The following is a 72,089-nucleotide window of genomic DNA, read 5'->3' as shown; positions in this document are numbered from 1 at the left end:
ACCGTAGTATTTGGGATGTGAATTGAGTATATAGTATGCTTATTGGTCATAGTATGGATATAGTTAGTATGCCAAAAGTTCTCGGATGTCATACTAAATTCGCCAAAATATGAAGTTTACACGCAGAGGACACTATTTCCATACTTTAGGTTCCTTAATGCAATTCTTCAGGAAATGGGTGTTTCTTCAAATAGTTTTCAGATTTGAAGAAAATGGAGGAAAATATGCAGCCGAAGTCAACGATAGCGGATAGAAATGTATTGCTTTAACTAATTATCAGAAAAGTTAACAAAATGTTGAGCAATGGATTATTTTCCATTAAGTTACCTTACATGTTATGTTGGCTGACAATTTGTTAGCTACGCTGTCCTTACAAACCACACTACAGCAGTATGTACCGGTATGTTAGCTAGCTACCTAACGTTAGTCGGCTACTTATACATCAAACTTGCCAGTCCACTAACTATAGGCTATCTAACCTACTAGCCAATGTTTATTGACTTGATTATTCCCGCCATTCTTAGCTTAGCTAAATGGTATAGTTGTTGTGCGTTCACAGTGGACATTCGGGTTCTTTCGTAAATTTGCTCTGGCTATCTACTCCGATTTTAGAGCACTCTCGTCTGAGTGTACCAGAGCACAGAATAATGAATTTACGACCGCTCAACACCGGTTGAATATGGCCAGTGTCAGTTAACGTCTGCAAAAAAAGCGTAATTAACACAATTAGTCACCAACGCTCTGGATAACATGAAAACCGCCTAACCAGCTCTTCTAGGGCGAGAAAAATGGTCAGAGTGGTCACTCTCATTTGTGTCTGGAAGTAGCTAGCCAACGTTAGCTTGGGTGCTTGACTGCCGTTGTAAGGTCAGAACACTCAAATCAACCCTACTCCTCGGCCTGAACGTTCTTTGTGCTCTCCGAGAGCAAAACGCTCCGAATTTCTGACAACGCTTTGAATTTACAAGCGCACTCTGGCACTCCAGATTGAATTTAAGAACACATCCGAAGTCGTAAAATGTCTAACTAACTAGCAAGAGGTTGCATAGCAACAACATCAACTTCCAGTAGACCAGCGAAGAGCTAGTACGCTCAACTGAAAGGATACTGTTCCGTTTACAGTATACTAAAATGAACTAATATTATATACTGATTAAGTATGTAGTATACAGTATGTTAGTATGGGTATTTAAACACAGCTAGTGTGAGTGCTATCAAGGTGTCATTAGCTCTGCACTCAGGGAAGCTCTGCACTCAGGGAAGCTCAGCAAACGTATTTGCAATTCTAGAGGTACCTTGTCAGGCCTGGGCAGTTCCAGTCCTTGGGGGCCTGATTGGTGTCACACTTTTCCCCCATCCCAAGCAAACACAGTTGATTTAAACTAACTAATTATTGGAGTCAGGTGTGTTAGCTGGGGCAAAAGTGTGACACCAATCAGGCCCCTGAGGACTGGTGTTGCACAGGTCTGCAAGTAGTACACAACAATAAGTGTGTACCTAGCTCTTTAACTCATTATGTTTTAAGCTTCCATCAACCCATCTGCACCAAGTGATGGATATGGCAAATACAGGTTGAATAGGGCCAAATTAGGTAATGATTTAAGTCAGGGATAGGCAACTTTGATGGGGTTTGGGGCCACAAAAATCTGATCTCATCATGAGGGGCCGCATTGGCTCGAGGGTCTGCGTACCCACATCCAACCCCCCACTTTAGGAGCAAAACATTTTAGCTGTTAAGAGGAGGGCTGCTTAGAGAAAAAGTATTAGAGCAACATTTCTGCAATTCTACATTTTACCATTGGGCTTAAAGATTATTTTGTGGTTTTAAAGCAAGACATTTGCAAATACACACATTTTGCATTGGTGTGCAGAGAAGATTTAGCGATTTTATAACTAATGTCATGCAATTCTACTCATTTTACAATGAAGCTGAGAGAAAAATGTGCAGTTTTACAGCTTATTTCCTGCAATTCTACACATTTTGCCATAAGGTGGGGAGAAATGTTTGCAGTTTTTAATGTAAAATCAATGGGGGCCCCTGGTCGGTAATTTGACCATGATTACTACAAGTTTAGATAGCTGTCCGCTGAACTAACTTACCAATCAAAAAAATACAAATTTGGGACATGGGCTAATTGAAAAGAGAGAAACTGATGATGCACAACCAAATATTGAAATTACACCGTGTTTATTCTACAATTCTAATAGAGATCCTGACTGAGCTCCCCCCACAATTATCCGCCAGTTGCCCATCCCTGGTTTAAGTAATTGGTCTGGCTTTCATCAGTAACCGCTCAGGCCAGATTATTAATCTTACACAGCTGTCCTGCTCCAAACCTGACACTTGACAACATGCTGCTACTTTTCCCTGATTTCCTGTGTTCAATGCATTTATTTTGGAGCCCTCAAATCTGCCAACAGCTAAATCTACATTCATCTCTCACACCAACATTCAACACACCATAAAACCATTACTAAACAGCAATCAAAACCTGCAAAACGTGATGCTGGAAATTACATCTGGCATTGAAAGACAGACTCCTATTGATATTCGCCAATGACCCCCATGAAACGCATCTCCTCCTGGGCCAGGAATATGCTCCCTCATGGACGACCACGGTGTATGACCTGGTGCAGTGTGACTCAACGCCTCAGCAATACGCTCTGAAGATTCTCTCCTAACAGTCAATAAAATGACGCAGCCAGATGAACAAGCAGGTTACTGGCCAGGTGAACAAGCAGGTTACTGGCCAGATGAACAAGCAGGTTACTGGCCAGATGAACAAGCAGGTTACTGGCCAGATGACCAAGCAGGTTACTGGCCAGATGACCAAGCAGGTTACTGGCCAGATGAACAAGCAGGTTACTGGCCAGATGAACAAGCAGGTTACTGGCCAGATGAACAAGCAGGTTACTGGCCAGATGAACAAGCAGGTTACTGGCCAGGTGAACAAGCAGGTTACTGGCCAGGTGAACAAGCAGGTTACTGGCCAGGTGAACAAGCAGGTTACTGGCCAGATGAACAAGCAGGTTACTGGCCAGGTGAACAAGCAGGTTACTGGCCAGATGAACAAGCAGGTTACTGGCCAGGTGAACAAGCAGGTTACTGGCCAGGTGAACAAGAAAACGGACATCGACGTCTTGCTTCCAGACAAATTTGAGGACAATATAGTGCCCGCTACCAAAGACTGTGGGCTCTCCTTCTTGGTGGCTGACTTAACTTCTTATGGCTGGGGGGCAGTATTGAGTAGCTTGGATGAATAAGGTGCCCAGAGTAAACGGCCTGCTCCTCAGTCTCAGTTGCTAATATATGCATATTATTATTAGTATTGGATAGAAAACACTCTGAATGATATCTGTGAGTATAACAGAACTCATGGCAGGCAAAAACCCGAGAAGAAATCAAAACAGGAAGTGAGAAATCTGAGGTTGGTAGATTTTCAACACAGTTCCAATTGAAATCCCATTGAGATATGAAGTTGCACTTCCTATGGCTTCCACTAGATGTCAACCGTTGCATTAAGGAGAGGTATATCTATAATTTCATGTGTATGACTTGTATTATCATCTACATTTAGGATGAGTATTTCTGTTGAATCGATGTGGCTATGCAGGCTACTAGTGAACGTAATGCGCCAATGTAAACTCCGATTTTGATATAAATATGAACTTTATCAAACAAAACATACATGTATTGTGTAACATGTATTGTGTAAATATGCACTTTATCGAACAAAACATACATGTATTGTGTAACATGAAGTCCTATAAGTGTCATCTGAGGAAGATCATCAAAGGTTAGTGATTAACTTTATCTCTATTTGTGCTTTTTGTGACTCTGGCTGGAAAATCTTTGGCTGGAAAAATGGCTGTTTTTCGGTGGCTTGGTGGTGACCTACCATAATCATTTGTGGTGCTTTTGCTGTAAAGCATATTTGAAATTGGACACTGTGGTGGGATTAACAACAATATTACCTTTAAAATGGTATGAGATACATGTATGTTTGAGGAATTTTAATTATGAGATTTCTGTTGTTTTGAATTTGGCGCCCTGCACTTTCACTGGCTGTTGTCATATCATCCCGTTAACGGGATTTCAGCCCTAAGAAGTTTTTAAACGTATTAACCCTCGCAAGGCTGCTGGCCCAGACAGAATCACTAGATGCGTCCTCAGAGCATATGCATATGCATTCAATCAATCCCTATCCCAGTCTGCTGTCCCCACATGCTTCAAGATGGCCACCATTGTTCCTGTTTCCAAGAAAGCTAAGGTAACTGAACTAAATGACTATCGCCCTGTAGCACTCACTTCTGTCATCATGAAGGGCTTTGAGAGACTAGTCAAGGATCATATCACCTCCACCCTACCTGTCACCATAGACCCACTTCAATTTGCTTACCGCCCCAATAGGTCCACAGACGATGGAATCGCCATCACACTGCCCTATCCCATCTGGATAAGAGGAATACCTATGTAAGAATGCTGTTCATTGACTACAGGTCAGGATTCAACACCATAGTACCCTCCAACTCATCACTAAGCTTGAGATCCTGGGTCCCGACCCTGCCCTGTGCAACTGCATCCTGGACTTTGACGGGCCGCTCCCAGGTGGTGAAGGTAGGAAACAACATCTCCACTCCGCTGATCCTCAACACAGGGGCCCCACAAGGGTGCGTTCTCAGCCCCCTCCTGTACTCCCTGTGTTCACCCACGACTGTGTTGCCATGCACACCTTCAACTCAATCAAGTTTGCAGACGACACAACAGTGGTAGGCTTGATTACCAACAATGACGAGACAGCCACAGGGAGGTGGTGAGGGGCCTCAGGAGTGTGGTGTCAGGAAAATAACCTCTCACTCAATATCAGCAAAACAAAAGAGATGATCGTAGACTTCATGAAACAGCAAAGGGAACACCCCCCTATCCACATCGATGGGACAGCAGTGGATAAGGTGGAACGTTTTTTAAGTTCCTCTGTGTTCATATCGCCGACAAACTGAAATGGTCTACGCGTTGTGAAAAAGGCGCAACAGCGAGGCAGAACATTTTTTGACATGTCACCGAAAAGCCTCACTAACTTTTACAGGTGCACAATTGAGAGCATCCTGTCGGGCTGTATCACCGCCTGGTACGGAAACTGCACCGCCCACAACCGCAAGGCTCTCCAGAGGGTGGTGCGGTCTGCACAAAGTATCACCGGGGGCAAACTACCTGCCCTCCAGGACACCTGGACACCCCATGTCACAAGAAGGCAAAAAATATAATCAAGGACAATAACCACTCAAACCACTGCCTGGTCACCCTGCTTCCATCTAGAAGGCGAGGTCAGTACAGGTGCAATCAAGCTGGGACAGAGAGATTGAAAAACATCTATCTCAAGGCCATCAGATTGTTAAACAGCCACCACTAGCACAGAGAGGCAGCTGCCTACCTAACTATTGTCTGTCTGCCAATGGTCTGTGTTGCTTGAATGGGCCATGCCATTGGTCTATCACAACAAATCAGAGCTTTCAGGTGATGATTTTATTCCTCATACCTTTCACTCCCTCTGCCATGATTATTTTTGTATGCTTGCTAAAAATGACCTAAATGCTTTGACAACCTTCTGACATTGGAACAGAAGAAATGTGGAATTGCAGCGTGATGTTGTAATACACATTTTCCATTTTACCATGTGTGACAAACATATAAAAGTTTAAATGTGTGGTTTTGTGTACCACTTATTTTTCACAAAATCACAGACAAAAATACAAATGGCTTTCTAAGTAATGGCATTCAAATTAAGTCATAACTTCTTTGGCAGTTCACTCTCCTGCGTTTTCTAAAGTCTTGTGTTGCAGTCTGTTTAGTCTGTGCAGTCTGTTTAGATCGTAACAGCAGGAATGATACAATATCGACATGTGTCCTAATTCGGATCTTCACAGACTGACGGGTATTGCGGCGATATGCTTTACGACCAGCTGTGTGACAGGTTTATGACAAGTGAGAATGAGTGAATATGTGTCTGGCTATGCCATCAGACAGCCAAGGACTTCTAATCCTCTCTGGAGAGGAGAGCTACTGGGACTGCTGGCTTTAAATTCGAACACGCAACTTTTGGGTTGCTAGACGTTCACCTTATACGCCTACTCATCCACACCGACCAACCACACTACTTTGGTTTTTGTCTTCAGGAACCTTCTGTCTTATGTAACCATACCAAACATAACATATCATACTATTTTGAGTGTCCCTGATTTACATTTACTATGTTACGTCTAGTCTATGAGACCAGGCTGTATACCACCAAAACTACAGCCATAGTTCTCTAAGCATTGAAAATAGCCCATTGTGTCTAACTGGTCCTCCTGAAAAGCAGCCATCCCATGGCAATATAGTTTCATAAGTATATAAAGTTTATGGTTTCCCTTTTCTATTCTGCTACTCCATTGTTGTGAATGTGGGGGTGAACCCGCCTGGTCCTCCAGGTTCTGTTCGGTTTCACAGTGCTTCAATGCTTAACTGGCATAATGACTTGGCCAGAGATATGCTATTCTCTCTCACCTAGGTGTTCTGCAGGCGAAGCACGTGATGATGTGAAGATTACTGTAAGAGAAGCCCCTGAGAGCAGTGAATAGCCAACTGCCATACTTTTGTATATATAGTGTATGTGTTAAAGTATGTGGACACCCCTTGAAATTTGTGGATCCGGCTATTTCTGGCACACTGGTTGCTGACAGGTGTATAAAATCGGTAGCTTCATGAAATGGGTTTTCATTTCGAGCACCCGCACACAAGCCTAAGATCACCATGGGCAATGCCAAGTGTCGGCTGGAGTGGTGTAAAGCTCTAGAACAGTGAAAAAGCATTCCCTGGAGTGATGAATCACGCTTCACCATCTGGCAGTCCAATGTACAAATCTGGGTTTTGCGGATGCTAGGAGAATGCTGCCTGCCCCAATGCATAGTGCCAAACTGCATAGTGCCAACGTTTGGTGGAGGAGGAATAATGGACTGGGGCTGTTTTTCATGGTTCGGGCTAGGTCCCTTAGTTCCAGTGAAGGGAAATCTTAATGCTACAATGACATTCTAGACGATTCTGTGCTTCCAACATTGTGGCAGCAGTTTGGGGAAGGTGCTTTCCTGTTTCAGCATGACAATTCCCCAGTGCACAAAGCGAGGTCCATACAGAAATGGTTTATCGAGATCGGTGTGGAAGAACTTGACTGGCCTGCACAGAGCCCTGACCTCAACTCCATCAAACACCTTGAATTGGAACTCAAGGTGTTTGCGAGCCAGGCCTAATCGCCCAAAATCAGTACCCAACCTTAATAATGCGCTTGTGGCTGAATGGAAGCAAGTCCCCGTAGCATTGTTCCAACATCTAGTGGAAAGCGTTCCCAATCGAGTGGAGGCTGTTATAGCAGTAAAGGGGAGCAATCTCCATATTAATGCCCGTGATTTTGGAATGGGATGTTAGACAAGCAGGTGTCCACATACTTTTGGTCAAGTTGTGTAGTTTTGTGACATAAAAAAAAAAATCCCCACTATGAAAGTGGGTAAACTTGCTACAGTACAATGCCAATACATATGTCTTACTTGGGCCTGTTTCAACACTCTTACTGTAAATTGAATAAATGGGAAAATATCTAATATGAACTGTATATGTAAACATACTGTAAAACTCTGAAGGGTACAGAAATTGGTAGTGCTGCTAAAACACCAAAGGAGCTGGCTTACCTTTTAACAAACACTGATATATATTTGTCACTTTTTCAGTGGTTTATCAGTAATGGCTAACCATGCAGACATAGGTAGCCTAGCGGTTAAGAGAATTGGGCCAATAAACGAAAGGTCGCTGGTTGGAATCCCTGAGCCGGCAAAGGTGGGAAAACTGCTCCACGGGCGCTGATTATGTCGATTAAAGCAGCCCCCCTCACCTCTCTGATTCAAAGAGGTAGGGTTTAATGCAGAAGACACATTTGGATGAATGCATTCAGTTGTGCAACTGACTAGGTATTCCCCTTCTCTTAACCTCTCTGGGATATGTGGGACGGTAGCGTCTCACCAACAGCCAGTGAAAGTGCAGGGCGCCAAATTCAAAACAACAAAAGTCTCATAATTAAAATTCCTCAAGCATACACGTATTTTACACCATTTTAAAGATACAATTCTCGTTAATCCAGCCACAGTGTCTGATTTTAAGAAGGCTTTGCAGCGAAAGCACCACAAACGATTATGTTAGGTCACCACCAACTCATAGAAAAACACAGCCATTTTTCCAGCCAAAGAGAGGAGTCACAAAAGTGATAAAGTTAATAATTTATGTCCAAATAGCTCGTGCAGGTCCAGCCGAATGTCCAGCTGAAAAGTTCCGTTACAGCCCGTAGAAACTTGTCAAACTAAGTATAGAATCAATCTTTAGGATGTTTTTATCATAAATCTTCAATAATGGTTCAACCGGAGAATTCCTATGTCTGTAGAAAAGCAAGAGCTAACTCTCTCGTGAGCCTGTGGCACTCTGCCAGACACCTGGCTCAATCCCCTCTCATTTGCTCCCACTACACAGTATAAGCCTCAAACAAAGTTCTAAAGACATTTGACATCTAGTGGAAGCCGTAGGAAGTGCAATATGACCCCATTTACACTGTGTGTTGGAATGGCAAAGAGTTGAAAAACTACAAACCTCAGATTTCCCACTTCCTGGTTGGATTTTTCTCAGGTTTTCGCCTGCCATGAGTTCTGTTATACTCGCAGACATCATTCAAACAGTTTTAGAAACTTCAGTGTTTTCTATCCAATACTACTAATAATATGCATATATTAGGATCTGGGACAGAGTAGCAAGCACCTTATTTACTCTGGGCACCTTATTCATCCAAGCTACTCAATACTGCCCCCCTGTCACCAAGAAGTTTTAATAAACATGTCAAGTTACCATCTATTTTTCCATTCTCTGTTGCTTGATCGTGTTCACCACAAACCATGTTTAACTTTTACTACTTGACGTCACGAGAAGGATGGTGTCCAGTCTGTCTCACCCACTAGAAAGACACAAAATACCTCCCCTCAGGACAAATCCTCCATGACCGACATCAGTGCACATCAACCCTGTGGTTAGGGACAGGAGAGGGCCTGAGTCAGGCAGCCTGAAATCACAGGCCCATTCACTACATCCCCAAACAGAGCCTTCTGGTTTGAACGTTGTGCCCGTGAAGAGAAAGGAGGAGATGGAGGCTGACCATTTAAACAATTACAAGCTGTGCCTTCCATAATTTCCATGACTTAAGCGTAGCTCTTGGCGCTCCTGGCCACAGCTCCATGGCGTCTGCTGGAAAGATGCCTCCTTCACCCTCTTTCCCTCTCTGTCCCAGGAAGTCTTCAAAGACGACCCGCAGAGCAGTGGTATGATCCTGCAGGAGACATCAAAGGGAGGGAGCTGGTCGGCTTCCTGAGATCCACAGAGAGAAGAATGCAGAAAGGTTGAACCAGGAGGAAGCGGTGTCTGCTGGGAGGAGGTTACCTGGGGGGAAAGGTTGAGCTGTGGCCTGGCTAAGTGGAGAGCTGGCCCTGTGAGTGATGTCATACCTGGCACTGTGTCCTCACCAGAAGCAGTGATATTCTGATTGCAGGTCATTGTACTAAAGTATTTGTCATGTCAGACCCAGTAAAGAGACAGAATCTTGCAAGCTCCACTTGATGTCTTGTCCATATGTCTGGGGCATGGAAGACTCTGGCAGTAAAATCTATTTAGGTCAGTACTATCACATTTCCACATTTGGCCTCTATTTCCAAATTCATTTCGGCCTTGTCTGGCTTTCTTCAGTTATGATTGCTGTCAAAACCTGCCACTACATCCAATTACTATAAGACTTGATTAAGCATGATTAATAACTATATCAATGAAACTACAGAAACGGAAATTAACATGACTTTCATGTCTAGTCAAGTATCGTTTGTCTTTTCAAGAAATTCATCATTCTCTATTTAATACTTTTATTGCAAAACTTGGATTTAAAGGAATCCATCCATTATTCTCATCATGCATTATAGCCCCAGAGTATCCCCCCAAAAAAATAAATAATGAAAACTATAATAAATCTATGTTCCGTGGCATGCATGGCTCAGATGAGGCCATAATGTCTCACAACCATTGTCAGGTGTCATGAGATGGTCTAACATCAAAATGAATCTAAGGTGTCATTTTAGCATGGCATACAGAAATTCCAAATGTGAAATGTTTGTAACATATAATATAGATATATTGTACAGTATTCCTAAGTACTACACCGTCATGGCATTAATTTACATTATCTTAAACGTAGATGTGTGGAGATGGATGTGACGTGGATCCCAGTGTTGAGGATCCAGCAGATGATTTGTCTCATGTGGAACTCAGATGTTTGAAGTGAGCCATCAAAAGGAAATTCCATAGAACACATACTTTAGTAGAAGCCTCCAGCTTCGTGGTATGTAGTATTCCCTTGAAGGGGATCAGAGGGAGAAGATCGCTTTTGGAGAAAAAAAAACATGCCCAACGCTCTGTCCGTGTAGAGTTCAACATGCAGACCAGCCCAGGCCACGTCAGAGAAGGGGATGGAGTGAGCAGTGAGCACAGCGGGGCTTTAATCCTGTCAGAGACCCTCTGGAGATACAAATCACTATCAGGTGTTGGAGAGAACGGGGGATGGCTGGAGCATGGTTGGCCTTCACCCCTCAGACCCTGGAGTAAATCACTATCAGGATGTTATTGGAGATAAAGGGTGGTCATGGTCCTCATATAACATGGACATGTGAATTGGATTGATAGCAGCTGGCTTTGCGGTTAGAGCGTTAAGCCAGTAACTAAAAGGTTGCTGGTTTGAATACCTGAGCCCTTGAGCAAGGCACACAACCCTAATTTGCTCCAGGGGCACCGTACCTCCATTGCTGAATCTGTAAAACATGTCACTACACCTGTGTGTGTGACAAGAAAACATCAAATAAGATGATATTATGGCTGGGCAATGGTTTATGTTTAAGTCATTTTTTATAGCATCTAGTCCTGGGTGAAGTGTTTCAAAATGCAAGCAGTAGCAGCAACCATTTAACATAGTAGAGGCTCGCGTTCAGCAATTTTAGGTAGCATGGTTTATAGTTCCAGCAGTCCATACAGCGTTCCAGGAGAGGAGGAGGGATATGAAATGAAAATAAGTGAGAAACCACACATCTCCCATATCTTTATCAGCACATGTGACTGTTCAGGGGACATGGGATTCTTGACCACGACCTGACCTGGGTTGGACTGGGATCATTTCATGGACACATCTGACAGGGGTGACATCCTGGTTCCAGCTCAGGAAACACTGGCCGTGTCCTAATACCCATACTAGCGTTCTTTATAGTACGTGTAATTTTGAAAATAGTACTCAATGCGTCATCTAATGTGCGATTGCATTGATTCCTGCCAGTCGTTCATTTTCGGTACAGCGCGTCAATTTATCTGATTATTAGCGGTTGTCAAAAAAGAAAAGACAAGTGAATTCTACTAGATCAAACACCAAAATTAGTAAACAGTTTAAGTATGTAGTATGCTAGTATGGGTATTCGGACACGACCACTGTCTCAACAGAGCAGCTCACAGATTACTGCACCTGTACACAGCCCACCTATAATTTAGCCCAAACAACTACCTCTTTCCCTACTGTATTTATTTATTTTGCTCCTTTGCACCCCATTAATTTTATTTCTACTTTGCACATTCTTCCACTGCAAATCTACCATTCCAGTGTTTTACTTGCTATATTGTATTTACTTTGCCACAATGGCCTTTTTTTGCCTTTACCTCCCTTATCTCACCTCATTTGCTCACGTCGTATATAGACTTGTTTATACTGTATTATTGACTGTATGTTTGTTTTACTCCATGTGTAACTCTGTGTCGTTGTATGTGTCGAACTGATTTGCTTTATCTTGGCCAGATCGCAATTGTAAATGAGAACTTGTTCTCAACTTGCCTACCTGGTTAAATAAAGGTGAAATAAAAAATAAAAACAACACCAACGCTCATCTAGGTTTTAATTCGGCCTTTCACCAAGAGATTAACTGTGCATGGATTTAGACCACATTGAACGTGTGCATTACCTTCCTCTGACTGCTGTGTGTTAGAAGGCTCTAGAGGGGAATGGACAGACTACTAGGCCGTAATCCATCCAGACGCCCCATGCAGCTGCTGCCTGTCTGGGGGCAGTGCAGAGTAGTGGAACAATGCAACAATGTTTACACACCAATGATTTATCTCATGCCACATACTGAGACATGGACCAATCATAACATTCAGAAGTACCAATGTTTGTTCATGTCATATTGACGAAAGTGACCAACTATATCAATAGCAGATATTGATGGCTAATTTGTCATGTTTCTGTGATTAGTCTTGTTTTTTTCATGTTTATGTGTGCAACTGCGCGTGGCCGAGTTCCATTCAAAAACAAGCTCTCATTTTACCATCAGCGAAATGAGAAACACATTATCATTCTATAATACATTAACATTTGAGTCATTTAGCAGATGCTCTTATGCAGAGCAATTTACAGTTAGTGCATTCATCTTAAGATAGCTAGGTGGGAAAGACACAAAGTGCATTCAGAAAGTATTCAGACCCCTTGACTTAATCCACATTATACGTTACAGCCTTATTCTAAAATAGATAAAAGTTTTTTTCTCCCTCATCAATCTACACACAATCCCCCATAATAACGAAGCAAAAACAGTTTTACCCTTCACTCAGTATTTTGTTGAAGCAACTTTGGCAGTGATTACAGCCTCAAGTCTTCTTGGGTATGACGCTACAAGCTTGGCACACCTGTTTTTGGGGAGTTTCCCCCATTCCTCTCTGCAGATCATCTCAAGTTCTGTCAGGTTGGATGGGGAGTGTCGCTGCACATTTTCAGGTCTTTCCGGGGATGTTCAATCGGGTTCAAGTCCAAGCTCTGGCTGGGCCACTCAAAGACATTCAGAGAGTTGTCCCAAAGCCACTCCTGCATCGTCTTGGCTGTGTGCTTAGGGTCATTACCTTGTTGGAAGGTTAACCTTCGTCCCAGTCTGAGGTCCTGAGCGCTCTGGAGCAGGTTTTCATCAAGGATCTCTGTACATTGCTCAGTTCTTTCCCTCGATCCTGACTAGCATCAGTCCCTGCCACTGAAAAACATCCCCACAGGATGATGCTGCCACCACCATGCTTCACCGTAGGGATGGTGCCAGGTTTACTCTAGACGTGATGCTTCGCATTCATGCAAAATAGTTCAATCTTGGTTTTATCAGACCAGAGAATCTTGTTTCATGGTCTGAGAGTCTTTAGGTGCCTTTAGTTGAGCTCCAAGCGGTGTGTCACGTGCCTTTTACTGAGGAGTGGCTTCTGGCCACTCTACCATAAAGGCCTTATTGGTTGAGTGCTGCAGAGATGGTTGTCCTCCTGGAAGGTTCTACAATCTCCACAGAGGAACTCTAACGCTGTCAGAGTGACCATTGGGTTCTTGGTCACCTCCCTGACCAAGGCCCTTCTCCCTCAATTGCTGAGTTTGGCCGGGCGGACAGCTCTAGGAAGAGTCTTGGTGGTTCCAAACTTCTTCCATTTAAGAATGATGGAGGCCACTGTGTTCTTGGGGACCTTCAATGCGGCAGACATTTTTTGGTACCCTTCCGCAGATCTGTGCCATGACACAATGCTGCCTCAGGGCTCTAAAGACAATTCCTTCGACCTCATGGCTTGGTTTTTGCTCTAACATGCACTGTCAACTGTTGGACCTTATATAGAAGGTGTGTGCCTTTCCAAATCATGTCCAATCAATTGAATTAAAAAACAGGTGGACTCCAATCAAGTTGTAGAAACATCTCAAGGATGGTCAATTGAATCAGGATGTACAGTGCCTTGCGAAAGTATTCGGCCCCCTTGAACTTTGCAACCTTTTGCCACATTTCAGGCTTCAAACATAAAGATATAAATTTTTCAGTTTTTGATTTGTTAAAAAAGTTTGAAATATCCAATAAATGTCGTTCCACTTCATGATTGTGTCCCACTTGTTGTTGATTCTTCACAAAAAAATACAAAAAAATAAAAGTTCAAGGGGGACGAATACTTTCGCAAGGCACTGTACCTGAGCTCAATTTTGAGTCTCATAGCAAAGGGTCTGAATATTTACATAAATAAGTATCTGTTTTTAATTTGTAATAACATTTCTAAAAAACTGTTTTCACTTTGTCATTATGGGGCATTGCTGGTTCCACCATTGGGGTGCTAGGACAGAGAAGAGCTTGGACTGGGCTGAGTGGAAGCTGCTCTCCCGTAGTGGTGGGAGTGCCAAGAAACCAGAGGAGGCAGAATGGTGTGCTTGGGTTGGGGTGTAGGGTTTGAACATAGCCTGAAGGTAGGGAGGGGCAGCTCCCCTTGCTGTTCTGTAGGTATGCACCATGGTCTTGTAGTGAATGTGAGCATTGACTGGAAGCCAGCGGAGTGTGGGGAGGAGCGGGGTGACATGGGCTAACTTAGGAAGGTTGAACACCAGGTGGGCTGTATGAATGAGATCGCAACACAGCCTCACATATTGGTCTCCCTATACAATCTTACATATCCTTCTGTTTAGCTCAGGACTAATGTCTTAGTCATTAATTCATAAACAGTAATAAAATAGAACAGCTAGGATAGATAGCCAAATGGCATAAATATGAAAGTGGAAATGGGACGTCTCGAGGGGAAGTCCTCAAAAAACAACATATCTGAGATGATAGATGGATACTTAGATCCAGGGGTTGGAAACAAAATCATTTTCCAATTGTTTTGTTTTGAACAGAACCACAATTTCTTCCTGTTCCACTGTTCCAACCAGCATACATTTCTGAACCGATTCGAACCAGAAAAAAGTAAAGGTTTATATCGTTCCTTTTTTAACCTGTGAAATTTACAGTTTTTACATTTACCTCATTAAATTACGCTACCAATCAGTGTAGATAGAGCAGGCATCTATGGACTAGGGAATCTGGTTGTTTACATGTTTGATGGATAGATAAGTCTAGGGTGCGAGATGCAACAAATTTTGCGAGGTGGGGAGAGAGTGAGGTAGAGGGGTGGACATGGAGGAGGCTTGAATCTCTGGGCATCGTGATATAACGTGCATTATGTGTTTAGGATATTAGTAGTAGGCCTATCATTACTTCACTGAATTACTACTGAAGCGCTAATATGGAGGAACTTTGAATGTCCGAGAGTTGGCTTAACGCTGAGACTAGCGCAACGCCCAGGACCAGAGCAAGCTAACAAGCATGTTGCTTTGGTATAGCCCTCAGGTAGCCAGCTTCTGGTCTAAGGAATGGCTGAAAAAACATAATTAATTTAAAATGTACCCTAGAAACAGCATTGTTGGGAGATCTGGAGAGACCTGGTCAGTCAATCACTAATATATTAATACTCTTAATTAACAAAAGTAATTATATTCAACTCGCAATCGATGGATTCTATTCTATTAGATATGTTTAACATACAATTTCTAACTGTATAGGGCAAAGATATATCGCACGTAGAAATCTGAAGGGGTGGCCAGCAGAGATGAGAGGGATGGCATGAGGGAAACCAAGGCGTTGGAATGTGGTACTGGAATTGAGTGTAGTTGCTGAGTGAGGGGTAAAATGACAGTAAAAAAAATAAAATAAAAAATGACACGAAAAAGTCTTGGATGGTTGAGGGGCGGTTTTCGGGGGGTCTTGGATGGCCATTGTCGTGTCGTCGGCAAACCTAATGGTGGTGTTGGAATCATGTGCGGCCATGCAGTCATGGTTGAACAGGGAGGGGACTGAGCATGCACCCCCGAGGGGCCTCCGTGTTAAGGGTGAGCCATGACCAGCCTTTCATGACTACAGATGTGAGTGCTATGGGGCGGTAGTCATTTAGACAGGTTACCTTGGCATTCTTGGGCACAGGGACTATGGTGGTTTTCTTGAAACATGTACAGTAGGTATTCCAGACTGGGTCTGAATGACAGAGAGTGCTTTACATAGCCATAAGCGCTTTGAATGGTGTTTTTGTGGGACTGAAGGTAAAATTACATTTTTACCAGTTCCCATGCTTTTAAAATAATGGTTCTCTTTCGGAAATCTAGTTATCACTTTCGTTCCCGGTTCTGTTACCATTCCTCAAATGTTTGTTATTTTCCGGTTTTGGTTCTGTTCCCTGAACAGGTTCCAACCCCTGCTTAGAACTGGATACTATTTGCTCTTTTAGGCCAAATAAAGTGATGTTAAAAGTTGATACATTCAAAGATTCAAAGGCATCTTCTGTATCAAAAATACAGTGCCTTGCGAAAGTATTCGGCCCCCTTGAACTTTGCGACCTTTTGCCACATTTCAGGCTTCAAACATAAAGATATAAAACTGTATTTTTTTGTGAAGAATCAACAACAAGTGGGACACAATCATGAAGTGGAACGACATTTATTGGATATTTCAAACTTTTTTAACAAATCAAAAACTGAAAAATTGGGCGTGCAAAATTATTCAGCCCCCTTAAGTTAATACTTTGTAGCGCCACCTTTTGCTGCGATTACAGCTGTAAGTCGCTTGGGGTATGTCTCTATCAGTTTTGCACATCGAGAGACTGACATTTTTTTCCCATTCCTCCTTGCAAAACAGCTCGAGCTCAGTGAGGTTGGATGGAGAGCATTTGTGAACAGCAGTTTTCAGTTCTTTCCACAGATTCTCGATTGGATTCAGGTCTGGACTTTGACTTGGCCATTCTAACACCTGGATATGTTTATTTTTGAACCATGCCATTGTAGATGTTGCTTTATGTTTTGGATCATTGTCTTGTTGGAAGACAAATCTCCGTCCCAGTCTCAGGTCTTTTGCAGACTCCATCAGGTTTTCTTCCAGAATGGTCCTGTATTTGGCTCCATCCATCTTCCCATCAATTTTAACCATCTTCCCTGTCCCTGCTGAAGAAAAGCAGGCCCAAACCATGATGCTGCCACCACCATGTTTGACAGTGGGGATGGTGTGTTCAGCTGTGTTGCTTTTACGCCAAACATAACGTTTTGCATTGTTGCCAAAAAGTTCCATTTTGGTTTCATCTGACCAGAGCACCTTCTTCCACATGTTTGGTGTGTCTCCCAGGTGGCTTGTGGCAAACTTTAAACAACACTTTTTATGGATATCTTTAAGAAATGGTTTTCTTCTTGCCACTCTTCCATAAAGGCCAGATTTGTGCAATATACGACTGATTGTTGTCCTATGGACAGAGTCTCCCACCTCAGCTGTAGATCTCTGCAGTTCATCCAGAGTGATCATGGGCCTCTTGGCTGCATCTCTGATCAGTCTTCTCCTTGTATGAGCTGAAAGTTTAGAGGGACGGCCAGGTCTTGGTAGATTTGCAGTGGTCTGATACTCCTTCCATTTCAATATTATCGCTTGCACAGTGCTCCTTGGGATGTTTAAAGCTTGGGAAATCTTTTTGTATCCAAATCCGGCTTTAAACTTCTTCACAACAGTATCTCGGACCTGCCTGGTGTGTTCCTTGTTCTTCATGATGCTCTCTGAACAGACCTCTGAGACTATCACAGTGCAGGTGCATTTATACGGAGACTTGATTACACACAGGTGGATTGTATTTATCATCATTAGTCATTTAGGTCAACATTGGATCATTCAGAGATCCTCACTGAACTTCTGGAGAGAGTTTGCTGCACTGAAAGTAAAGGGGCTGAGTAATTTTGCACGCCCAATTTTTCAGTTTTTCATTTGTTAAAAAAGTTTGAAATATCCAATAAATGTCGTTCCACTTCATGATTGTGTCCCACTTGTTGTTGATTCTTCACAAAAAAATCCAGTTTTATATCTATGTTTGAAGCCTGAAATGTGGCAAAAGGTCGCAAAGTTCAAGGGGGCCGAATACTTTCGCAAGGCACTGTACATGATATTTCCCCCTTGATGAAAGAAGTCAAGGTACACTATACACTATGACCTACACTCTTGGCTTGGCAACCCGGGATTTTATCAGCTCCCTAACACACTTATGGGGAGGTTAGTTAGTATATCCAGAGTGTGAATATCCTCTATAAAACTCTGTCACTCAGACTGGGCTTGTTACTCTTGGATCAGAAGTGGCCAGCAGCCCGGTAGCTGGAAAAAGCATCCTACAGAAGTCTTGAAACTGTGACAGGAAATATTTAGACAACACATTAGCACGGTCAGTCTCCGAGAATGCCAATGGACCCAGACGAATATGAGTAGAATGAGGACGCGACATGAAGGAGGAAGGGATCCCTCCCTGCTACTGTTCACATATGTGTGTTTAACCTTGGGAAGTCAGACCCATGTTTCTTCCCCTTCCACCACAGAACTATCAAAGCAGCTGATCACACCAGCCCTAACCCAGACATGTCAAACACCAATATTTGGAAGGACCCCATCAAGCCTATAGGAGCCTCCACATTTTTCATGGTTTAGGCTTCCTCCCTACTCTATTATACCATGCCAATCACTCAGAGACAATGATGGTGTAACACAGTCTTCACCTGTTTCTGATTAGCCTAGGAAAGGAAATCGGGGGCGACTGTGCCACAAAAACTGAACAGTGTAAAAATGAGTGGAGAACAGTATGAAGACAGAAGTCACTGTGTTTAGAACAGCACACACATACACAAGTATTTTCCAATTCAAGTTGCATTGTCCTCCAGGATTGGCTCAATATTTCCTTAACTCATGCATCTTGGTTGGACTGTGAGGTTAAAGACAGTACAATATGAAGATGGGCAGAAATCCATCCCTGATCACGCTTGTAGGCGATCTTATGGCAACGTTGGCTATTTAAGATCATGCACATAAACACCTCATCAGGTCTAACAGTCATCTCACGCTGAACATTTCACGCAAATCAAAAGGACTCCTTCAATATAAAGTTATTTTTGATGAAAATGTGTCAGTTTGTCACTTTTGCAGCGGTTGGAGTAATAACATGTTCAACTACTTAAGATATTGGTTCAAATCTAGGCTGTGCATTTAGATCGAGAAAATGAACAACTAAGGATGAATTTTTCACTTCTTCCATTGACTTCTTAAACCCCAAACCCCGGCCTGGTCTGCTTGGTTTGTTTAGCAAGCTTTTCCGGAAGTCTCACAATGTTGCACCTCTGGGTTTGAAACTCTGTTGCAAGATACTGTACCGAGTCTAGTGACACTATAGTGTTGCTTTTCCTGGGCAGAAGCAGCAGCCTACTGTAGTAACGTTGAGGCTATGATCCCCCGCTGTGAGTCACTAATTCAAACACATCCAATCAAGTTTAACACAGCCTCGGTTCACCAGGTTTCACAGAGCCACGCCAAAGCATCAGGCCAGATTAATCACACAGAGGCAGCTGATGAGGGGGTGATTCAAAAGGCCCTGCCATGTGTCAGGCAGAATAAATCAATGACAGAGACTTCAGTTCACGACGTCTCAGCCTCTCATGCTTTCCCATTTCACCACACTGAGAACATCTGCATTTTGTTGGTTTAAAAGCCAATGGGACCTATTCAAAATAGTTGACTCGTTCTCTTTCTGCGTGGCCAGGCCTCTGAGTGGAAGGGTCATGACAACTTTCTGACTGGGAGAATAATACTGAATTGTGAAAGAGGACTCTTTGTTTGAGTTTCATGGTCTTTGAATGGCAACCTTGTGATCCAGACATGCACAGACACACACACACACACACACCCTCATCATTCCCAGTGCTTCCTGACAACACCCTGTGCTAACAGCTTTTTCCAGACTCTTCATGTATGTCTCACCTCTACCTGGAAGCATTATGGTATTGTGGTGAGATTAGGGCGGTTTCATGTGTCTGGAATGACTAAAGCAGATAGCTGATGTTTCTTAGTCCATTCAGGCTCTCTCTAATCCCCTGTGGGTCTCTTTGTGTCTGGGTTGGCTCAGCCCCCACCAACAGAGCAGAGCTGTCTGGATGGTGCTGTGGAAGGTCCCTGAAGAGATAGCACAAAGCAGCTCACAGGGTTGTGTAAATACAATCTGGCTAGGATGAAAGCTCAAATGAGTTCCTATGACTCTCCAGGATGACTGGAGTGTGGCCTCCCAAACTCACACATCGTTATGGCGGACATCACAGCCAGTACAGAGGCCAGTTAAAGCCCATCACTAGGATTTTTCCTCTGTTCCCCATCCCTCTTTTTGTTGTTGAGAAGACCCCTGTTGTCTTTCATGTAGTTTACTGTCCTAGCTTACCAACCATGTGATTTTTGTTTGATTTCCCTTTTGTTATTGCCTTCCATTTAATCTCTGATGCCAGAACAAAACATTATGCCTATGTTTGTATGAAATACCAGGTATAGAACTCCAGTTTGAACAGCAGAAGTGTAATAGGCCTACAACTGCAAAATCATATGCAGAATGAATTCGAAAATCTAACTCATCCCCATGCAGTCACTGAGGTTTATTTGTAATAAAGTTAAAACTGTTTGTCTTTCCTTGCGTCAGATCTCTCTTCAACAGCAGCAGTACATGTTGCTCACCAGGCTTCCTGTTAGGGAGTGGGGATCATAAGTTAGTGTATTTCCTTAGTTCATTTCATGTTCTTCCCCATGGCGACAGTATTTTAGCAAACCATAATCTCCAAGCACTTGGACATGATTGAATATGAATAAATGTCACCAGTCTCAATGGTCGTGATTTGAACATCATGGTCATGATGTTGTCTAAAAACTTAGAAACCAACATTATGGCAGTTAGGGACAGATGTCTGCACCATCAGCCAAATTCAGAGATTCCTTGTGTCAAACATTGCAAGTTTCAACAGCTGATTATTGAAAATGGCATTTTCTCTAACCGTTAGTCTACAAATCATTCAGTTTCATCCCGAGAATAAATGCAATAACAGTGTTGTATCTGCATTACCAATAAAGTCCTCACAAAACAAAAGCACATAACAGGGACTTACTAGCATCTTGCTCCATGTGAAAATGGGCATCCTACTGCAAGACAATGATGCCCCCCCCCGATACCCAGCTTTTCTTTGGTGCATAAAGGTGTTATCATTTCTCAGTTGTTTTAAAAGACACATAACCACATACTGAGTGGTCTGTCGTCTGTCCAGACTCCTTGCCTTCTTCCAGACAGTTGGATAACTTGTGGGGAGAGGATCTGCGGAGAACTACTCCCCCAGGCTACATTCTGGTCAAAATAACAAAGCTACATTACCTTAGACACTCTGACCCTGCCAGCAAAGATTCATGGTATCGTTCATCTCTAGCCCTAAGTCCTCCATTATACCATAGTAACACCTCATAGAGACCAATACTTTATCACCTGTGTGACATAACAGATGCCATAGACCTGACATCAAGATCAAGGTATGACCATGGCTGGCTAGTTGGTTGTCTTTAGCTAACCAAAGTGTTGGTATGTGTCAATGGACAGTCATGACTAGATCGTCAAAACACTAAGATGGTTACTTGTAAACATGTCTTTAGACAACATGCCTTAGATTTGCATCTACATTTTCCAACCAACTGTAATGAAAATCCCCAAAGGAAACTAACTCCCTCTAAGGCTAAGTTTACAATGACACTCCACAACTATGTTTATGATGAGTACTCACACCTACATATGTGAGCACACAGTTATCATAATAATCACAAATATGTATATATGGCAAAACTATGTCCTAGTGTGTGAGGTTGTGTCCGTTTCCTGTTTCTTGGGATTACAGCACAACCTTTGCAACAGAGCAGGACAATAACAAGCCTGCCATATACTGGCAAACAAAAGGTACTTCAGCCTGTCACACAGAAAGTATTCATACCTCTCGACTAATTCCACATTTTGTTGTGTTACAGCCTGAATTAAAATTGGATTAAATAGCTGTTTTTTATGACCCATCTACCCATAATACACCATAAAGACAAAGTGAAAACATATTTTTAGAAATGTTTGCTAATTTATTGAAATTTCAATTAAGAAATATCTAATTTCCGTAAATATTCACACCCCTGAGTCAATACATGTTAGAATCCCCTTTGGCAGGAATTATAGCTGTGAGTCTTTCTTGATAAACAAGGAGGTATTGTTTCAGAACACATTTTCTTATAGATGCAAAGTGTATGTTTGACAGACCTTGATATGGTTGCTAGGCTATAACGATAATGATACACTATATATACAGAAAAGTATGTGGAATTAGTGAATTTGGCTATTTCAGCCACACATGTTCCTGACAGGTGCATACAATCGAGCATACAGCCATGCAATCTCCATAGACAAATGTTGGCAGTAGAATGGTCTTACTAAAGAGCTCAGTGACTTTCAACGTGGCACCGTCATAGGATGCCACCTTTCCAACCAGGCAGTTTGTCAAATATCTTCCCTGTAGAGCTGCCCTGGTCAACTGTAAGTGCTGTTATTGAGAAGTGGAAACATCTAGGAGCAACAACAACTTAGAAGTGAAGTGGCAGGCCACAAGCTCACAGAGTGCTAAAGCATGTAAAATCGTCTGTCCTTGGTTGCAACACTCACTACCGAGTTCCAAACTGCCTCTGGAAGAAAAGTCAGCACAAGAACAGTTCACCGGGAAGTTAATGAAATGGTTTTCCATGGCCGTCCAGCCACACACAAGCGTAAGATCAACATGCGCAATGCCAAGCGTTGGCTGGAGTGGTGTAATGCTCACCACCATTGGACTCTGGAGCAGTGGAAACACGTTCTCTGGAGTGATGAATCACACTTCACCATCTGGCAGTCCAACGGACGAATTTGGGTTTGGCGGATGCCAGGAGAAAACTACCCCAATGTATAGTGCCAACTGTAAATTTTGGTGGAGGACAAATAATGGTCTGGGGCTGTTTTTCATGGTTCAGGCTAGGTCCCTTAGTTCCAGTGAAGGGAAATCTTAACACTACAGTATGCAATGACATTCTTCATGATTCTGTGCTTCCAACTTTGTGGCAACAGTTTGGGGAAGGCCCTTTCCTGTTTCAGCGTGACAATGCCTCCTTTTAGAAAGTGAGGTCCATACAGAAATGGTTTGACGAGATCGGCGTGGAACATTCTTGACGCACACCCGATCATTTTCGCCAACATCCGCTGAATTGCAGAGCTCCAAATTCAAATTAAATTACTAAAAATATTAAATTTTCATGAAATCACAAGTGCAATATAGCAAAACACAGCTTAGCTTGTTGTTAATCCACCTGGTGTGTCAGATTTCAAAAAAGATTTTCGACTAAAGCATACCAAGCGTTTATGTAACGACATCTCTCTCAGCAGACAAAACATTACAAACCGCTAGCAGCAAAGTAGCTTGGTCACGAAAGTCAGGAAAGCAATAAAATGAATTGCTTACCTTTGATGATCTTTGGATGTTTCCACTCACAAAACTCCCAGTTACACAATAAATGTTCCTTTTGTTCCATAAAGATTATTTTTATATCCAAAATACCTCCATTTGGTTGGCGTATTATGTTCAGAAATCCACAGGCTCGAGCGGTCACGACGGGGCAGACGAAAATTCCAAATTGTATCCGTAAAGTTCGTCGAAACATGTCAAACGTTTATTATAATCAATCCTCAGGTTGTTTTTACAATATATAATCGATAATATTTTAACCGGACTGTAGCTTCTTCAATAGGAGAGAGAAAATGTCTGCTCCAAGCTGTTGCGCATGCAAAATGCTGCTGGCACCCAGCCATCCAATGACGCGATGTGATCTTTCTCGCTCATTTTTCAAAATAAAAGCCTGAAACTATGTCTAAAGACTGTTCACACCATGTGGAAGCCATAGGAAAATGAATCTGGTTGATATCCCTTTAAATGGAGGGAATGCATGCAATGGAACAGAGAGCTTTCAGGAAAAACAGCACTTCCTGGTTGGATTTTCCTCGGGTTTTTGCCTGCAATATCAGTTCTGTTATACTCACAAACAATATTTTGACAGTTTTGGAAACTTTAGTGTTTTCTATCCTAATCTGACAATTATATGCATATTCTAGATTCTGGGCCTGAGAAATAGGCAGTTTCATTTTGGTACGTTTTTCATCCAAACATCAAAATACTGCCCCTTACACTCAAGGTTTTAACTGGCCTGCACAGAGCCCTGACCTCAACTTCTTCGAACAGCTTTGGGAAGAATTGGAATGCCGACTGCGAGCCAGGCCTAATCACCAAACATCAGTGTCCGATCTCACTAATACTTGTGGCTGAATGGAAGCAAGTCCTCACAGCAATGTTGCAACATCTAGTGGTTTATTAGCTGTGGTGGCTATTATAGCAGCAAAGGGGGACCAACTCCATATTAATGCCCGTGATTTTGGAATGAAATGTTCGACGAGCAGGTGTCCACATAATTTTGGTCATGTAGTGTAATTTGGTAATGCATAAAAAAAAAAAAACATTCTTGTGTACACAGCGACCTGGCATGTTAATATTGTGGAATTAGTGTGTGTGTATTTACTTTAAATTTGCTTAGAATGTGTGTGTGTGTGTGTGTGTGTGTTCCCATCCCCTCCTCTGCCTTGTTTATATTCCCATGGGCACAGCGTGCCGTCACAGCTGACTGAGCAACATGTGTATTTAAGAGGGTGTCTTTGATTATTATGTGTTCGCATCTCGCCACAACACAGGAGGAGCAAGGCGTGTCTGTGAATCCGTCTTTCCTGTGTACACTAACAACCTCATCCTCTGGTGAGCACACCTGTTTTTAATAGACGCTGTATGATATGCAGCCGTTCTGTGTCACTGCTCTGGGAGTTATAGGTGGTCACACAGCCAACAGGCTACAGAGACTGATGAGTTGCATGACCTGTAGATTTAAATAGTTTTGTATGTTTACAAATGGACAGAAATTATATGGACAAAGGTATTGTCAGTTAGCCACTCTCAGAGGAAGTCACTGGGAATGATATGGGAATGATCATATTCTAACAGGAAGGTATTGGTGCGAAGACATAGAACAGGCCCTGGAACAGTCCTGCTGCAGCAGCTGCCCACGCTACGCCCTGTTATGTCTAGTCTGCGGTCTGTCCGTCCGTCTGTCTGTCTGTGAATAGAAACAGCTGAGGAAGCCTAGTTGGCCAGCACACTAATTATCCCCATTCAGCTGGCTGTAGATAAAGCAGGGAAGGTTTATAATGATTGTGTAACAGTCATTCTGACAGAGTGGTGCTGTCCAGTACGGTAGAAGCAAGGTATTACAGGGTTAAAGCCAGAGAGCAGGAACTTGTCACACCCAAGCTTTGAGCTACATCACAATAAAGATGTGACGAGAGATATCCCAATGACAGATACTAGAGACATTACACATGTGAGATTAGACATCACCTGAAACAGAGTTTCACTTCTAAGTCCTTTCATCATCCTCGTGGTAGACTTTACGGTTGACTGACCCAAGCCATAGAAACCGTGGTTTCTCTATAACCTCGTCGCCAGGCTCAAATTGCTGGAGCATAGAGAGAGAGCCGGCTGGTGGACGAGATTACATCTCTCCTAAAGTGGCAAGAGTTACACAAACTCACAGAAGAGTCCAGTGCACGCAACGGCCAGATGCTGCCAAAAGTGCCATACATCACTGTAAGCTAAAACAGATTGATCCCACAAGATGCATTTGCATGGAGTCAAGTTGAGTGCTGCCAGAATAAATCTTAATTTACTGCTTCATCTTAACATGTCTGTCTTAATCTTCCAAAGGGTCAGAGACATGTGGAGGGTAAGAACCTAATCGTCTTTATGTCTTCTGTTGCCAATCATCCAGAATCTAGGTTACATCATGAGCCATTTAGTCTGCCACGTAACTCATAAGTGTCCTGCAAACTGTATATTCACCTCAATTTATTTTACTTTGTTTATATTTGTGTACAAATTAATGAGGTTGCTAAAAAAAAAAACTGATTTATGATAAATATAAAAAGTACATTCCACATTAAATCCAGCGCATCAAATAGCTAATAAAACAGTCTGATTTGACCAATTTACTGGTTAAGGCTAAAGTAAATAAAATATATTCATAGAATAATAATTAGATATTTCTACAGGTAGTTTTTGCCTTCTGACAACGGCTTTTAAAATATGCAGTTTATATTATTACAATCTCAGTTACCATGAAACTAAAATCTTGTGTAATTGGGCAGCTGCTGGATTAAGTTCTGGGTCCAAAAGTGATGAAGAAATGCTAGAATCAGGAGCTCCACCCTCTCTCTTTACAAGTCACGGCCCGAATGTCCGCTCCCATTCACAATTCTAAAGACGCTAACACCTGCCAAATCGTGATTTGTCCAAATAACTAGCGACGAAAAAACCTCAACATCAGAACTACTGCTGCTCGTTATCTCACACATCCCATAGATTCTATGGTGCCAGTTATGTTTACGTAGATCTGTCCAGGAGACATTGACATTGTTATAACAGTAAAGCTGTAATTGCAATCAGTACACATCCCAACCAGTAGATGGCAGTGTTCTTTGTGTGGGCGGTGGAGGAGCTCGAGATTATTATTTCTTGCCTGCAGAGACCGCAGTCTCTCCCACAGAAGGCACAGGAGCCCATGTCCTGCATCACATCGGAGTTGTAGGACCTCACTGCTTTACGCCCTTTAAGATATGGCAGAGGGAAATATTGTATTGATAAATATTGCATTGATAACAAGAGAGACAGTCTACGCATGAGTGATCTCGTGTCTGCTGTGATAGTAAAAGGTACTTACTTGGTTCATAGTAGTCGTACACCTGAACCACAGCATCTTGCACATGTGACACTTTGAAGTTTCTTATCATTGGGATTCTGATGCACACCTGTGTTGTGGTCAACTGCAAATAAAAGTTAGGAATTAGCTACACAATCAATAGATGATTGGCTACACACAATCTACACAATCAATAGATGATTGGCTACACACAATCTACACAATCAATAGATGATTGGCTACACACAATCTACACAATCAATAGATGATTGGCTACACACAATCTACACAATCAATAGATGATTGGCTACAGACAATCTACACAATCAATAGATGACACAAATGAAACTTCCAACGTACAGCCAATACAATGTGTATTTTCCTAATTCCACCTCTGAAACAGCAATGCTATTGTATCTAAACATGGGACGTACAAAATGTAAAGTTAACTTACTGAATCTAAATAGAGGCTAACTTTCCCAGGAGAAGCCTCAACTTTTCTGACCAGGTCACCCGTGGCAACAGCCTGTGGCGCAAGGGTGAAGCCACTCAGCACACCTACATCTATCAGCACCATACCTGTCTGAGCTATCTTCTGGCTCTCCAGCAGCCTAACACAGAACAAATACATGATTAAATGACCAAATACATGATTATATATGAGCATATTTCTGTCTGCTCACAGAAATTTTCAAGACATAAAACTGTCTAGATAAATGTATAATAATGGCTCAAAACACGAACATGTCTTGATGCCTGCAACAGACAAAGAATGGTTGAAAACATCTCCATAGAGATGGACACTTACCTGGTGCATATGGATAACATGATATGGTCCAGGTCATCCTCATCATCTAAAACTTCAACTTCCAGAGAGAAACCTTCATGGTCTGTGTCATCATGGCTCCTCTCAGACAGCACTCTGTCATCTATGTTGTAGAACACATTCATCTGAATGACAGGAGAGGTGATAAAAGTCCGTGGGTATCTGAGTTACATTGTAATTACTATAGTTATATCTTCTTAGCATAGTACTGTATAACTTATGAGCAACTACAGTACCACAATAAACAAAAGAGCTTTGGGGGGGCGGGGGTCTGTAACAAGATGTTGAGGGGGAGTCTGTAACAAGATGTTTTGGGGGGGGTCTGTAACAAGATGTTGAGGGGGGGTCTGTAACAAGATGTTTAGGGGGGTATGTAACAAGATGTTGAGGGGGAGTCTGTAACAAGATGTTTTGGGGGGGGGGGGTCTGTAACAAGATGTTGAGGGGGAGTCTGTAACAAGATGTTTTGGGGGGGGGGTCTGTAACAAGATGTTGAGGGGGTATGTAACAAGATGTTTAGGGGGGTATGTAACAAGATGTTTAGGGGGGTCTGTAACAAGATGTTGAGGGGGAGTCTGTAACAAGATGTTTTGGGGGAGTCTGTAACAAGATGTTGAAGGGGGGTCTGTAACAAGATGTTTAGGAGTGTCTGTAAAAATATGTTTAGAGGGGGTCTGTAACAAGATGTTTGGGGGGTGTCTGTAACAAGATGTTTTGAGGGGGGGTCTGTAACAAGATGTTTTGGGGTGGGTCTGTAACAAGATGTTTTGGGGGGGGTCTGTAACAAGATGATTTGGGGGGGTATGTAACAAGATGTTTTGGGGGGTATGTAACAAGATGTTTTGGGGGGGGGGGTCTGTAACAAGATGTTTAGGGGTGTCTGTAAAAATATGTTTAGAGGGGGTCTGTAACAAGATGTTTTGGGGGGTGTCTGTAACAAGATGTTGAGAGGGAGGTCTGTAAAAATATGTTTAGAGGGGGTCTGTAGCAAGATGTTTAGGGGGGTCTATAACAAGATGTTTGGAGGGGGTCTGTAACAAGATGTTTGGAGGGGGTCTGTAACAAGATGTTTAGGGGGGTCTGTAACAAGATGTTTAGGGGGGTCTGTAAAAAGATGTTTAGTGGGCTGTAACAAGATGTTTAGGGGGGGTTGTAACAAGATGTTTAGGGGGGGTATGTAACAAGATGTTTAGGGGGGGTCTGTAACAAGATGTTTAGGGGGGGTCTGTAACAATATGTTTGGGGGGGGTCTGTAACAAGATGTTTAGGAGGGTCTATAACATGTTTAGGGGGTCTATAACAAGATGTTTAGGGGAGGTCTATAACAAGATGTTTAGGGGGGGTCTATTACAAGATGTTTAGGGGGGTCTATAACAAGATGTTTAGGGGGGTCTATAACAAGATGTTTAGGGGGGTCTATAACAAGATGTTTAGGGGGGTCTATAACAAGATGTTTAGGGGGATCTATAACAAGATGTTTAGGGGGGTCTATAACAAGATGTTTAGGGGGGTCTATAACAAGATGTTTAGGGGATCTATAACAAGATGTTTAGGGGGGTCTATAACAAGATGTTTAGGGGGTCTATAACAAGATGTTTAGGGGGGTCTATAACAAGATGTTTAGGGGGGTCTATAACAAGATGTTTAGGGGGGGTCTATAACAAGATGTTTAGGGTGGGGTCTGTAACAAGATGTTTAGGGGGGATCTGTAACAAGATGTTTAGGGGGGGTCTATAACAAGATGTTTAGGGGGGGTCTATAACAAGATGTTTAGGGGGGTCTATAACAAGATGTTTAGGGGGGGTCTATAACAAGATATTTAGGGGGGGTCTGTAACAGAGGACTACACTAAAGGCAGTTGGAAGCAGGACCTTCCATCATATCCCCTCTGTGATACAATCGGAGCCAATTTAACATGGGCCAGACGGTATGTGTTCCAGATGGTAATTGCCGTATTAATGTGGTCAATTACCACGTTTTTGTGTTGACCCGTCTCAACACAGGGTTCATGCTGCATTGTGGCGGGCAGATCTATGAGTCACAGCTGTTGCCTTCATTCACACTGGACATGGTTCCAAGATTGCATGGAAAGCTAGTGAGGAGACAACCATTGTAATGTATGGCCATTAAATCTGAATTGTAGGAGTCATTGTAGGCCCCCTCCATTGCCTGTAAGAGCATACCAATACATCCCAAACAGGGGTACTAGGACCCCTGGGGTTACTTGGTCTATCCACAGGAGGTACTTGAGAACTCATGAAACCATAGGCCTACTGGGAAAATTCAAAACATACTTCAAATCAAATCAAATTTTATTGGTTTATTGGTCTATAAAATACACATGGTTAGCAGATGTTAATGCGAGTGTAGCAAAATGCTTGCAGTAACTGAAAAAGGTTGGGAACTGTTCTGTTCTGACATAGTTATGGCATCACATATGGCAAGCACAAATAGAAAATTGTGTTCTTACTTTAGACATCCAGTTTTTTTATTTTACCTTTATTTAACTAGGCAAGTCAGTTAATAACAAATTCTTATTTTCAATGATGGCCCAGGAACAGTGGGTTAACTGCCTTGTTCAGGGGCAGAATGACAGATTTGTACCTTGTCAGCCCGGGGATTCGATCTTGCAACCTTTCTAGTCCAAAGCTCTAACCACTAGGCTACGCTGCCGCCCCAGTGATAAATAAGTAGCAATACCTGAAATAAGGCGAATCCTCTTCCCTCCATAAATACATTGATGAGTAAATCTTGTTCAGCATCTACCTGGAAAAATACAAGATCACTATTATTACTGTACTGCCTTTAAACAATACTGTGGCTGTTTGCTTGTATATGCTGTTAGATGATCGTTGAAATATCATATATCTTGAAACAGACAAAGACCACTATGCCCAATTTACCTCTTTGCTCTGATGTACCAGGTAGTTGGTGGAGTTGATGTTGAAATGGGACACTGTAGGTGAGACTGAGGTGGACACTTCGACCCCCAGCTCAATGGCATCTGCCCCACTAAAGGCAGCGTAGACAGACAGGGCTTGTAGGGCTACCACTGTGTCCTAAGAGAGGAAATTGTCAAAGTCGGTATCATCTTGGAAATCCACCCATCAGGGATACATTTCTCTTATTGAAAAGGTCACTTTAAGACAGAGGGTCATACAGAAACAGTGGCATGACGATTGAGAGACTAGAGAGGGTCTTCTACAGTATGTGAAGTTAGGGTCTACCTGTGTGCTCCCGTATGCCCCCAGGTGGTTCCTCTGCTGACTCAGCCACTTCATGAGGGAGATGGCCTCCACCACACTAGCCCGCTTGTACAGCGCCAGCAACACGTAGGCAGCCATCTCTATCTCTGCTGATCGCGGCTGCCATGAGTCAGACACCTCGGCACTGGACGACCGCCAGATCTGGACCCCATCTGGAGGGGACAGCAACAGACACCAGGTCAAACAGGATCTCGCAGGTAGATAGGCTGATGTCATCGATATTTACACATTATGTACATTATCATAAGACCAATGTCGATGGTTGAGACCACACTGTTCCTCAACTGATCACTCAAAAACAATATTGATTGTCAACATTTTGTCATGGGCTGTCACGGGCATCTTCTCTCTGTGGCACATATTGACAACCTGTAAATAACCATAGCTAATTCAAACGCAAATTACCTCTAATATCAGCTCTCCTCTTGAGCTCATCCAGGGCTGTGCCTGCGGTGAGACTGTTAGCCAGAGACAGGGCGTATGCCGCCAGACACAGGCTGTAGTTACTGGACACCCCGCTAGCCACTTCGCCCTCCAGATAGCTCCTGGTCAGGGACTCGTTGCCGGGGAACATGCTCTACACACAGACAAGAATAAAGGATGGCATGAGACAGGGACACATCAAGAGAGACAAGATGGTGGCCCTAAGTTTGCAAACAACACAGTAGTAGGCCTGATCACCGACAATGATGAGAGAGCCTATAGGGAGGAGGTCAGAGACCTGGCAGTGTGGTGCCAAGAAAACAACCTCTCCCTCAACGTGAGCAAGACAAAGGAGCTGATTGTGAACTATAGGAAAAGGCGGGCCGACCAGGCCCCCATTAACATTGAGAGGACTGAAGTGGAGCGGGTCGAGAGTTTCAAGTTCCTTGGTGTCCACATCACCAATAAACTATCATGGTCCAAACACACCAAGACAGTTGTGAAGAGGGAACGACGATAACTTTTCCCCCTCAGGAGACTGAAAAGATTTGGCATGGGTCCCCAGTTCCTCAAAAAGTTCTACAGCTGCACCATCGAGAGCATCCTGATCGGTTGCATTACCGCCTGGTATGGCAACTGCTCGGCATCTGACCGGAAGGCGCTACAGAGGGTAGTGTGTACGGCCCAGTACGTCCCTGGGGCCAAGCTTCTTGACATCCAAAGACTCCAGTCACCCAAGTTATAGACTGTTCTCTCTGATCCTGCATGGCAAGCAGAACCGGAGGGCCAAGTCTAGGACTAAAAGACTACTTAACAGCTTCTACCCCCAAGCCATAAGCCTGCTGAACAACTAAACTAATCAAATGGCCACCCAGACTATTTACATTGAACCCCCACTCCCCCCTTTGTATTTACACTGCTGCTACTCGCTGTTTATTATCTATGAATAGTCACTTGATAAATTACCCTGTATATTACCTCATTATTGTTATGTAAATGTATTGTGTTACTTATTGACTTGAGTATTTTTACTTTAGTTTATTTAGTAAATATTTTCTTAATTCTATTTCTTGAACTGCATTGTGAAAGTGCTGTTCATCGACTACAGCTCGGCATTTAACACCATAGTGCCCTCCAAGCTCGTCCTGACCCTGGGTCTCGACCCCGCCCTGTGCAACTGGATACTGGACTTCCTGACGGGCCGCCCCCAGGTGGTGAGGGTAGGCAACAACATCTCCACCCCGCTGATCCTCAACACTGGGGCCCCACAAGGGTGCGTTCTGAGCCCTCTCCTGTACTCCCTGTTCACCCATGACTGCGTGGCCACGCACGCCTTGCTTGATTACCAACAACGACGAGACGGCCTACAGGGAGGAGGTGAGGGCCCTCGGAGTGTGGTGTCAGGAAAATAACCTCACACTCAACGTCAACAAAACTAAGGAGATGATTGTGGACTTCAGGATACAGCAGAGGGAACACCCCCCTATCCACATCGATGGAACAGTAGTGGAGAGGGTAGCAAGTTTTAAGTTCCTCGGCGTACACATCACAGACAAACTGAATTGGTCCACCCACACAGACAGCATCGTGAAGAAGGCGCAGCAGCGCCTCTTCAACCTCAGGAGGCTGAAGAAATTTGGCTTGTCATCAAAAGCACTCACAAACTTCTACAGATGCACAATCGAGAGCATCCTGTCGGGCTGTATCACCGCCTGGTACGGCAACTGCTCCGCCCACAACCGTAAGGCTCTCCAGAGGGTAGTGAGGTCTGCACAACGCATCACCGGGGGCAAACTACCTGCCCTCCAGGACACCTACACCACCCGATGTCACAGGAAGGCCATAAAGATCATCAAGGACAACAACCACCCGAGCCACTGCCTGTTCACCCCGCTATCATCCAGAAGGCGAGGTCAGTACAGGTGCATCAAAGCTGGGACCGAGAGACTGAAAAACAGCTTCTATCTCAAGGCCATCAGACTGTTAAACAGCCACCACTAACATTGAGTGGCTGCTGCCAACACACTGACTCAACTCCAGCCACTTTAATAATGGGAATTTATGGGAAATGTAAAATATATCACTAGCCACTTTAAACAATGCTACCTAATATAATGTTTACATACCCTACATTATTCATCTCATATGTATACGTATATACTGTACTCTATATCATCTACTGCATCCTTATGTAATACATGTATCACTAGCCACTTTAACTATGCCACTTTGTTTACATACTCATCTCATATGTATATACTGTACTCAATACCATCTACTGTATCTTGCCTATGCCGCTCTGTACCATCACTCATTCATACATCTTTATGTATATATTCTTTATCCCCTTACACTTGTGTCTATAAGGTAGTAGTTTTGGAATTGTTAGCTAGATTACTTGTTGGTTATTACTGCACTGTCGGAACTAGAAGCACAAGCATTTCGCTACACTCGCATTAACATCTGCTAACCATGTGTTGGTGACAAATAACATTTGATTTGATTTGGTTAAGGGCTTGTAAGTAAGTATTTCACGGTAAGGTAAAATTTGTCACATGCACTGAATATCTGTTGTATTCAGTGCATGTGACACATTTTTATTTGAAGGCTGAGACTCCTCAAATGTTTAGATTGTCAACCTTCTCCTTATACTTGGTTCTAAATACTTTGGAGAGTATCAAACTCACTCAACTTGCCACCACACACACTGTGCTTTCATCATTTTTTTTTGTAAATCCTTACCACATAGGCCTGGTCCTCCAGCAGTGTCACCAGTACATAGGAGGTGAGAGAGACAGGTCCATCCAGGCCTCCCTGCAGCTCAGTATGAATGACCCTGCCCATCTCGATGAACTCTCCCTGGGATCCCTGCTGCTGGACCAGCCAGCCCATGGCCTTGGAGAGAACACTCTGGTCAATCTGCATGAAGGACCGGGCCTGCAGGAAACACCTCAGGACAAACGCTGTCAGCCTGGACCAGGGAGAGTTGTGTTTGAGAACAGATACACTTTGAAATGAATGCCTTAAGTCTGAACCACAGCTATGGTATTCACATTATTATATAATGACTTACCAGGTACTACCAGAAGTGTCGCTGGCTCCAAAGGCACTGAAGGATCCATCATCTCTCTGGAAAGATAGCTGTCTCTGATATCCTGAACAGGAATGACAGAACATAACTCTTCAGAAGAGACAACATTATACTCAAATCATACAGAGTTATAGAGCATGGATTAAATCATACTGAGTATCATACTGAACTATAGGGCATGGATTAAATCATACTGAGTATCACACTGAACTATAGGGCATGGATTAAATCATCCTGAGTATCATACTGAACTATAGGGCATGGATTAAATCATACTGAGTATCATACTGTACTATAGGGCATGGATTTAATCATACTGTACTATAGGCATGGATTAAATCATACTGAGTATCATACTGAACTATAGGGCATGGATTAAATCATACTGAACTATAGGGCATGGATTAAATCATACTGAGTATCATGCTGAACTATAGGGCATGGATTAAATCATACTGAGTATCATACTGAACTATAGGGCATGGATTTAATCATACTGTACTATAGGCATGGATTAAATCATACTAAGTATCATACTGAACTATAGGGCATGGATTAAATCATACTGAACTATAGGGCATGGATTAAATCATACTGAGTATCATGCTGAACTATAGGGCATGGATTAAATCATACTGAGTATCATACTGAACTATAGGGCATGGATTAAATCATACTGAACTATAGGGCATGGATTAAATCATACTGAGTATCATGCTGAACTATAGGGCATGGATTAAATCATACTGAGTATCATACTGAACTATAGGGCATGGATTTAATCATACTGTACTATAGGCATGGATTAAATCATACTAAGTATCATACTGAACTATAGGGCATGGATTAAATCATACTGAACTATAGGGCATGGATTAAATCATACTGAGTATCATGCTGAACTATAGGGCATGGATTAAATCATACTGAGTATCATACTGAACTATAGGGCATGGATTAAATCATCCTGAGATTCATACTGAACTATAGGGCATGGATTTAATCATACTGAGTATCATACTGAACTATAGGGCATGGATTAAATCATACTGAGTATCATACTGTACTATAGGGCATGGATTAAATCATACTGAGTATCATACTGTACTATAGGCATGGATTAAATCATACTGAGTATCATACTGAACTATAGGGCATGGATTAAATCATACTGAACTATAGGGCATGGATTAAATCATACTGAGTATCATGCTGAACTATAGGGCATGGATTAAATCATACTGAGTATCATACTGAACTATAGGGCATGGATTAAATCATACTGAACTATAGGGCATGGATTAAATCATACTGAGTATCATGCTGAACTATAGGGCATGGATTAAATCATACTGAGTATCATACTGAACTATAGGGCATGGATTAAATCATACTGAACTATAGGGCATGGATTAAATCATACTGAGTATCATGCTGAACTATAGGGCATGGATTAAATCATACTGAGTATCATACTGTACTATAGGCATGGGTTAAATCATACTGAGTATCATACTGAACTATAGGGCATGGATTAAATCATACTGAGTATCATACTATACTATAGGCATGGGTTAAATCATACTGAGTATCATACTGAACTATAGGGCATGGATTAAATCATACTGAGTATCATACTATACTATAGGCATGGGTTAAATCATACTGAGTATCATACTGAACTTTAGGGCATGGATTAAATCATACTGAGTATCATACTGAACTTTAGGGCATGGATTCAGCATGTGTGAAAGCTCATCACCTTCCATCATGTATGACAAAGCCTTGCTGCGTATCTCCTCGTATCGCTGGATGGATTTTGCCAAGCGCTGCAGGACATAGACGTTGGGAGCGAAGTTGATCATGTTCTGCTCTCCACAGCCGAGAGGCATCTTAACCAGCAAGCCCAGCCCTGTGATGGACAGGCCCAAGATATCACCTGTCACACCACACCCCACAAACAAGAAGGGAAGGGAGGAACCATTTAGACATTATACAACCTAAACATTGTAGTGGTAATACAGAAGGATTGGGTTTGACATTTCAGACCAAGCACCCTGAACCAATGTGCGAGCAGAAAGAGAGAGAGCGAGATGGACAGATTAAAGAGAGGGAGGAGAAGAATATGGCAGAGATGAAGAGACAGAAAAACCCTTGGTGTTTAGAAAAGAGGAATATGCCCTGTACAGTAAACACAAAGCGCAAGAAGATTCTAGGTTAGCATTCTACCATGACAAATACCCAACATCTTTGGACCTGACTGGTGATCATCATAAACAACCCAGCAGCTGCTCCGAGTCGGCTTGCCACAAATATTGTTTTGATAGCCCTCATTTCTTTTTCCATCATCTAACACCCAACATGGTAAATGACAGCTCTTTACTGGACTATCACCTGCCTGCTTCATGCCCTGTGTCTAAACACAAAATGAAACATGGGCGTATGCTGCGTTTGAGTTCACGACATGTAAAAAGTAAACAGAGCTATGTTGGTGATAACAAAAGATGGATTGTATAGAGTAGGGCAGGGTACATACCAACCACTGCCACGTGAACCCTCTCGCTGCCTGGCACTACATCTGGAGGGAAGGAGAAGTGGAGCTGTCTGGACAGGTTATGGTTGGTCGGAACCACCTCCAGGAACACTGTCTCTGAGTAGGACTGTTCTTTACCCTCAGGCTAAGAGAACACACAGACAGCGATTACGGGAGGAGTACCAATTGGAAATATACACAGAGTATACCAAACATTAGGAACACTTTCCTAGCATTGAGTTGCACCCCCCTTTTGCCCTCAGAACAGCCTCAATTTGTTGGAGCATGGACTCTTCAAGGTGTCTAAAGTGTTCCACAGGGATGCTGGTCCATGTTTTCTACAGTTGTGTCAAGTTGGCTGGATGTCCTTTGGGTGATGGACCATTCTAAATACACATGGGAACCTGTTGAGCATGAAAAACCAAGCAGCATTGCAGTTCTTGCCACAAACTGGTGCGCCTGGCACCTACTACCATACCCCGTTCAAAGGCACTTAAATATTTTGTCTTTTCCATTTACCATCTGAATGGCACACATATATAATCCATGTCTCAATTGTCTCAAGGCTTAAAGATCCTTTTTTAACCTGTCTTCTCCCCTTCATCTACACGGATTAAAGTGGATTTAACAAATGACATCAATAAGAGATCTTAGACTGACCAGGTGAATCCGGGTGAAAGAACAGGAGTTAATGTTTTGTATACTCCCTATAGTGTTAATTAGTGATTTACTGGGGTGTTCTGAGAGGGGTACTGAAAGGTGTGCATCAAAAGACAGAGATACAGTTCATCATTTTACAGTCACCAAGGATCCATTTTATAACTTAGAAGACTCAGTTATTCAGCCCCGTTGTACCTTCACAAGCACTTTACGAACAATCTTTTCTGTGGCCTGTCCAGTCATTGCTTTCACAGACATCAATATCTCTCCAAAAACCAGAGGCCTGATGGGAAAGAGAGCGGTGGCGCCGCCCTGGCTCCCCACCGTCACTCTACGTGCGTTCACCATAGAAACAAGGTCTCGGTCTGCCAGAACAAACTCAAAGCGAGAGCTCTCAGCAACCACCACTATGACCTGTGGAGAACAACAGGAATGGGAAAACAATTGAGGAATGGGAAAACAATTGAGGATGGATCACTTACATCCAGGAAGCTGTTTGATGTGGGAGATACAAAGAGAATGGGAAGAAGGTAATGATTTCTAAGACGTTTTCACAAGTGTTTAACAACTTGTTTTTTTTGTTCACTGTTTGAGAGTCACACAAACTGTTCTTTGAAGAAATCACCCTACATGGTGAGATTGTTAAGACCATAAACATGTGAGGAGAGGTAAAAAACCTCCTGGCCATTTCAACCAAGACCACTGACCTCCGTGTCCTCTTCTAGATGGTTGAAGAGGTTGACCTCGAGGACAAGCTGCTCCCCTCTGGTGATGCATTCTGGGACATCCAGAGACAGGGAGAAATCTGTGGACACTATCAGCTGTGGGAGACAACCAATACTCAAGATTATCCTCAAAAATCGAATTCTAGAATATCTAAATATTGCACTGACATTAAATGAAACATACCATCTTTATCAACCATGTATTTATGTCACACAGCCATACATGTAACCTATTGATTAGAGAGGCCAGCCAGCAACTAGAGGGGTTAAAAGTGGAAGTCAAATTTTGGTTGGACCTTGGGTGCAATTGGCCAATAAAGTCATATTAATCTTAATAAACTACTAGTTAGCTGCCCAAACTAGGTAACGGTGGAGGTAGTGGATAGGTCTTAACATACCTTCTGTGGTTTAAAGGTGAGGCCCAAGCCCAGGTTATCTGACATAACAAACGCCATTGCTCTCCAGGAGGTGATGCTGTCTGGGACAGCCACATGGAAACTAGTTGTTGTTGACTCACTGACACAGACAGTAAGGAATAGAGTATTTCAACATTCCCTGCAAATAACCCTGACCGTTTTCAATAGTGGTGAATGTAGACGGTATCCTCAAGAGTATTCACACCTAAGCCTTGTTAATGTGCTTCTCCTAAAGCTCACCTGATGTTCATGTCCAGCCACAGCCAGGTCTTCGAGAAGTCCTGTCCCATGGAAGGCCTCCACTCCGGCTGATCCTCTCTCATGAGAGCCTCCGCCTCATGATCTGATGGATACACAACATAGGTCATCAGAACTATCTAAGCCTCCGTCACAGAGCCTGTACCACTGTGAATGTAGATGTAGTATTTTATTTATGTAGTACGCCACAGCTCCACAAGAGGGAACCCTTGATTTCATATTCAATTCAGACACACAAAGATCTCCCAATGTGTGTTTGTTTATGCGTTTTGTTTAAAATGTTCATTTATCCAAACACTATAGAGTGTGTAATTGTTTTCATACCCATTTCAGTCTCCTGATAATCTCCAGTTGTATGTAAACTGGCATCTGTTAATACCACAAGGTTGCAAGCCTAAGATTTGAAAAGCAAAAGTTCATGACAACATTGTACACAAAACACTGCAGGCCTACTAGACCTGTGTGTATAAACAGAAAAGGTTTTGGATACTTTATATGGAATTTCATCTGCATGGTGTTCAACGTGTGAAATGAATACAATAGTAATACAACACATGTAACAAAGCCAAAATGATACAGTATGATAACAGGCGCTTCCATCACTGTCAACTACGTGTGTACGGTCCAGAAGTGGGTCAGGTTGCTCATGATGTAACATGACATTAGATAACTGGGTTGATTTACAGTGAGGTGAGGCTTGGGGTAACTCCAGGCTCAGTGTGGTCTATTCAGCGAGACACAATGTGTGGTGTCAATACCGTGAAAACGGAGAGCGGGCTGTCGTTCCCTCCAGTTATTCCACTATGGGGAAGGGTTATCTCCTCCTTGAGGTATTCAGTCATTTCCGCCAGCACCTGAGAACAGCACAACACTAGAGTTACCACAACCTCTTAGAAAAAACATCATTCCACAACAATACAACTAGCTACATTACAGCCAGTTGGGTCAGTTCTGGGGGAGACTGAAGTTCACCATGTCTCCATTGATACAGAGCCTGACTGCTGAGCTGATTCCCAAAACTGGTACAGTCACAAGATGAACCACTTGAGGGTTATTCCAGGCTCAGTAAAATCTTTTGAGATGAACCACTTGAGGAGATCATTATGAATGCAACTATTGTAATCGAAGGGAAAGCCCAAAGAGAAATACCATTATCACTGACATTATCTGAAACCTCCTTTATGTCTGATTGAACTGTTCAATGCTTCACAGAAGTATCCATTTCAAATCAAATTTGATTGTATTCTCAGATTCAATCTCAGATACGGGTGCTTTACAGACAATAGAGACAATTAAGCATGGTAAATCCTAAACGTTGTTTACAGTAGGCTGTATGTGGCAGGGATTATATAGATGTACAGTACAGTTCGGTATGGTTGTGTTCCTTACCTTCTCCTCTGTGATGTCACCAGAGTCAAAGTCCTTGTCCTCCATGTCCACCACCATGATTCCGACCAGAGAGCCAGGTTCAATCACAAGGACAGTGAGGGACACCTCTTCACCTGGCATCACCTTCTCATGGCTCCAGCTCAGATATACCTGGAGAAACATGTACACACAGTATAAGCAAGTAAAATATGCCAGGCCTAGTCTGTACACTTAACAATGTTAGCATTCCATATGTATTTCATGGCTTCTAACAGAGTTGCTAAATCACCATTGAGGCTCTGTAGCATCATCAGTAAGGTTTAGACTGATTTATCTAGTGAATAAGCTAGTTACTTCATTTTGTAGGACTCCATGGGGCTTGATGAATACGTGCATTGAGTAATTGATGATCTCTCCATCTGGTAGGACACAGAACACAGTGATGCAGGCCTCTGGTGACCAGGATACTGCAGGGGACAGAGAGAAGGAGGGAGAGGTTGCTGTCCCAGCAGCCACCACCTGACCCCTGGACGTCACCTGGAAGTTAATGACACAAGAGGTCAAAGCAGAGGTCAACCTAAAGAGCACTGAGGAATCACTATACTTCTCTACAATCTCACCAACCAAGAGAAATACCTACCAGATAGTGAAGCTCAGTGAGTTGGAAAGTGCTCCCTACAGATATAGGAAGAGGTTTTCCAATCTGGAACATAAAATGCAAAAAAAGTATTATTTTCATCAACGGTATACCATAGGTCAGGGGGACTCGACTCTTACCCTACGAGGTCCGGAGCCTGCTGGTTTTCTGTTCTACCTGAATTAATTGCACACACCTAGTGTTCCAGGTCTAAATCAGTCCCTGATTAGAGAGCAACAATGAAAGAATGCAGAAGAACTGGTTTTGAGGTTGATGGACTCTGTTAAAATGTAACATGTTTCAAGTTAAACTGCAGCCCGGAAGATGGATAGCTAAACAAAGAGAGGAGCATGGACATTCCACAGGGGAAAGGAGGAAACTCACTGAGGTCATAAAATGTATAGCTGGGGAGGTGATGCCAACAAGGGAAGAGTATAAGATGTGTTGTGAGCTTTCTAAATGGATGCACTCAGCTGATGGCATCCTTGGTATAAAACACTTGAAACTTCTCTTGAGCTTTTGGTCTCAATTCCTTATTGCAAAGAGGTTGCAATAGCATTTTTCTTTTAACAAGATCCAGAGCTGAGTTTGAGGGCCTTAAGTTAAGGCCAGACTCATTTAGAGTTGCAGTCAAGTTTTGGTGATCTAAAATGGATGCTGGTATGTCACCTGTGGTGGAGAGCGGAGGCGTTGGATCTGGATGTATGATCCACTGGGAGAGGAGTGGTTACTATTGTAGAGCTCCAGGCTCTCCTCACTGCCCATGAACATGGCCTGCAGAGAACAAACTCCTGTCTTGTAGTGTCACGTCACAGATAAAATGCGCACACACACAATTTACTCCGTTCTGGGTCCCGAGATTATAGCTCGTGGTGCACATGTTCATACAATCATCATAGAATGGTGACTTGGGATTGTGTTGGATTATATTCATCTTGACCTACTGCAGGGCTCTCCAACCCTGTTCCTGGAGGTCTACCCTCCTGTAGGTTTTAACCTGGTTTAGTTTATCCACAAACTAATTATAACAAATCAGGTGCGCTAGATTAGGGTTGGACTGAAAACCTACAGGACCGTAGCTCTCCAGCAACAGGGTTGGAGAGCCCAGACCTATACTACTGAGAGGAAAATCTGTGGTTCCATACTAGGTCAAGTATAGCTTCCGATGTGTATTTCTTATATAGTTTTACTGCTTACCCTCACTTGACAACTGACTCTTGATTAATATCCGTTCAGCTGAATTGCTGAAAGTGAGTTTCGTTGCGTATTGGGATTCCTGTGGTATAGAGAGTAGCTCCTTGAAACGTGTCTATTCAGCTGAATGAAAAGCATCTCTATTCACCTGAATGAAAAGCATCTCTACTTGTTTGCGTAACTGGAACTCAATGTGTACGATCCCATCCTCAGGCACTGGTAGAGTCAAGCGTCTATAGCTTTTTATGTCCTCCATCTTGTCTTGTGGTGAATCGGAGTTGGTTTCTCCCTGGTTCTGTCCGATGGGCTTAGATGTTCTGTGACCGATGTCAATGAACACAGAGTTCATCCGATCCTCTGGAGTCAGAGGGTCGTTGTCGTACCTGGATATTTTCAGCTGAGGGATACAGGAAGGTGTAGTCTGTGATTGATACATTATTATTAGAACAGTGAACTAGTGGTACCAAAGGTAGAGGTATGTAGAGGTATGTATTACCCCAAGCCAATAGATATTTACCACTCACATGTGTTGAAAAGTTTAAAGATGGCTTCAGAACATGTGGGAAATTGTAGAATTCAAGGTGGTATGTATTCTCCATAACGTGCACAACCACAGTCTTATTGGTTTGGAGTCCTTTAGGACAAAATACAATGAAACAGGTAACTACCAAAATAAAGGAAACACCAACATAAAGTTTATTTTAAAACGGCAGGGCGTTGAGCCACCAAGAGCCAGAACAGCTTCAATGCACCTTGGCATAGATTCTACAAATGCCTGGAACTCTATTGGAGGTATACGGCACCATTCTTCCACGAGAAAATCAATCATTTGGTGTTTTGTTGCTGCTGTTGTGGAATACGCTGCTTCAGAATCTCCCTAGAAGTGCTTAATTGGGTTGAAATCTGGTAACAGACGGCTCTGGCATATGGTTTACACTGTTTTCATGCTCATCAAATCATTCAGCGACCACTCGGGGCATTGCCATGGTAGTCAAAATAATGGGCAACTGGGCCTTTTATACATAAGCATGATGGGATGTTAATTGCTTAGGAATTGCTCAGGAACACACCTGTGTGGAAGCACCTGCTTTCAATATACTTTGTATCCCTCATTTACTAAAATGTTGACTTTATTTTGGCAGTTACCTGTATCTGTGAACAATCCAGCTATATTCAATTAATTTAAATATGCATCAAACTGTTACTTCAAGTTTAGCAATATTCTCAAAACACGTGATATACAGATGTAGGATCTTAATTCAAGCCAGTTTGCTACAGCAGGAAAATAATAAGAAATGTGAATTACTATGTGGATTATAATTAATTGACATTTTTGTAGGGGTTGATACATTTTTCATAACGGAAAATCAAGTCAAATGTGAAAGTGGAAATTCAACTTCAGAAGCCTTTTTTAACCTCAAATACACTACAAGTTTTGAATTTCCTGCGTTGTAGGAAAGTTCTCCTGCAACAGGGTGATCAAATTAAGATCATACATCGGTACCTCACCTGTGGACATCTCTGTAACACAAGCTGTAATATAAAGGATTCCATTGGTGTGGTGCTGAGAATTACTCAGATCTGTTGCCCTGTGCTGGCGTACAGGAGGATCATCTTGGCTGATGAGAAACTGGGTCGACCCATGAATCTGAAAGAGATTGTCAGATAGATGATGTGTATGACATTCTGGCACCATTGTCAGGCAGGTACACTTGTAACATATATCCAGTTTGGATCAAACAGTTACTGAATCCTGGCTCAAACTGGATTTAGCTAGCATGGTTTGCTGTTACTGGTTTCACTTCATAAACTCAGCATGACAGTCTTACATCTTTAGTTGCATTATGGACAATGGTTGGACGGCCAGAGTTGAACAAAGCAGACACCAGAGTAACTGTGACAGACAGTGTCCCCTGGACTGGCTGTCCATTGGTGTGTCTAGAAAGAAATATAATGTATGTGAACCAATAGAATTTACATATTGAAAGTACATTTTTCTAGCACCTTTAATATCGATTTGCTTGTTTTATTAAAGCCTGACTCACTGAGCAGTCACCGTCCCTGAGAGGTCGTCTACCATGACAATCTCTGGGGCCGTCTTGACCTGCACATCAAAGTGGGGCGGCTCTAGAACAACAGCCACACAGAGAGGTTGAATAGATAGTCTGATATGTCAACTATCCGAAACATTTCAATGACCCGACCCCCCTCCACCCTTCCATTCCTTTAGCCAACCCTTAACTAGGCTGTTTCCAATCATTAGCTATGGCAACATAGCTAGGATTATCTTACCATAGTAATCCACTATGAACTGCTCCTCTGTGGTCAACTCCTACAGAGAAACAAAAAACAATGTCAATGGGGTGAAACTAGATCAGATCTTCATCACCGATATGAAAAACAGAATGTATTCATGGTGGAATACTGTAGGATGACAATGCAGAATGATAGTATGGTGAATCATACATCCACCATGGTCTCGATGGTCCATATGCCGAGGGGAGTGGTCTGAGACAAGTGGAATTCTTTGGACACAACGCCCAGGTAACTGTTCAGGGACGGCCACCCTTGGATGAGGTTCCCTTTGGGATCCTGGATTACAGGGCAGGTAGCACAAAGGGATAGTCAAACTGTTTAGAACACAACACAGGCTGGAAATCTATTCATCACCCTGGGTTTTGTTTCAAAGTTCTCACACAGAAAATTCAGACCCACCCTTATTGAGACATACACACGGCCCTTGTGTGGCTTGCCGTTTGGTTGGACGGACAGGACTCTCATTTTGACAGTGTCTCCTGGTCTATAGTTGTGTTTATCAGTCTGGATGAAGGTGGAGAAAGTCCTGGGGTTGAAGCGTAGAGTGGTTGTGTTGATGAATACCAATCGTTCTCTTTGGTATCCCCACACATGCAGTTTAAAGGAATACCTCTGATCAACAGAGCTCTCAGGAAACTAAAAAAGAAAAAGTATATTACTTAATTGAGTTGATCTTATATATATATATAGTCAAAATGAATGCCATGCTTGGTCTAACTGGTCAAATGTGTATACTTTTTGTATCATCAATGGTTCTTCACACACCCCTGACCAGCCCAGATATTACCTCAATAGACAATATAAACAGATTTAAAAAATACTCACTGGAGGAAGATCTACAACTCCTGTCACACCTTCGGAAAAAAATCAGCAACAATGTTTAAGTTGCTTAATAACAAATAGTAAATAGTAATCTTGCCAAGTTATCTTGCAGTAAGCATCATATAAGTCAATGTCACCTCCTGTAAAGGTGCTCTCTGCCTGGACCAGGCTGGTGTTGCCATTGGTCAGCTCTGCTGTGACCCTGACTGGATCGTTAGTGAGGATGGTGACAGCCAGGGAGGTAGGGGTCCCAGGACGCAACACACTGGGAGCTGAGATCAAGTATTTTGCACTCATACTGAGAAAGAGGAGATAAAATTCTGATATTTTTTCCACTAACTGGTCTTTTAACTAATCACATCAGATCTTTTTAAGAGGTAATCTGATTGGTAAAAATACCAATTACTGAAAAAAATATATATAAATACGAGTGTTCAAGCAATCAATAAAATGCCCCCCAATCAATAAAACATGCTTCTTGGTTCATGAGTTCTGACATGAGTACTTCTAATAATAAACAGATTACCTGACAGAGAAGACCCAGTCATCTTTAGAAGTTCAATTTAAAGATATGGCAAAATATATCAAATAAATCACAGAAATATCTAATTATCATCAGCTCAAATTGAAGGTGAATTACCTGGAGGAGACCTGAGCAGAAGTAGAAACGACAGCCAGTGCCACACAAACTCTCAGGAGCCAAATCCTCTCCATGTTGTCTTTAATGTACCCAGGGCCAGAATGAACGCAACACCAGTCCGTATTGCTCTAACCAACTCCACTGACCCGTTCCGTACCTGTACAAACCACACCCAGTGTGGAGTCCAAGCGGCCATCGCCCCACACACAGACAGCCATATCAGGTTCATCCTGTGTCATGCTGTGGGGGGCTGAAGAGGATCATGTGGGGATTGACACTACATCTCGACCCAGAGGGACTATATTCAGTAGCTGAGATGATACCACGCATGAACTAAATCCAGCTTTTTCAATATCACCAAATTGGAACAAAAGTTAGCTTGTAGCAAAACAACTTCCAAGCCAAGAGCTATATGAGTAATATTATTCAGTGTTCTAAGGTTTTCATCATTCATTCAAGTACAGTTGAAGTCAGAAGTTTACGTACACCTTAGCCAAATACATTTAAACTAAGTTTCACAATTCCTGACATTTAATCCTCGTACAATTTCCCTGTCTTAGGTCAGTTAGGATCACCACTTTATTTTAAGAATGTGACATTTTAGAATAATACTAGAGAATGATTTAATGATTTAAATGATTTAATGTTTTAATTCTTTCATCACATTCCCAGTGGGTCAGAAGTTTACAAACACTCAATTAGTATTTGGTAGCATTGCCTTTAAATTGTTTAACTTGGGTCAAATGTTTTGGGTAGCCTTCCACAAGCTTCCCACAATAAGTTGGGTGAATTTTGGCCCATTCCTCCTGACAGAGCTGGTGTAACTGAGTCAGGTTTGTAGGTCAGGTTTGCCTCCTTGCTCGCACACGCTTTCAGTTCAACTCACACATTTTCTATAGGATTAAGGTCAGGGCTTGGTGATGGCCACTCTAATATCTTGTCCCTCCTGCAGTAAAGCACCCCTACAACATGATGATGCCACCCCCGTGCTTTACGTTTGGGATGGTATTCATCGGCTTGCAAGCCTACCCCTTTTTCCTCCAAACATAACAATGGTCATTATGTCGAAACAGTTCTATTTTTGTTTCATCAGAGCAGAGGACATTTCTCCAAAAAGTACGATCTGTCTCTTTTGTACCCGTTTCCTCCAGCATCTTCACAAGGTCCTTTTGCTGGTTTTCTGGGATTGATTTGCACTTTTCACACTGTCATGTCTTTAGCAATGCCGGATTAAGTGATATGACATGCTATTCTATAAAACCCTTTCTCCGTAATTAATATTACCTAATTGAGCTAATCATGTAAATGTAATTAACTGGAAAGTCAGGGCACCACAAAATAATATTTATAGAGCTGTTATCTTCTGAATAAACTCTTAAAGACCTAGTAATATTTTACATCAAAAGCAGTCAATATTAATCGTCACCTTGTTTCAGTCTCATATGAAAGTTGTAAATTCTTGGTTATCTTCACAAACCCTGGCTAACAAGTTGAATCAGCAATACAAAATTGGGTTTAATTATTTATTTACTAAATACCTAACTAAATCACACAGAATTACATAAACACAGAATGAATCATACCTTGATTATAAATTACATCATAAAGGAAAACGTCCCTAGCGGGCGGAACAGATATGACAGCTGGTTAAACAAAGACAAGGGGCTGGGTTTGAGTGAAAGAGCGGGAAGACTGAGGAACAAAGGGAGAAGCGATGTCTCTATCGTAAATACAGTATCTTATGCATTCAAAATTACCACCTATTTGGAAAAGGAAAATGCAATAAATATTTACTCTGAGCTGCTGGTGGTAGATGAAAGGCCGTGTCCTTTGAAGAATGTCTCTGCTGGTAAATTGGATATGTTGTGGTAACGTCGTTGTGTGGTAGACAGCACACTCAGTCTGGTCTTTCCTAGCCCACGTTTGCAGCTGCTGTTGCTAACTCAACGGCTAGGAGGTATCACTTCTGTAGTGAATAAGAGTTCAAAGGTCATACAATTTGCAACCAAAGCTCACGCTGAGGTTGGCTTAGTTCTGTAGTTGACATCTGAACCATTCTGATATCGGATCGTCATCCTAACATCCTCGGAACAGATAGTTATTTGCTCTTTTAACGCAGAGGCTGCAGACCTCACAGACTTGGAACAGGAGGTTACATTTTCGTCAAGGCTTTATATAGTGCAGCGAGAAGGGTGTGTTTGAAAAGTTTTATAACCCATGTCTCTTCACAGGGGCGGGCCACTGATTGAGCAGAGCCCTAACCTTATGAAAACCCAAATCTCTCATTTGGAAGCTAAAATTACATTTAATCTTTTCACCAATAATTTTATAGTCAACAATTTAAATTGAACAACAATTCCATGTGAATCCGATAACTACAATGTGCAGACTTTCCACTGTAGAGTTTATGTCATCCTATCATTGATGAGAATGTCTCAGATGACAACCGAACTGACATCACATTCATTAAGTACCACTGCATATGTTCAATTGGTCGGATTACCAGAATATAGTTCATTTCCCCCCACCTTCTGATGTTTCCAGAATCTCTATGTTAACCAAGGGATTTTCAAATGTCACATCAGTAGGGTAGAGAGAGGAAAAAGGGGGGAAGAGGTATTTATGACTGTCATAAACCTACCCCCCAGGCCAACGTCGTGACAACACCAAAGTATGTTCATCTCTAGGAGACAGAACACGTCTCCTTCCTGAGCAGTATGACGACTGCGTGGTCGCATGGTGTTTATACTTGCGAATTATTGTTTGTACAGATGAACGTGGTATCTTCAGGCCTTTGGAATCATACTTCTGGAGGTCTACAATTTCTTTTGATTTTAACATTTCAAGAAGCAAAGAGGCACTGAGTTTGAAGGTTGGCCATGAAATACATCCACAGCTACACCTCCAATTGACTCAAATTATGTCAATTAGCCTATCAGAAGCTTCTGAAGCAATGACATCATTTTCTGGAATTTTCCAATCTGTTTAACGGCACAGTCAACTTAGTGTATATACATTTCTGACCCACTGGAATTGTGATATAATCCGTCTGTAAACAATTGTTGAAAAATTACTGTCATGCACAAAGTAGATTTTCTATCCGACTTGCCAAAACAATAGTTTGTTAACAAGAAATTTGTGGAGTGGTTGAAAAACAAGTTTTAAAGACTCCAACCTAACATGCTGACCAGACCGGACACGTGACGTGTCCGGTCTGGTCAGCATGTTAGGTTGGAGTCTTTAAAGCTCGTTTTTTTGCGTCGCAAAATAAACGTAGAAATCCATGTTATTCAATTATTGCACTCACACTGCTCGCACACGCCAACGAGCGTCTGCGTTGCCACGGGCTAAAATAGAACTCATTGCTATTTCTGATGCAGATCGCACTGCAAGTCCTGCCTCTCCCATCTCCTCATTGGTTTATAGAAGCAGATACCCACGTGCCATCTCCTCATTGGTTATACCCATGTGGGTGATTGAAAGACTAACTGTTTTGCCGGTAGTCGTGGTAATACAATGAAAGTTTAGATGCGATCACCATATAAGTTAAACGATGAAAAAGCCTGGAAGGAGGAGAGATGACTAGAAACAATTCGGTTGGCCGTTTTGTATGTGGATTAACTGTCGGAGTAGAGGTCCTTGTGCATTTCAGGTAAAATAACAAAATGTTTATATCCCAGGACAAATTAGCTAGCAACAGCAAGTTAGCTAAATAGGACAAATTAACGTTAGCTAGCAAGTGCAAGCTAACTAGCTAAATTGCCATACATGTTTAATGCTTTTCGACCTGTCCCAAAATTAATGTCATTGGTTCAGAGTTTGTTTTGATATTTTAACCTGCGTGTCATGATCGCGTTTGGTGTGGGGGGAGGGCAAAATAAATGTATGCACGATAGCGCATGCGCGCAGCCGGTTTGGGTTCCGTGTAAGTGTATGTAAACTTCCGACTTTAACTGTATGTAATAAATGGATGTGATCCTTCCATTACCACTTGCGAACAGATTAATACAGGTGACAAGAGGGCAGCAACTGGGTGGGATATTTTCTTAGCCGGTCATTGCGTGTGTGTGTCTGCCTCTGTGTGATTATGGTTCTTCTGTAATAATCTTTGAAAACCTTTCAATTATTACATTTGTTTTGATCACAGTACTAATCACTACAATGGCTATTACGTGTCAACTTCGAAGACCCCAGTAGATGGAGACAAAGACCATACTAACCAAGGCCTCCCATTTGATTTCCCAAGTCATGTCACTGTAATAAAGCACTTCAGTCTCCTTGCTGGACAGCACTGTACAGAACAAACACACATCGTTAGCTTTATATTGCCCATTTTATTTATTCTGCATCTTTGGCAACATAGTCAGCGTTCACATTTTAGTTACATATAAGAATCAATGGATTGCTAGACAGGGAGACTGCATCCATACACTCCCTTTCCCCCTTCCTCCTTTAAATTACAATCATCAAAGTGCTTATTAAAAGTGCATATTTACAGAGTGCTAAAACGGACAGAAAACATGAACATGTTTTAAATGGAAGACTGTGGTACTAAAGGCACTGGACACAGATCAGCAGCTTTAGATTGCACTGCTGAGAAAAAGTTTAGGAGTCAAGCAAAGGTTTGGTATGATAAGATCAGTTACTTTGTGTAACCTTCTGATGGGGTCCCAGTGTAGACATTTACAGCAACCTGCACCTGCACTCTTGACCAGAAGGGGGCTCTGTTGTGCCAACAAAGCCTAACTTTCTCTACATGGCTGTCAATGACCATATCAGCTAGTAGAGGAGTGACTCCCACTCCCCATCCTTCCACCAATAGCAGTGAACTGTACCTCCCGCCGAGGTTTCCCTCAAGCACAGTGTCCTGGGCGTTACATCTCAAAGTGACGATACATGCACTCCACATATCCCAGAACTCTTTGCCAGTCTGGTCCTCCGGCCCTCAGCATCTCCTCCATGGTCTGTAAAACACAGATGACTTCAATACTGCAGCGTTCACTGTTGAGTTTTTTCATACAAGCATACAACAAACTTGACAGTCTTTAAATAACACAAGTTCTGATTAACAGACTCACCAGTGATGTTGTGATTCCAACATTCTCTCCCGTCTTAAATGCCAGGCTGAGGTTCTCGCTCTATGGATAAAAGAAGCAGCACCATGTCTGAGAGGCAAATCACTGAGTGAGTGTGCAATGCATTACCTAGGACTGTTCCGGTGACCGTAGTACCGCCACACCGGCATTCACGAGTCATGACTAGTCAAATTCCATGTGATCGTTTAGTCACAGCAACTAAGCTTCTCCATGAGAGCCCATGAGCTCATGTTGCGCCACATTTCTATAAGCTATGCAATTGCGTGAGGAAACAGTTGATGGGCTCTATTAAAAATTGTATCCCATCAGCTTTCTATAGGCTAAGCCTCCTATATTTATTTCTCAACTTTATTTGAATGCACATTGCTTTGCATTACAACAGGAGTAGTCTACCTAGCTGGCATGAAAATTAACCACAGGAAAAGCATCCTCCATTCGCTATTCACAGTGGGGCAAAAAAGTATTTAGTCAACCACCAATTGTGCAAGTTCTCCAACTTAAAAAGATGAGAGAGGCCTGTAATTTTCATCATAGGTACACTTCAACTATGACAGACAAAATTAGAAGAAAAAAAATCCAGAAAATCACATTGTAGGATTTTTTATTAATTTATTTGCAAATTATGGTGGAAAATAAGTATTTGGTCACCTACAAACAAGCAAGATTTCTGGCTCTCACAGACCTGTAACTTCTTCTTTAAGAGGCTCCTCTGTCCTCCACTCGTTACCTGCATTAATGGCACCTGTTTGAACTTGTTATCAGTATAAAAGACACCTGTCCACAACCTCAAACAGTCACACTCCAAACTCCACTATGACCAAGACCAAAAAGCTGTCAAAGGACACCAGAAACAAAATTATAGACCTGCACCAGGCTGGGAAGACTGGTAAGCAGTTTGGTTTGAAGAAATCAACTGTGGGAGCAATTATTAGGAAATCGAAGACATACAAGACCACTGATAATCTCCCTCGATCTGGGGCTCCACGCAAGATCTCACCCCATGGGGTCAAAATGATCAAAAGAACGGTGAGCAAAAATCCCAGAACCACACAGGGGGACCTAGTGAATGACCTGCAGAGAGCTGGGACCAAAGTAACAAAGCCTACCATCAGTAACGCACTACGCCGCCAGGGACTCAAATCCTGCAGTGCCAGACGTGTCCCCCTGCTTAAGCCAGTACATGTCCAGGCCCGTCTGAAGTTTGCTAGAGAGCATTTGGATGATACAGAAAAAGATTGGGAGAATGTCATATGGTCAGAAACCAAAATATAACTTTCTGGTAAAAACTCAACTCGTCGTGTTTGGAGGACAAAGAATGCTGAGTTGCATCCAAAGAACACCATACCTACTGTGAAGCATGGGGGTGGAAACATCATGCTTTGGGGCTGTTTTTCTGCAAAGGGACCAGGACGACTGATCCGTGTAAAGGAAAGAATGGGGCCATGTATTGTGAGATTTTGAGTGAAAACCTCCTTCCATCAGCAAGGGCATTGAAGATGAAACGTGGCTGGGTCTTTCAGCATGACAATGATCCCAAACACACCGCCCGGGCAACGAAGGAGTGGCTTTATAAGAAGCATTTCAAGGTCCTGGAGAGGCCTAGCCAGTCTCCAGATCTCAACCTGATAGAAAATCTTTGGAGGGAGTTGAAAGTCCGTGTTGCCCAGCAACAGCCCCAAAACATCACTGCTCTAGAGGAGATCTGCATGGAGGAATGGGCCAAAAAAACAGCAACAGTGTGTGAAAACCTTGTGAAGACTTACAGAAAACGTTTGACCTCTGTCATTGCCAACAAAGGGCATATAACAAAGTATTGAGATAAACTTTTGTTATTGACCAAATACTTATTTTCCACCATAATTTGTAAATAAATTCATTAAAAATCCTACAATGTGATTTTCTGGATTTTTTTCTCTCATTTTGTCTGTCATAGTTGAAGTGTACCTATGATGAAAATTACAGGCCTCTCATCTTTTTAAGTGGGAGAACTTGCACAATTGGTGGCTGACTAAATACTTTTTTGCCCCACTGTAAGTGCATAAGGATGCCATGTATTTTTCCCCCTGCTCCTGTTCGACAGGTGCATGATAATGGTCCAGTCTATATGAAAACTAATTTAATTTCAAAACGAAAGAAAATATGAAATTGAGAATAGCGTGATGGTGACAATATTATCACTTCTGAATGATGCCCAGCGTGTGCAGACAAGAAACAGCTATTACCTTTTTGACTATATCAAATCATAGTTGCACGCATCGTGTAGCCTAGCTCATAGGCTTATATATTTAGATAAGGTTTGTATCACAACTAAAGTGGCCAAATAACTCCAAACGTGGTCTATAGGCCTAGGACCCCTGGAACGCGATCAGAGCACATAGCCTACGGAGCCTAGTGAAATGTGTTCTTATAAGCCCAGTCATTGAGCAATCGCGTGTGAAAGAGTTTTGACTGAACACTATTTAAAAGAGGATCCCAGCTTTCTCGTACTGCTATATTTATTGAAATGAAGCACATTAATCCCCTTTACAACAGGGGTAGCCTACCTGGCATACATATTGCACTCAATATTTGGAAGATGCTCCTAATGTTTGGTATACTCAGTGTACACTAATATAAAAGTTGCACCCCCCCATTTTGCCCTCAGATCAGCCTTTGGGGAATGGACTCAACAAGGTGTCGACAGCGTTCCACAGGGATGCTGGCCCATTTTGACTCCAATGCTTCCCACAGTTGTCAAGTTGGCTGGATGTCCTTTGGGTGGTGGATCATTCTTGATAGACACGGAAAACTGTTGAGCGTGACAAACCCAGAAGCGTTGCAGTTCTTGACACAAACCGGTGCATCATGCAGTCTCAGAATGTACTAAACATATAGCCTAACATTTGTATCACAACTAAAGTTACATAATTAACTCTAAATTAAGCATATAGAGGACCTGTTACCTTGTAAACGACTCAACACAAAATAGCCGCATGTGCACACATCTGGAAATCGTTTGAGGATAATATACTTTTTAAATGTTTTATTCCCAGCTATGTTCAATTATATTCTTCATACTATAAAATAATGCCACAAAATTCTAAGCAAGTCTGCTATATGAACTAGTGTTGCCCACAGCCATATGACATAGCAAGGTCAGAGACTAGCATAAGGACAACTCAGAATATGCTATTGTGTTCTTTTGAAATAGACTCCATTTTCTTCATATCATGTTTCTTTAGACCTGTCTAAAATTAATAATGGATTTATTGTGATGGTCTAGGCGACATTAAATGGATGTACATGTTCCAAAAGTCCGCATCAGTAGCTTGTAGGCTATGCGTGGAAGCCTGGAGATGCTAAACGTGTTTATGTTAATTACCGGTAAATTACCGTGAGACCGGCAGATTTGGATGAAAATCAACATTTGACAAAATGTCATAACCGCCACAGCCCTAGTATTACCCACCTTGTTGTCAGGGCTAAGGGTGCAGTAGGGGATGTGTGAAGGGAGGTAGGTGTGGTACACAGCACAGAAGGCAAGACCATCCGCCCAGCTACTGCTGAAGTTAGTGATGTCAATATTCTGTCAATAGAGAAAGTGAGCGGAGGCAGAGAAAGGGTAAAGACACCACCATAATGAGTGCTGAGTGATTACATCTGGACAACATTCTCTTTACATCAGAGTCCCAAAGCATTCTTTCTCCTGACCCTGTTCAACACACACACACTAGGGATGGGTGATGTCAACCTTTGTCATATCGTGATTATGTACCCATAAAACATTGTGATGAGCGATGCTTTCGCCCCTACTAAAATAAATAAATAATACAAATCTGGTAAAATGACTATTGGGCTGTAGCACGAAATCGAATCAAACTGGACAAATCATGTCGAAAGATAATGTTGTTGAAAGCCTGGGCAGAGGCCAAGTGCAGACAATGGCAAATATTTTCTATGATTCCTTTCTGGTGGAGGAGCAGAAAAAGTTTGTGTGTGTGTGTGTGTGTGTGCGCGCGTGTGTATGCGTGCGCGCGTCTGTGGCGCGCACATGATGATGCAGTGACTGTGATGAGGAACAGCTGTCTTACAGTAGTGAGTTACAGGACTATATCAAGTGCTGGATAGAAGCAGTCCACAGTACTGGATAATTCTTGCTTTATTTGCATCATAATATAGACTTAGGCTATAGACTTTTCTTGTTCTTTTTGAACAACACCTTAAGACTAGAATATTTAGGAAATAAGCTACTGTTCTTAACTTACATTTTTCTTAAAGTTTTTATGATCAGCCTAGTAGGAGGATAGGTTATTGGTCATTTGGTTTACCGTCTCACAGAGGGATTTTCCCAGGCTACACGAATCATTTCTGATTCTTAAACTTGTCATTAGATTTTTGTTTAGGCTATTGATATTGTTTGTTCTCTCTCATTATTAGTCCTCTGGTTACTAGTGCTGAGCGATTAACCAAAATGTTTTTTAAACAACTAATTGACTGACGTTGTTTCAATTACTTGAATTCCATTTCATAATTGTTTTCTTTCTGTGAGCTCAATGGCACATTTTGCTGCGGTTTCTCTACAGATAAATCAGATCTGCCCAAACTGTGCGATGGAGTAGGGAGTTGTAGTTTCCAACAGGGTAATGTTCTACACAGTTTAGCGTAGAAAACTTGATAATCAATTACAATGTCAGATCTGTGCAATCAGGAGGGGACACAGAGCGCAGTTTCTTTGTGAGGTATCTCTACCTGAAAATACATGAACTAAGGGATTGATAGCTGGTATTCAGCAGTCATAAAAGTATGCCTTATTTACATTGAAGAAGTAGCATAGCCGGCAGCTCTATAGATATGAGATGACTTGGAATGGAATTATTATTTAAAAAAAATATTGAACCTTTATTTACAGACTTGCCTAGTTAAATAAGAATGTGTTCTTAACTATGACGGCCTACACCCGCCAAACCCGGACGATGCTGGTCCAATTGGGCCGGATAATGTCATAAAAAAAAACAAATGTAAAATCCACAACAACTAAAATGTTTGATTAAAGTACTGTGAATAAATGGTTAATAAGTAATCAGAAGTAATGGGCAGTCACAATATACATGGTTTTAGTCTTTGTTACAGCACTCAACCCACAAAATGCATAGTGCATTTAATGTAAAAAATATATATATTTAACACTAGCAAAAAAAGAAACGTCCCTTTTACAGGACCGTCTTTCAAAGATATTTGGATTTTTATGAATTAACTTCACAGATCCTCATTGTAAAGGGTTTAAACACTGTTTCCCATGCTTGTTCAATGAACCACAAACAATTAATGAACATGCACCTGTGGAACGGTCATTAAGATACTAACAGCATACAGACGGTAGGCAATTAAGGTCACAGTTATGAAAACTTAGGACACTAATGAGGCCTTTCTACTGACTCTGAAAAACACCAAAAGAAAGATGCCCAGGGTCCCTGCTCATCTGTGTGCATGTGCCTTAGGCATGCTGCAAGAAGGCATGAGGACTGCAGATGTGGCCAGGGCAATAAATTGCAATGACCATACTGTGAGACGCCTAAGACACCTACAGGGAGACAGGACGGACAGCTGATCGTCCTCACAGTGGCAGACCACATGTAACAACACCTGCACAGGATTGGTACATCCGAACATCACACCTGCAGGACAGGTACAGGATGGCAACAACAACTGCCTGAGTTACACCAGGAACTTACAATCCCTCCATCAGTGCTCAGACTTCAACAATAGGCTGAGAGAGGCTGGACTGAGGGCTTGTAGGCCTGTTGTAAAGGCATGTCCTCACCAGACATCACTGGCAACAACGTCGCCTATGGCCACAAACCCACCGTCGCTGGACCAGACAGGACTGGCAAAAAGTGCTCTTCACTGACGAGTCGGTGATGGTCGGATTCGCGTTTATCGTCGAAGCAATGAGCATTACACCGAGACCTGTACTCTGGAGTGGGATCGATTTGGAGGTGGAGGGTCCGTCATGGTCTGGGGCGTAGTGTCACAGCATCATCGGACTGAGCTTGTTTTCATTGCAGGCAATCTCAATGCTGTGCGTTACAGGGAAGACATCCTCCTCCCTCATGTGGAACCCTTTCTGCAGGCTCATCCTGACAGGACCCTCCAGCATGACAATGCCACCAGCCATACTGCTCGTTCTGTGCATGATTTCCTGCAAGACAGGAATGTCAGTGTTCTGCCATGGCCAGCGAAGAGCCCGGATCTCAATCCCATTGAGCACGTCTGGAACCTGTTGGATCGGAGGGTGAGGGCTAGAGCCATTACCCCCCTAGAAATGTCCGGGAACTTGCAGGTGCCTTGGTGGAAGAGTGGGGTAACATCTATCAGCAAGAACTGGCAAATCTGGTGCAGTCCATGAGGAGGCGATGCACTGCAGTACTTAATGCAGCTGGTGGCCACACCAGATACTGACTGTTACTTTTGATTTTAACTCCACCTTTGTTAAGGGACACATTATTCCATTTCTGTTAGTCACATGTCTGTGGAACTTGTTCAGTTTTAGTCTCAGTTGTTGAATCTTGTTATGTTCATACAAATATTTACACATGTTAAGTTTGCTGAAAATAAATGCAGTTGACAGTGAGAGGACGTTTCTTTTTTTGCGGAGTTTATATACAAAAAAATAATAATACTGATACAATTTCAAGAAAAATAAAATCGCTGAAAGCCGAAATCGTGATATTTGTCTTATAATCGAACCGAAACCAAACTGACCTCAAAAGGCACTAATCGCTCAGCACTACTGGCTACATTAAGTTTTTAAACTGTTCAAATAACTTTGAGATGGAACGCTGTTTCATTCTTTGTTTGATCGGGAGAAAGCCATGCATAAAAAGATGAAGCGTAGCCTTCTGTCATATTCATTGCCTATATTCCTTTCTCTCTTCATTCGACAGGCTAAGTTATTTTTTTAAACAGCTTGACATAAGATAGTTAAGGAATGTCTGTTATTAAAAAAAAATGTATAGGTTTAGGCTACTATAGCCTGATGCCCATGCATCTGACAGAGAGAGAAACTATATTTTCTGACTGGACATTTTGTGCTGCTTTTGGGGAATTCTCCGCTCTGTCTGGCCTTCAGTCCTCTCGTAGCTCCTATAGAACATATGTATAGAAATGAACTATAGCAAATAGGAAACAACAAATTACTCGGAATGTCATGTGTGAATCCCTGCGAGACTACGTTTTGGGTCACATCACGATGTCATCACCAATCGTCGTCTTTCGACGACGCTATGATAATAAATCGCCCAACCGGAACACACGCATACGTTACAGTACCTTGTAGCCCTGAGTGCGGCTCTGACACCAGCGCAGAAGAGAGTTCCTCTTGGAGCCTCCATGGCGGCGTAGCAGTAGATTAAAGCCATCCTGAGACCTGGTCTTAGAGGTCGTGTTTGGGGGCAGCTCTGCCAGGGCAGAGTTGTACTGGTTCAATGCCTCCTCCCGTTTCCCTGGAACACACATATGTCAATAGAAAGGGATTTAGCTCATTTCCGTTACTAGACATAAGAGCAACATGGAATGGTGAGCGTACTGACACATGGGTGATTGTGGAACACACACAGAAACACACCTGTGTGAGTGCTGAACCAGCTGTCTTGCCATTCTAGCCCTTTTCTTCCTCTGGTTTGACTTTGGCTCTGAAAGGACACACCATACAGTATATATATTCCTACGCAATAACATAGCATACATTCCTTTCAAATTCTAAATTCTAGTAGAAAACACACTGACTAACGCAATGATGCCACCGGTTGGAATAGTAATATCGTTAAATATTTCCAGAGGTATGACACACAGACAAGCAGTTAGACCCCAACTTTTAAGTGGTCTCACCTTGTTTGTAGATCCAGCTATTGTGGCAGTATTGGACTGGGATGTTCCATTCATTACAGCAGGGGAGTCTGAAGATGCGGGTAGTCTGGAAAGGCTTCTGTGAAATCAAGAAATGTGCTTTGCTTTTATTAGATGAACTGAACTCACACAGCCACACTGAACAGAGAAGATTTGTTGTCAGGGGTCAGACATGAGAGCAAAGCCAACTGTTATTGATACACATTATTCTCAGTTCATGTTTAAAAAATATATCAAAACCGAAAACAATGATTATTTTTGAATAATCTAACTGAAAGCGTAGTAGTGGATCACAGTTTTAACATGGTTTTTACAAATCCATGTCCTCAAGTGCCCTGCCTGTTAATCTCTGTTCCATTACAGCAGTCCAAAAATCGGTCTGGATTGCGTTTTGTTAGGATAGCCAGATATATAAATCATGGACATTAACCTTCATTACAAGCAGGAGGCTGAGCATAAGTTCATGTATAGTTGAAATCATACAAACAGGAAGACGTCATGGTACTCACCTTGCCCTCTCCTGTGTGACTATCCTCTGTGTCTCCCTCATGCTACACCCTTCCTCTCCACTCCTCTCCTCATTGGTCACGTTCCTCAAGTACCTGTTGGCCACACCCTTAATGTCCGTTCGAGCCTCTTTCACACTTATATTCTTATTCCCTTCTTCCTGACTCATCTTCTCCATCTTGTCATCTCCTCTTCCTCGGCCAAACCTGCTGATCCCCCTCTCCCTTCCCCGGTGTGTCCCCTCCTGGGTCTCCAGTGTGCTGGTCTCCCCAGTAGCCCTCTCCATGCCCTGGGTCTTGGCTTGAGCCTGGGCCTGTCCTGGTCCCTGGTTCTGGGTGAGGTGGACCAGTTTCTGCCTGCTCTCCCTCAGATCTCCTCTCAGGCTGACCAGCTGCCCATCAGTCTCTTTCTGTCTCTGCTGGGCAGCCTCCAGCTCCCGCTCTGTATCCATCTGAGCCGCTCTGAGCGTGTTCAGCTCCTCCTCGGCCTCGGCCCTCAGTCGGTCGGCCACTGCTACCGCCACCTGCAGGTCAGACTGGAACTGGTTCCACTCCACTCGCTCCGTCTGCAGGAAGGAAGACACTAACAGTTAGCTACTATGAAGAACAATCCAACGGTTGAATCATGTGTGTTAGTGCTGGGCTGGAACAAACATATGTATAGTCTGCAGCTCAAGGCCTGGAGTTAACTAATTCTGGTCTTAAAGTTTATTTCTATATTCACACCCAGAGTGAAAGTCTTTAATCTTTGATTTCATATGACATAATTTCCATATTAATTTGTCTGCCAGCATCACATTATACACAGCACTGGGCCTCTAGAGACTATGAGCTATTTAGTGATCAAATAACCATTTGGCATTCATAATCTGACTCAAATATTGGACAGAATGAGAGGCAAGCTTTTGCAAGTTTAGAGGAGTGGCACTAGGGAATCAAATGAGCCACATCGGGACCCTGTGCCAAGGGGTTGTGACATGGTGGCGTCGACAGACGTGGAAGCTCTGCTTCTAGCTCCTAAGCAACTTTGCTACACCGCAATAAGATCTGCTAAATGTGTACGTACCAATAAAATTGTATTTTGATTTAAATAGCCCTGGCCCCATTCAGGTGCTCAGATCAGATCCACTAACCTGGAATGTAGTGTTAACAGCTCTTACTCCCAAGGGTTTTTGATGCACTGAGATTATTGTATATGTTTCCTTAGAAATGTATCAAGTTCAAACAGGGAAAGGAAAGCAGAGCATTATTGCTAAATTTCAAAGGAAACAGCAGGTTAGCGGTTTTCATTATGAATCTTGTTCTGGAGGCAGTTCTGCAGAGTGGTCACTAGCTGGCACAACCACAAAGTCATACCATCTGATTTTAAACCTAACCCTAACTTTAACCACAATGCTAACCCTAACTTTACCCACAATGCTAACCCTAACCATAATTTAAGATCAAAAAGCCCATTTAAGTTCTCATGAAAATGTACAATATAGACAATGTTGATTTTGCATCTGGCCAATCTAGCGAGGATCACTTAATTCTGCCTCCAGGACAAGACTCATTCCAATAAACGTCAAATAAGAATTTGTTCTTAACTGACTTGCCTAGTTAAATAAAGGTCAAATAAAATAAAAAATAACATTTTATTGGTCGCGTACACATATTTAGCATATGTTATCGCGGGTGTATTGAAATGCTTATAGTTGGCTAGAAGCTAGGAACAGGGTGACTGTGTCTATCGGTGCCATCTTGAATTACCCCCGCATCAAGCTATTACCTCATGAGAAGGGTGATACCAACACCAAGTCCTCAAATCAAAACCAGACGGTGCATCTCAATATTGTAAAGTGGGCTCCTCCCCTAACCTCATCTACAATGATAGAACTGCACCAAGGTAAAGTACCAACAAACATCAACCATGTTTTCTTCACATCTCCTGTGTCCAAATTGAGTTATTGACATACTGTAGCCTTATTCTCTACCTATATAGTACTCAAAACACCCCCAATTAATTTAGTTAAATAATACAATGTAAAAATTGCTGAAACCATTCCAATGAGGACTTGGACATGCAAAGCCAATTATCTCAGAATCATCTTTTTGCACATAGAATCTTCTAGTCCCAAGCTCTCATATTGAGAAAAGCTTTTGAGAGCAGACATCCCTATAATGATGGAAATAGAGGACTAACAAGCTCCAAAGCAGTCAGGTAACATACAGATGGACTAGGTTCGTGAACATTGCAATGTGACCCGCAGAGTAACGTGGGAGTGTGGAGGAGTTGGGTCGTTTGGTAATTAAATGAAGAATGGATAGAGACGTAGAGGAGGAGAAGAGACAGAAACTGGAGCCAACTCATTTCCTCATCTGACCAGCGACTCAAGACCACAGCTGGGGCCAATTATGCAGTCACTGGAGACACACACACACAGAACATATTATCTTCCACCCACTCTCGATAACACACACCTTCCTTCTTTGTCTTTTCCCTTCGAACACAGCCATAAAGTGAAGTTCACCCCTCTCTCGAACAAACTTTACAGCATGTAAAACCACACAAACACTGAACAACCCATTCCCACATTCTTTGATTCAAATCCACAAACACGCAGCCTCACACAGAGTTTAAACTGCCTTGTTATGGCAGCAGAGACAAACCACTTTTTATTAGTACACATGATGCAACTCATAACGCCAGATGGGAGAAAAAGGACAACGTGGGAAACCATTAGTCTAAACCCCCACATTCTTTAGTAGCCTATGTTCTGAATCCTGTCTGTACAGCTAACTATCAGTGTCCAAATAGGGTATGTCTTAGAAGGGAAACAGGATGGGACACTCCTTAACTCAAAGATAACACTGTTGATTTTCCCTCAGACACACACACACTCTCTCTTTCTCTATATATACATCCCTGAGGTACTGACATAGTGACCCACCACAGGCACAGATGCTGACTCTCATACACTGATTCATGAACAGTCTCTCTGGGAGTGTTGAGCTAATTCCAGATGTGTGTTTCTCGGTTGGTGTGTGTGCGTTTGTGCGTGTGAGAGATAGAGAGAGAAAGAACCATCCATCTGTCCCCACGCCTCAGTTTACGTCCACACCCAGACTCCCTAACGCGTACTTGGGGAAACATCCTCACTCTACCGTGGCTCTGCAGCTTTCCACATTCACTGGGGTGTGTTGAACAACCAGTTCCCATACACTCTGATACTCATTAAGAGACTGGTTCAGTCCCTCTACTTACAAGGCCTGTGGATACACTCACCTAGAGAAAATACATACTTCTTATACCTCTCCCATATATACACACACACACACACACACACACAGTATCTACCTTCTCCCCAGCCTCCACCATTTTTTACACATTGCAAATTTGACACACAACCTTCATTTGGCATGTAAACATGTTCAACCCCAGCCTCTTGAGTTTTTGGAGCCAAAACCAAATAGCTCATTCCAGGAAATCTGCAGCACTGTCCACCTGGAAATGATCCCAGAGCAGACCTGAGAGCTATTAAATCCTTGGGATCAGCCCACCCACCAACCAACCACACGGACAGGCACAATGAATGGGGGGAGACAGGGAGGCTAGCATGGGGGGGATAAGAGACAAAAGCAACAGTTGTGAAGTAATTGTTGTAGTTTCTGTGCTGAAGGAGGGAGGGTTGGTGAGAGAGGAGCGGTGAACCCTCAGATGTCCAGAGAGAGAGGCACAGGAGAGAGAGAGTGAGGTACATTTACAGTTTAGTCATTTAGTAGACGCTCTTATCCAGAGTGACTTAAAAGGAGAAATTGAGGTTAAGTGCCTTTGCTCGGTTACTGGACCAATGCTCCTAACCGCTAAGCTACCTGCTGCACAGAGAGAGAGAGAGAGGCACAGAGAGAAAGAGAGAGAGAGAAAAGCACAGAGAGAGAGAGAGGCACAGAGCGAGAGACACAGAGAGAGATGTATGACCATATTAGAGAGACATATTTCCCTCAGATTACACAGATCCACAATTAGACAACAAACCCAATTTTGATAAACTCCATATCTACTGGGTGGAATACCACAGTGTGCCATCACAGCAGCAAGATTGTGACCTGTTGCCACAAAAAAAGGTCAACCCATATTTATGCTTATTTATTGTCCCTTTTGTACATCGTTACAACACTGTATATATACATAATATGACATTTGTAATGTATTTATTCTTTTGGAACTTCTGAGAGTAATTTTTATTGCTCATTTTTATTGTTTATTTCACTTTTGTATATCATCTACTTCACTTGCTTTGGCAATGTTAACATATGTTTCCCATGCCAATAAAGCCCTTAAATTTAATTTGAATTGAGAGAGAGGTACAGGGAAAGAGAGAGAGGTAGAAAGAGAGAGATAGGGGTAGAGAGATGCACAGGGAGAGAGAGCGAGACCCAGGGAAAGAGAGCGAGGCCCAGGGAAAGAGAGCGGTAGAGAGTAGAGTTCGACCGATTAATCGGCATGGCCGATTAATTAGGGCTGATTTCAAGTTTTCATAACAATCAGTAATCGTCATTTTTGGACACCGATTATGGCCGATTACATTGCACTCCACAAGGAGACTGCATGGCAGGCTGACCACATGTTACTCGAGTGCAGCAAGGAGCCACGGTAAGTTGCTCGCTAGCATTAAACTTATCTTATAAAAAAACAATCAATCTTAACATAATCACTAGTTAACTACACATAGTTGATGATATCACTAGTTTAACTGTTAATTTATCATCGAATCACAGCCTACTTCGCCAAACGGGTGATGATTTAACAAAGGCACATTTGCATAAAAAGCACAATTGTTGCACGAATGTACCTAACCATAAACAAAATCAATACAGAGAAGTTTTTTTTTTTTTTTTAAACCTGCATATTTAGTGTTAGCAGGCAATATTAACTAGGGAAATTGTGTCAATTCTCTTGCGTTCATTGCATGCAGAGTCAGGATATATGCAACAGTTTGGGCAGCCTGGCTCCTTGCGAACTAATTTGTCAGAATTTTACATAATTATGACATAACATTGAAGTTTGTGCAATGTAACAGCAATATTTAGATTTAGGGTTGCCACCCATCCGATAAAATATGGAACGGTCCGTATTTCACTGAAAGAATAAACGTTTTGTTTCGAAATTACAGTTTCCGGATTTGACCATATTAATGACTTAAGGCTCGTACTTCTGTGTTTATTATATTAGAATTAAGCCTATGATTTGATATAGCAGTCTGAGCGGTGATAGGCAGCAGCAGGCTCGTAAGCATTCATTCAAACTTTACTGCGTTTGCCAGCAGCTCTCAGCAATGCTTGATCACAGTGCTGTTTATGACTTCAACCTCATCAACTCCTGAGATTAGGCTGGCAATACTAAAGTGCCTATTAGAATATCCAATAGTCAAAGGTATATGAAATACAAATGGTATAGAGAGAAATAGTCAACGCGTAATAATTCCTATAATAACTGCAACCAAATAATTTCTTTCCTGGGAATATTGAACCTCCAGCTTTCATATGTTCTGAGCAAGGAACTGAAACGTTAGCTTTTTTTTACATGGCACATATTGCACTTTTACTTTTCTCCAACACTGTTTTTGCATTATTTAAACCAAATTGAGCACGTTTCATTATATTTGAGACTAAAAAGATTTTATTTCTGTATTATATTAAGTTAAAATAAAAGTGTTCATTGGTCCTTCAGTATTGTTGTAATTGTCATATTTATATCAAATCAAATCAAATTTTATTTGTCACATACACATGGTTAGCAGATGTTAATGCGAGTGTAGCGAAATGCTTGTGTATATATGTATATATATATATATAAGCAGATACCGCAGATAACGCAGATACAGATGTCGATTTTTATATATATATATATAAATAGACCGATTTATCGGTATCGGCTTTATTTGGTCCTCCACTAATCGGTATCGGCGTTGAAAAATCATAATCGGTTGACCACTAGTGGAGAGGTAGAGAAAGCGAGGTATAGAGAGAGAGGTAGAGAGAAGCACAGGGAGAGAGAGCGAGGCCCAGGGAAAGAGAGGAAGAGAGAGGTGGAGAGACAGAGGTAGAGAGAAGCACAGAGAGAGAGAGAGAGAGGCCCAGGGAAAGGGTAAACACTGCAGCCCGACACCCACATCTCAGCCAAGACTCTCAATGTGTCTGATCTCTCTCCCCATTCTCTCTCTAGCGCACACACACACACCAACAATAGTCAGTCATTCTCTCCATTCTTTCCCTCTAACAGTCTGACTTTTTCCCTAACGCCACCAAACAAAACAAGTTTTGTCTCCGACAGCTGAATGCAGCCCCCCTCCTCCACACATCTCTGTCGCTCTCTGAAAGTACATTAAAGCTTTTATCACTTACATTTCACAACTGAGTCAACAGTGTTAGAAACACTGAATGTAATATTTAGGGGTAGAGGTTCTCTCACTAGAGCCCGTCTCTCTTGGCTTTCCCCAGCTCAGTCTGTCTTGGGCCCATACAGATATGTTGAAGAGTTCAGGGAAGGAGAGGAAATTATAGAAAGGGATGGAAGGAAGTAGAAAAAGAGAGGATGGTAGGAAAAGAGAGAGGGATGGAGGGAGTAGGGCTTGTATTCCATCTTCACAATCTGTAGCAGATTAAGGGAAGCTGTGAGCCCCTGGAAATAATAATAATTATGGTGGGTCAAGGTTTGGAATGGGCTTTTGACAGGAAATTAACAGAAAAAAATGGAATCTGAATTGGAATCTCTTGGGAGCCTCTGGATTGTCTGAGCAATGCTCAAAGAATTTAAACTTCCATCTTCCTTACCATGTCTTTCTACACACCATCTAGCCCTTTCAACACAGGAACCTGCGTTGGGCAGGGGGGGGGGGGGGGGGGGGGTGCAAAATGATATCAGAGCATTTCCTCCTGGGCCTCTCAGGATGGGTCTAGGACAGGATGAGGCCTATTAGCAGGACCACGTCTCCCAGAGGCCCTTGCTCTGATCCATTTCTGGGTGGAGATGACAGGGTCTTTTGTTGTTATCTCCTGAACTCAGATGTTACAAGCGGTGAAACCCAGCCCTGACCTCTGCCTCAGGGTGGTGTAATTTCCTGTTTACATTTCTAAACATATCCACACCCCCATTCTCGTCGACAGGGCTGCAGCGGAGCAGGTTGAGAGCTTCAAGTTCCTTGGTGTCCACATCACCAACAAACTAACATGGTCCAAGCACACCAAGACAGTTATTCCCCCTCAGGAGACTGAAAAGATTTAACATGGGTACTCAGATCCTCAAAAGGTTCTACAGCTGCACCATCGAGAGCACTGGTTGCATCACTGCCTGGTATGGCAACTTATCAGCCACAAGGCACTACAGAGGGTACAACGAATGGCCCAGTACATCTCTGGGGCCAAGCTTCCTGCCATCCAGGACCTCTATACCAGGCGGTGTCAGAGGAAGGCCCTAAAAATTGTCAAAGACTCCAGCCCCCCTTTTACACCGCTGCTACTCTGTTGTTATCATCTATGCATAGTCACTTTAATAACTCGACCTACATGTACATATTACCTCAACTAACCGGTGCCCCCACACATCGACTCTGTACCGATACCCTCCTGTATATAGTCGCGCTATTGTTATTTTACTGCTGCTCTTTAATTACTTGTTACTTTTATTCCTCTCCATATTTGTTTTTAACTGCATTGTTGGTTAAGGGCTCATAAGTAAGCATGTGACTAATACAATTTGATTTGATTAAAACTGAAGGTAAAACACACCTGGGCTTCAGTACTTCGATTAATAGGAATATAGGAATATATTCTGTCATGTTCTACTGTCTAAATGTGTAGCCATGATGAGCCTCACTCCAGATCTGTTTGTGCTTTAGCCAACTGTCCTCTACAGTGTTCCTTTGTTATTATGCCAAATGTGCTGCATGGCATGACAACAATAGTCAGAAGACTTGGCTAAAGCCTAATCAGATCTGGAACTAGACTGAAGCTGAAGGGTTACATTATGTAAAATCAGTTTCCTGATTTGGAAACAGGACATCTTCTGTCCTAAGGTAAGTTTAGTGTTTATTGGGATGTCTTGTTGGTATTTCTCACCTGCATGGTCTCCCGCAGACTCTGGACCTCAGCGGTCAACTCCTGGCGCTCCACTAGCAGATGCTTCAACACATCTGAGAGGGAGGGGTGGGAGAAAAAGGAGAAAGAGAGTAAGCGCGAGAGAGGGAGGAGGACAGAAAGATGCATTTGGTAGTAGTTATTCATATAATTCAGAGGTATGACATCATGCATTTCATAATGAGGGATTATTTTAGACATTGCTATAAAGAGGGAGTGGTAATGTTTATGTACATGATGTGCTGCTCTTACCTGCGCTGTTTAGTGTTGCATACTGACTGGGACTGAGACCCAGTGCTGTCCTACACTCCTCCACCAGCCTCTCAATCTCACCCTGGTTGTCCGCAGACCCATGGTGCTCCAGCGTGGTCAGGCTCAGCCCACTGTCCTTCTCGCTCTGCCCCGAGGGGTTGACCAGGCTAATCGGGCTGGCCGAGGACAGGGAGCTACCCAGGGATGAAGGAGTCTTGGTGGGGCTCATCGATGAGCTCTTCCCCTGGGGTACAGGGAACCTGGGACTAGACCTGGTGGGGCCTCCATTACACCCCATCACAACCACCCCTTCAGGCACTGCTGCATTACTTCCTGTCCTTCCTTGCAGGGAGATAAACCCAGGACCAATCACAGAGTAGCCTGGGCTGACGGGCAGGAGTCTCTTCCCACTTAGGGCTGGGGCTAGGGCAGTAACTGGTGCTGTGACTGGTGCTGGAGTTGGGGCTAGGGCTGTGACTGGTGCTAGGGATGTGACTGGTATTGGGGATAGGGCTGTGACTGGTGCTGGGGATAGGGCTGTGACTGGTGCTGGGGATAGGGCTGTGACTGGTGCTGGGGATAGGGCTGTGACTGGTGCTGGGGATAGGGCTGTGACTGGTGCTGGGGATAGGGCTGTGACTGGTGCTGGGGATAGGGCTGTGACTGGTGCTGGGGATAGGGCTGTGACTGGTGCTGGGGCTGCTGGCTGGCCTGGTGTAGAGGGTGTGATCGGAGTGAGAGCAGGCAGGGTGGAGGTCACTGGAGAAGTAGGAGGGGTTTGGAACAAATCCAAGCTGGGCCCTGGAGAGAATAAGAGCAACGACGCACAAGTGTGAGGGTGAGTGAGGGACACGTACAGATGGTCAGAGAGACAGGCAGACTGACAAAGAGAGTGTGAGAGATTGAGTACAGTGGTCACTGGTTGGGCATGCAGAGCTGCTAGGATGACTAAACCAGACCATTAACCCCGTACAATACCCAGGCTGTCATTCAGGATGAATGGGCAATTGCTCATCTGGAGACACATTCCTCTGCTCTGTGCCACCACTGACCCCGTCCTCCTCTGTCCTTTGCTTGAACTGACCTTCTCTAGGTTTAATTGATATTACCACTGATAGAGTTCAACTAAACAAGTTATTGAAAGTGATGCATCATGATCAGGTAAATATCAATCCACATCAAATACAGAGTGACGGGCCATAACTCCCCACTTCCACCACTGCCTTTTATGCACCTATTCCAAGCCATAGTGTGCTAGTGTGACTGCCAACATTAGGCTTGCCATGATTAAGCCGTTGCCCTTGTGCAGAGCTGGGGAATTCTGCCGATTCATCACAGCTGGAGCAGCAGAGCCTGACGAATCACAAGAGGATGCGAGGAGAATGAGCCCAGCCAAGCCAAGATTCCTACCCTCTGGCTTACACACACACACTTTGTTGTTCCCCAATCTCCTGTCTCTTCCCCTCTTCTTGTCTCATTCCTTCTCTCTATTCATGTCAGTCTCTGTCCATCCCCCCTCCCGTCTCCTTTCGGTCTTTCCACCATCGACTAAAAGCTTAAATATAAATGCGAGTCTCAAGGTATGTTGTCTTTGTTCTCTGTAAGAAAAGTCAATAAAAGACTTCTTCAGCACAGCAAGGGGGGTTGGCGGGTTAATTTAGTTGAGGTGTGTGTGTGTATTGTAGGGGGGCAGAGGGTACCTGCGGGTCCATGGCCGTCCTTGCTGGAGAAGGTACCCATGATGCAGTGAGAAAGTGGGCAACACACCAGTGGCTCTCAGTCAGGACAGAGCAGAGGCTGCAGAGGAGACCTGCACACAACAATCAGTAGGATTAATCTCCAATATGACACTGCACAATTATGTCATGTTCCACAAGGGAATTATGCACCAATGAAATCGGTCATCACTTCTCTAATCATACACATAGCACTCAGTGGCGTAACACATTTGAGGGGCCCCGCAAGGTCTGGGGGGGAAATAAACTTCCAGCAGTTCTACACATTTGGCCATGGGGCAGAAAGGAACATGTGCAGTTACATAGCTAATATCATGCCATTCTACACATTTTGGCATGAGAGAAAACGTAGCGGTTTATTTTTTTGGTGGGGGCTGCAGGGTGTGTGGTAAGCCAGTGATAGTGCTTTTCTAATCACTTGATATGATTAGAGAAGTGCTATGGAAATGGGCTACTTTGTTTCACATGTAAACCAATCACTTGAACCGGACCCTCTAGTCTAGCATATTGAATGCCCAGTAAGACAGAGAGATCGTGCATCCAGACTAAACATTACACACCCTAGAATCTACACCATGTTCATTTGAATGTTCATTTGAATTTGGTGTAGTACCTGTGGTGTAAATCAAAGCCAACAACAAAATAAACTACATTTTAGTGAGAGGGATATACCAGGAGACAGAATAGAACCCCACAACTTCTTATCATTAGCACAGAAAACAAACGATATCATATCCAATGTAAATTTGCATACATTTTAATTACAGAAGACACTAGACATAAGTCTATTTACATTAGTAGTAGTAATAACAATAAAAATCCGTGCTGGTATCCTGTGTTAGGTTGTCTAATCGTGAGTGCATAACATCAGTCCAAAGGAGAGTGCCAATCCACGAGGCACTGGCAGTACTCAAACCAAATTTGTAGCCGACTAATGATGGAAATCACTCAAACCTCAATGGCTTTGGGCGTTTGCATTGTTCTCACATTTTAAATGAACACGAAGGCCTTTAATCAAGATTTTAAATTGGATTGATAAACCGAAGGAAGTTTCATGCATGTAGTCCTAGACTTACAGAACCGCACCTTTACCTAATTAATGTAGCCTAGGAGGGCAACTCAAGTCGTCCCATAAAAAGATTTATTCAGAAACATACCTATTTATCCAAGGAATTACAAAAGCAAACATTGTTGTTCTACAAACACAAAACCAGTTTCAAAAGAAGTTGGCTGATATGTTCTTTCTTTCCAAACAGTGACGCATGCATCAAACTTTTTACTCTGCGAAAAAAGTAACTATACACAACCTTTAAAGTAGAATAATTTCTTTTTTTTATCGATTTATTTTCCTCCTCGTGGAAATATAGTTCGTGTGTTGTCCTTTCTTCCCTCTGTAGCCTACCGCGCATTGGATCCGTCTTTGTCAATGCGGTGGGGTTGAGCACAACGAAAGAGTCGGGACGAAGTAGCCAAGTGCACCAACTCCACTTGTTCTCGGTGAAGTAGACATATAAACTCCTGTTTCTCTCATGAAAACACCCAATATGCAATGTGATTATTTTCTAACAGAACTGAATGCATCTTTATCAACTTTATACAGGCCTAACTTTCTCTAACTTTGATCCATTCTTCTCTGATGTCCTTTAAATTCGGGCCTTGACCACTAGGGAGCATAGTTGGGCTGTCCTACCAGCGTTTGCAACCTACCAGATGGAATTATAGCCAAAGACAGTACAGTATGAAGATAGCTAGTAAATGTCATGCGCAGACAAACGTCATCGGGTCTAATGGTCGTCACGCTCCGAACTGCGCATGTACAAGATGTCAAATCAAAGGCACTCCTTCAATATAAAGTCCTTAATTCACTTTCATGAGGCTGGAGTAATTGACATGTTCAACTACTTAAGACGTTGGCTTGAATCGAGGTTGCGCCTTTAGATTTCGAGAAAATGAAGAACGAAGGAATAAACCCAAAACCCCGTCCTGGTCTGCTTCTCAAGCGTTCCCGGAAAACTTGCGATGTTGCGCCTCTGGGAATTGAAACTCTGTGTTATAGCCTTTTGAGTTGTCACCTCTTTTTGATCTAGTGGTATCTTATACATTTTTTCAAGTGTATAATCATATAAAATTAAACATTTTGGTGAATCCTGTTGTAGGGGTAGGCCTGCGCCTGTAAGGTTGGCCCAGCAGTAGGCTTGGAGGCTTGAAAGCATTGGAATGAAGGCAGCGGTAGCCTGGGCCTACATCATTGGTTTATTTCGCAAAAAATATGGGAAGTTCCAGGTCTCTATGGGAATTAGGCTATTTACAGTGCCTGACAAAATAAAAATGACAAAATGATACAAACTTGAAATAAGCAAACTTGGTTTAGACTACGCCAACATGGCTTAGGCCCTAAAAAGAGTTAGCCTCGTATGAATCATCCTGGTCTCACGAAACAGAACCTAAGCTCGTGAGATCAGGATGGTTTGTACAAAGCTAAAAAGGAGTGCCATGTTATTTATCATAAGGCGTTTCTCATAGTGGTCTGGCCAAAGATGGTGGATAAATGAAGATTGTTCACTCAGGTCGTTTACCATTTAACAAAAATGGTCAAGGTTCCTGTCTGTGTAAGTGGCCGTTCCCTCTCTCGCGTGAACAGATGGTTCTGGTCTACTTATT

At 42.7% G+C, this 72,089-nt stretch overlaps 2 protein-coding genes across 3 annotated transcripts; both read right to left on the bottom strand.

Moving 5' to 3' along the window:
• Positions 1-24,034: 24,034 nt before the first annotated feature.
• Positions 24,035-42,497, bottom strand: LOC110498056 (CD109 antigen). Its single transcript, XM_036953828.1, has 23 exons — positions 42,210-42,497; positions 41,537-41,641; positions 40,871-41,008; positions 40,585-40,767; positions 40,252-40,401; positions 39,621-39,716; positions 39,187-39,256; positions 38,845-38,947; positions 38,587-38,704; positions 38,171-38,284; positions 37,659-37,877; positions 36,807-36,948; positions 36,033-36,209; positions 34,253-34,334; positions 33,922-34,150; positions 31,162-31,333; positions 30,718-30,908; positions 30,394-30,549; positions 30,191-30,256; positions 27,473-27,615; positions 27,119-27,275; positions 26,686-26,788; positions 24,035-26,572 (listed from the first exon to the last, which is right to left on the bottom strand). Exons 1-23 carry the CDS (start codon positions 42,495-42,497, stop codon positions 26,382-26,384), a joined length of 3,393 nt encoding a protein of 1,130 aa, XP_036809723.1. The 3' UTR covers positions 24,035-26,381.
• A 7,653-nt stretch (positions 42,498-50,150) lies between these two features.
• On the bottom strand, positions 50,151-71,140 carry si:ch211-195o20.7 (cytospin-A). 2 transcript variants are annotated; one of them, XM_021574619.2, is made up of 11 exons: positions 70,736-71,139; positions 69,393-69,502; positions 67,693-68,493; positions 67,423-67,496; positions 59,329-59,891; positions 58,802-58,898; positions 58,539-58,605; positions 58,244-58,416; positions 54,384-54,500; positions 50,918-50,977; positions 50,151-50,803 (listed from the first exon to the last, which is right to left on the bottom strand). In XM_021574619.2, exons 2-11 carry the CDS (start codon positions 69,430-69,432, stop codon positions 50,714-50,716), a joined length of 2,082 nt encoding a protein of 693 aa, XP_021430294.2. In that variant the 5' UTR covers positions 69,433-69,502; positions 70,736-71,139; the 3' UTR covers positions 50,151-50,713. The 2 variants fall into 2 exon arrangements, with proteins under 2 accessions (XP_021430294.2, XP_036810887.1); XM_036954992.1 differs by lacking the exon at positions 54,384-54,500 and having other exon boundaries at positions 70,736-71,140.
• Between the last annotated feature and the right edge of the window lie 949 nt (positions 71,141-72,089).

This window comes from Oncorhynchus mykiss, chromosome 19 (assembly GCF_013265735.2).
Source record: "Oncorhynchus mykiss isolate Arlee chromosome 19, USDA_OmykA_1.1, whole genome shotgun sequence".
Taxonomy (NCBI): domain Eukaryota; kingdom Metazoa; phylum Chordata; class Actinopteri; order Salmoniformes; family Salmonidae; genus Oncorhynchus; species Oncorhynchus mykiss.
This window is presented reverse-complemented; position numbering and strand designations above follow the sequence as displayed.

Excerpts from the sequence above, each read along its gene's own strand:
- LOC110498056 (XM_036953828.1), bottom strand. The coding sequence starts at position 42,497 with ATGTATCAATCACAGACTACACCTTCCTGTATCCCTCAGCTGAAAATA. Across the intron at positions 38,948-39,186 it reads TTATCAGGAGACTGAAATGG|ATCATGAGGCGGAGGCTCTC; the intron begins GTATGAAAACAA and ends TGTATCCATCAG. Across the intron at positions 38,285-38,586 it reads TCACCTTTAAACCACAGAAG|CTGATAGTGTCCACAGATTT; the intron begins GTATGTTAAGAC and ends TGTCTCCCACAG.
- si:ch211-195o20.7 (XM_021574619.2), bottom strand. The coding sequence starts at position 69,432 with ATGGGTACCTTCTCCAGCAAGGACGGCCATGGACCCGCAG. Across the intron at positions 59,892-67,422 it reads GTCTGCGGGAGACCATGCAG|ACGGAGCGAGTGGAGTGGAA; the intron begins GTGAGAAATACC and ends TCCTTCCTGCAG. Across the intron at positions 58,606-58,801 it reads TAGCTGGATCTACAAACAAG|AGCCAAAGTCAAACCAGAGG; the intron begins GTGAGACCACTT and ends GTGTCCTTTCAG.